General features: G+C 35.7%; 4 protein-coding genes and 1 pseudogene across 9 annotated transcripts in view; 3 read left to right on the top strand and 2 right to left on the bottom strand.

Moving 5' to 3' along the window:
• LOC108951138 (uncharacterized) overlaps positions 1 to 6,441 on the bottom strand; it is a 15,192-nt gene extending 8,751 nt beyond the window's left edge. For 2 of the 5 annotated variants that reach the window (XR_010486050.1, XM_065104277.1), the window contains exons 1-5: positions 6,027 to 6,439; positions 4,413 to 4,498; positions 3,040 to 3,287; positions 1,691 to 1,810; positions 1,402 to 1,555 (exon numbers count right to left, since the gene is read on the bottom strand). Coding sequence is in view for 4 of the 5 variants with exons in the window: in XM_065104277.1 (XP_064960349.1) it covers positions 1,402 to 1,555; positions 1,691 to 1,810; positions 3,040 to 3,287; positions 4,413 to 4,488 (598 nt within the window). In the remaining variant the exon portion in view is untranslated. Of the gene's footprint in view, positions 1 to 1,401; positions 1,556 to 1,690; positions 1,811 to 3,039; positions 3,288 to 4,412; positions 4,499 to 6,026 lie in introns of all 5 variants that reach the window. The other 3 variants (XM_065104279.1, XM_065104278.1, XM_065104281.1) reach the window with 3 other exon arrangements.
• Positions 6,442 to 10,562: 4,121 nt separating this feature from the next.
• On the top strand, positions 10,563 to 17,667 carry LOC135610144 (probable protein S-acyltransferase 7). The gene is made up of 5 exons (XM_065104282.1): positions 10,563 to 10,826; positions 13,035 to 13,217; positions 15,363 to 15,659; positions 16,158 to 16,391; positions 16,482 to 17,667. The coding sequence occupies exons 1-5, from the start codon at positions 10,722 to 10,724 to the stop codon at positions 17,364 to 17,366; spliced, it is 1,704 nt and encodes a 567-aa protein (XP_064960354.1). The 5' UTR covers positions 10,563 to 10,721; the 3' UTR covers positions 17,367 to 17,667.
• Positions 17,668 to 19,427: 1,760 nt separating this feature from the next.
• Positions 19,428 to 24,166, top strand: LOC135609053 (protein LAX PANICLE 2-like). Its single transcript, XM_065102139.1, has 4 exons — positions 19,428 to 20,232; positions 20,375 to 20,425; positions 20,511 to 20,583; positions 23,904 to 24,166. The coding sequence occupies exons 1-4, from the start codon at positions 19,649 to 19,651 to the stop codon at positions 24,033 to 24,035; spliced, it is 840 nt and encodes a 279-aa protein (XP_064958211.1). The 5' UTR covers positions 19,428 to 19,648; the 3' UTR covers positions 24,036 to 24,166.
• A 2,533-nt stretch (positions 24,167 to 26,699) lies between these two features.
• Positions 26,700 to 36,152, bottom strand: LOC103981764 (uncharacterized). Of its 2 annotated transcripts, none has more exons than XM_009398496.3 (6): positions 35,698 to 36,152; positions 32,978 to 33,236; positions 32,793 to 32,829; positions 32,487 to 32,592; positions 27,440 to 27,550; positions 26,700 to 27,251 (listed from the first exon to the last, which is right to left on the bottom strand). In XM_009398496.3, the coding sequence occupies exons 1-6, from the start codon at positions 35,818 to 35,820 to the stop codon at positions 27,093 to 27,095; spliced, it is 795 nt and encodes a 264-aa protein (XP_009396771.1). In that variant the 5' UTR covers positions 35,821 to 36,152; the 3' UTR covers positions 26,700 to 27,092. The 2 variants fall into 2 exon arrangements, with proteins under 2 accessions (XP_009396771.1, XP_064960355.1); XM_065104283.1 differs by having other exon boundaries at positions 32,978 to 33,258; positions 35,698 to 35,832.
• Positions 36,153 to 37,952: 1,800 nt separating this feature from the next.
• Positions 37,953 to 46,718, top strand: LOC103981763 (uncharacterized; annotated as a pseudogene).
• The last annotated feature ends 25,371 nt before the right edge of the window (positions 46,719 to 72,089 follow it).

Here is a 72,089-nt window from a genome sequence, read left to right on the forward strand (position 1 = left end):
AGGTGAGAACGTCTCAATCTATTGATGCGGCTTTATCGCTCCCGGTTGTCGCCCGGCGATCCGATAAGATCTGTTTTAGGAACGATTTTTGTTTTCATTTTCCGCTACGCATGTGATGCTCTCTAATGTTTCCCAATAAAAACGTCTAGCATGAAGCAAATCAGCAATACAAATACCAATGCCAAAGTGTGTCTCAATAAATCCAAAATTAACAAGTGCTCTGACCAATTTAATCCAAAGGCCACTTTGTTCCATTTGCTAAAACTAAGTTCAATATGAAAGAGGCAGTATATTTCAAAATGTATAGCATGAGTGGGCCTAGCCTAACATCATAATTTGTTTGCACTTCATGGAGGCCCATAGAAGGCAATGAACATGTAAAAAATGCTGAATCTGCCAATCTGAAAATGGGAATCTTGACATGACTTCCTTGACCTACACTTGAAATTTAACTTAATCATCAACTTTTTATATGGGTTCTATCAACCATAGTGTGAAATTTTAACCAAAATTCACTTCAACTGAAGTGCATTAGCTTCAGCCAAAGCGAAAAGGGTTTCATCCTTCTTTGGCTTAGTCCAGCGATGATCAGTACATGTCTCAAACTTTTGATGGTTTTAGCCAAAACTGATTAAAACAGGTTAAGGCAAAAAAATTGTTACAGTGAATTCACTGTCGACAATTTGTAGTCGCAAGAAGCAGGTTTTTTAGGTTTCGTATATACAACCAATTAAGTGACAACTTATCATGACCATGTTCTACATATCCATGCTATTGAGCCTTGAGTTTCCCAAATTTCGAAGTTTTGCTGTCCAAACATCTTAACAGAGTATCAAAAATTGTACCATCATCATCAAACTATTCCTCTTCGTAAATTCAGCATGAAACCAAATAAGCATTTGCAACATCACTAACTAGCTACATGCCCATGCTACACATGTATTAGAATTAAAATCTATATAATTCTATTTTTGACAGAAAAAGGATATAATAGCCAAATTATCTTAATGTCTTAAATGCAGGAATATCATCTCCCGTAAGAGTATACACTTGTATTTAGTTAGGCACTCATAACATTGCAAAATATGGTACACATGGTCCATGCAAAAAACTCAAAGAGATCACTATTATTATTGACAGCAATAGCAACAGTGTTAGTTGTAATAAAACCATAGGAAATTTGCATATTACACTATTTATGATTGATTGGCATCCTTCGAGGACTCAAAATTTCCAAGATAGACACCAAGGTCAAACCACTGCATTAAATGAAATTGATTGCAGTCTCAGGGGTGGTTTCTAGGAATAAGAAAAGATACATGATAAAATAAGAAAATCTTTTCAAATTACTAGCTTTGATTGCATCAACAGCAGGACATTGTATGAAGGTCTAACAGTTACCTCCTAACTCACTCACAAGTTCCTTATCCACTTCATCAACGAGGTTAGTAGCTGCTTGACAATTTCCATATAAAGTGTCTTCGTCATAGGGAAGATCATAAATATGAGTATAGCCTGAAATGAGCTCCTCCAACTGTTCTCCAGATGGATGTTTCTGTGAATGACAAACATGCAGATATTTGTGCATATAATATTAATCAATGGCTAAATCTTATGTATCTTATTATATTGCACAAACACGATCAGCATGTGAAGAATGATTTCAAGTATAATGTTTTAAAATTCTCACCAACTTGTATCTAATGACCTTCTCGTTTATATTTTTATTCCCATTATCGCTTCCCAAAATATTGTCCTTAAGTACTTGTCCATGAGAACCAAAGACTTTGCGTTCTTCCCATATGTCCATCTGAAGATGTTATCATTCAAAAAGGAAAGGTAATTCAATTAAAGAATTAAACATTCAGATACAATTATGAAATTGCAAATGAACAACAAAACAATAATTTTCCCTAGATCAAAAAAAGCAAGCTATGCACGAGTCCTCCAACCAATACAAGGTATGGGGAGAGTCAAGTAGCTTTACCCATGAACGTAGCAACACTTTCCATAGTCTGAAACAGAGTTCTATATACCGATTCACCAGGTTATCAACACGTAGACCATCCTAAACTGGGTGGTCCACTTCTAAAATAGGGCTTGCTGCCCGGTAAGCCCTGTGAACCAGGCTTACTGCCCGGTTTTTTATTTATAATTTTTTATTTTTAAATAATGCAAATAAAACATCTGAAGTCTTTCTCCGCAGTCTGCCATGCCTGTGTTCATCACCTCTCATGCTGCCCGTCAAAGTATTGATCCTTTAATAATTACTTATAAGCAGATACTTTGAGGAAGTATCCAACACATATCAAAGGAATTATCAAACAAATCATATCAGACATGAATGTGACACTTACAGCAAGTATTTTGTAGCATACATGTTGGATGGTAATTAAGTTATCCACTCAACCATACCATCTTAAAATTTTCTTTGACAATATTTTGGTCAATACACACATTACTAAGATTGAAAAAATGAAATAATTAGTTTATTTCATGAAAAATAACCACATTAGTGAATTTATCATTTATGAACAGTTGAACTCCACAGCCAACTGAGTTTGAATGATGAACCAATATACAGAGAAGTGTAAGAAAATGTTGATGAAACCAAACAAAATAAAGATACTTTCCTAAAAGGATCAACATCTTCAAATAACTTCGAATTAAAATCCAAGTCACCTTCTATTACACTCACTAAAGCCAAAATAAATCCAACAAATTTTCATGTTCGTAAATAATGCACATCAAAATCCATGAATATAATTGCCTAGAAAGCTGTACAAAATTAAGTATGGTCTAAAGACATGAAGGATCCATGTCTGCAACTAGCATAAGTTTTAAGAAGAAAAGTATGGTTTATGCATATTTGCAAATATTCACTCAAAATAACCATGAACAAACTTGAATTCAAAAAAATGTGAATAAAAATTGAGAACAAATTATGAACATAATGTCATAATACAACAAGGTCAGTGATAAACTTTTTAAACATGACAAAAATATATATATATCTATATATAACTCAATATTTCTTACCAATCTTACTACAGTGCTTCTTCCAATCTCACCCCCATTATTAAATACATCACTAAGGGCACCAGGGATAACTTTCCAAAACTCATCAATAAACTCCAGACCCTTCCATCTGCTATTTTGCAAAATATCATTTGCTAGATATAGGAAAGATATTCGTTGATCTCTTGGAGCACAATAAAATTGTTGCTGCCATGTTTCCACAACCTGCTTTGCTTTTTTTCTATGGAAGATGCACCAATGTGATAAAGCTACTTAAGTTAAGTATATCAATGAAATAATGAGTGACCACAAAGAGGCTTAATTGAACTTATGTCTGTACAAACGGTCAAAGATTTAGCATATCAAAAATCATAATTTATACCATATATGGAAAAAAAAATAAAAAGAAATGAAAAACTTCATAATCATGAATAGCGTAGAGGATATTCTTGTTGTTATGTGTTAATCATGATTGTTTATATAATTTTTTTACAATTATATGAAGCATCAAATTTAAAGAGAAAAGGACTTCCCATATGGAACAGATCATGGATCTTCACAAGCATTTTTTAACTGAACCTGTTTGTAGTAAGATCAAAAAGACTACAGATAATATGAATGATGCAAGTGCATTTTTATTTGTATGACAAACAATAAATGAAATTCTAGCTGCTTGAAATAGTTCCAAAAAAATGTCACACAAAAGTACAACTTATCTTGACTATACTAGCATGCCTGCCCTCTTGAACAAATTCTCTTGCCTGACTTGTGAAGCGTGAATACCTTAGTGTGAGAAACATCCAGTAGCTTTTGTTGTTTTCTTAGACTTGAAGTACTTGAGTTTAAGTTGAAAAAATTACTTTGACACGTCATGCATGTTCCAACTCATCTAGTTTCTCTGACTAGTTCTTTGAATACAAACTATGGACTATTTTGAGAAGTTTAATAAAACTTTCGGAGTTATCATCAAAGGTGATTACCACTATTTTTTATATATATAAAAGTTATAAAACATGAGTACACAATATAATGGTACCCTAATAGGCAATACTCTGATGACATGGCTTACTTTGCTTTATGAGACATGTTTCATCATCACTAACTAGACTGCATGCTACCTGATATATATATTACTATCTCTAAGACCAACAGCACAAAACCAATTATAGTTCTACAGAGAACTCCTAATATTATCTCTAGGGGCTAGCAGGACAGCAAAGTAATCCAGTATCATGTTATAAGATATAAACATCATTAAATTGGGGACACCTAAAGCCATCACAAACAAGCTTGTCCATGAAAAACAGCCATAACGATTATAAGATATAAACATCATTAAATATCAAACAATACAATTCTTGCCAGTGAGCATATCAATAGAAATGGAAGGATACTCTCTATACTCTGCTGTCCATTGTTCAACTTGGTAAGCTTGTCCGCTAATACCTGCCCATTAAATGACCCATTCATAGTTCCCGATCTATATTTGAAAATTAAATATGTCAGAGAACATATAAAGTTGGCATTGAAACAAAGATCACATTAAAATGAGTAGCCATTACGAGCACAAAGCAACAGAGATGTGATAAATTCAACAAAGAAAAGCAAATATCAACCATATTAGTAAAAGAACCTGTAACTGCTATCAATCATGCATATCTTTCTCAAATCAACTTAACAAGACAGAAGTAAACCGAAATAGACCAGTTTAGATTAGTCTATCAAAACTCAAAAGTACTGTTTTTTGACTTGGATATCTACACCATCTTGGTAAGATATTAATACCAATATATATCAAAAAATTATTTTATCTTAGCTACAAATCATTGTTGCACAAACTTCAGTGTATCTCATTTGATGGATATAACAAAGACACTGAATCATCTGCCAACAGCCACAAAAGATCATTTGTGACACAACATTTGTTATGACCAAGGCAGACACAAAAGTTGACCCAAGTACCAATGCCACCGGCATAGCATTGGCAGAGCTCTTATGAAATTTTCAAAGCTATAAACCACCACTAGAATCATTTATCCAGGAAGCCTACTCCAATAAGCCAGATGGAGCTAAGAACATAGTCAAAACTTAACCGGAACCTTTGACGTAAGTAATTAGACCTTTATTACAAACCATTTAAGCCAGAAAGAAACTACTGACTTCATGATTTCTTTCTCTAATTCAGTTCCTCTTACCACTTGGATACCAGTTAAAATTTGGAAGTCAAATGATGTGAGACTGCAGAGCATGCCAAGAACCTTTAGAAAGAAGAAATAAAATTAATGCAGAGTTGTTAAGTTGCAACTCAGGGAAACATATACACACATAACATTAATTAACAACAGCCATAATAGTAAAAAAATATTTGACTCTGACGAGTATCACGATAACTCTAACATATGGTACAATAGTAAGATACCAAGTGCCAATATTTATAGATTACCATCAAGTAAGACACCAGAAACAAGTACAATGTATGCAGCATACATGTCAGTATCTTTTATAAAACGAATGCGTTGCCCGTCTGAAAAGAAATTGGACTATTTTCAAGAACTATGGCTCTTCTTGAGACGAGATGAAAGCCTCGGTTTAGTACAGTATAAGACTCATAAACTTCCCAAGGTAAAGAACAGATGTATAATATTTGATAGATTGACGACTACTTCGATGGTGAGATCAAATTTATTGCCCAGAGACTTCTGAATTACCCTGTCTCAGTACATTTAAGGAAAAAACAATCAACTCATAATGATTGCGCACAGAAGATATTTAAAAGTATATCACATCCAAAGAATTAAGAAGACTCGTCAAATCTGGTAATAGTCATATATATATATATATATATATATATATATATATATATATATATATATATATATATATATATATATATATATATATATATTATTTTTTTTTAAATCCACCTTTACAATATAAATAGTTAGAACAAGAATAAATTTAGCAAATTGCATACAAAGGTACAAACGCATAGATAAGGAAAAAGAAACCTAGGTTGATCAAAAGGAAACAAGAACAAAACCCTCAAGCCACAGAAATCTGCAGGCAATCCAACCAGCCAAATCTAATGCGGGCGAACTAGGCAAGAAGAGCTCGTCGAAGGAGGCGACAGCTTGGTAGATGGGCGCAATCTCTTCGTAAGCGCTTCTTGACGAGATGCTTCGTAAGCGAAGGTAGGGGGGAAGAATTAAAGTGAAAATAACTAAAACCCCTTTCCTTTGCTGGTTCGTTCCCCCTTCAAAAGAAAATAATCTGCCTCCTTGTTTTTGTCAGGGAGTACAAGAATTGCCACTTTGCCGTCAGGAGTTGGCGCTGAGTAGAGGGACAGAGAGCGGAAGCGGGAGAGAGAGAGAGAGAGAGAGAAAGAGAGAGAGAGGCGCGTTCAGACTAATGTTGGATTCTTAAGAACAACTTTCTCTTTATTTATATATATATATATATATATATATATATATATACATACATACAGAGACAGAGGATGATTTTCAGAAAGGATTTTTATTTTAGGGTTTTCTTTAACTTTTTTTATTTTTTCTAAATAGTATCTTTAATTTAAAAAGTACTTCTTAAAAATTAATTATATATTTTTCACTTATTATGATATTTTAACATGTAAGATAATCTTTTGATCATCATAATAAAATATTATAAAATCTACTTGAAAACATGATAGAAGAATCAAATAAAATCAAAATATACTAATTTTAGAGTTGAATTTGTGTCGTTGAGGTGAATTCGGATCTAACCTGAATCTATTTCTAATCAATCTTTAGGAAATTCACTGATATCCTAAATCTTATAAAACTAAGTTAGAAGCAGTCTTAACAACACTAGTTTGATGCCAAAGTTAGTACCTAAAATTGAATGAGCCATATAGGTTTGACCAGACGAACAAACTAAATTTTATTATTTGTGTGTCGAGTGTGCTTATGCGATCCCCTTTTATATTGTATACCTAGGAATCAATTATAATCATTTTTATCGACTTTAGGAAATTCATCTGATGTTCCAAACCTCGCAAAACTAAGTTAAGAGCAATCTAAATGACGCTTCTCGAATGCCTAAGTTAATACTCAAAATCAGATGAGTTGTATAGGTCAAATTAGACAGATGACCTAAATTTTACTATTTATTATATATCGAGTGTACTCGTATGATCTCCTTTTATATTTGATTCATAAGACATTATATAGTTTGTTAACATGAACCAATTATAATCATTTTTATCGATTTTGAACGATTATGTTTGTTTATTAGACTGACTAGAATTGCCTTTGGTGATCGTTAGGTCATTTACTTGTTTTCTTCGCTATATATTTATCAATCATTGGTTCATACACATGATAAGAAAATCATGTCCAACATGATATTATAAATATAACCATGTAGGATGTTTGATGTGTATCTATTATAATAACATAAAAGCATTATATATAAATAAATATATATATATATATATATAATAGTGAAATTCTAACATAAAACTTAAATGGAGACCTGGAACTTGAAAGTAAATAATTTTCATTAATACTATACTAATTTTGGTGACTGTTAAATTGGGGCATCACAAAGTAGATTATTATATAAAAAAGGATTATGGAAGAAATTAAAAGTAGAGGCATAGTTCTAACAGACAGTTTGTATGGTGTGAGAAAGTTCAACAAGTAATTTATTCTAATAGATATTGTTTTTAAGATCAACAAAATTATAAAATTGAGAAGAATTTTAATATATACATATAACAAAATAATAATAATAATAATAATAATAATAATAATATTTATATAACAATATTTATAGTAAGATAAGTATTAAGAAGAGGGAAAAGGATATTCTTTGATTTACTAAAACTAAATAAAGGAAGAGGTTTAGGTAATATTATTATGTAGATCAATGGAATCGATAAATTATTTTTATATTTTTCTTAACAAACATTCAACAAATAACTTACATTAGAGATAGATAATAGTGATCATACATTTCATCCACATTAAAATTTAAGGTACAAATGATTTTTTAAAAATAGTAAGTATTGCAAAATAATAACTTCTTATTCATAAGAGAAAATAGAGAGTTACGAGAGAGATGAAATGATTTGATTGGAAAATACTGAACATACAGACGTACAATTCTAAATCTTTGAATGGAAAATCCAAAGGACTGCCTGATCGATTGGGTTAGTAAATGATTTAAGCTGTTCACGATCATAAAAAAAAACTTGTTCGTAATTAATTAATCATCGAGATTAATCAATCAAGCCGAGTCTAATTCTCTATGTCGGACCCCTAAATGGGGTTGGGTTTGATTCATTTAAGCTCGTTGATTAATGAACTCTTTCTAAGCCACCCATGCGAAATTAAGTCCTGTTTGGATAGATACGTAGACATGCGTTATGTATTAAGCATGCGAACAAAATCACAAATAGTCAATATTTGATGCATTCATAAATAAATACGCATGCAAATTAGTGACATATATAATTATTAATAACTAAATTGTTGCAGAAATTTGTTTATTTATTTATTTTGGTACAAGTCACTAACTAGTTAATGTTTGCTTTTGTTTTTTGTTTTTATCAAAGATAATGTGCATCGACTGATGTAGCTAATTAAAATATTAAATCATTATATGAGGTCTTGGATTAATCTCGTTAAACAATTTGGGTAGGGTCGATCTAGTTGAGTTATGAGCTTAATCAAATCGAGTATAGTCGAGTCCAATCAAAAGCTTGCCCCTCAAAATTTTGATTGTACTGTTTTCATCCATATTATAGCCATCCTATGAACTAATCCATAGGATGCACTCAATCCAAGTGAATAGAAAAACATTTTATAGGGATTATTTCTTTTTATTATTATTATTATTATTCATTCAACAAATGTAATATGACATAATTTGCAAGGATATATTTTCATACGAGTCATAAAAAAATTATTTATGATATTTTATAATGTTATTATAGTGTTTTCATTCACATAAAATACTATAAAGTGAATAGAAAAACACTATAAGGGGGGGGGGGGGTCATTTTTCATATTATTATCATTCATTCCACTCAATATCTTGTCAATAAATATAATAGAATATAATTTATACATGTATTTTATATAAAGTCATAAAAATTCAGTTTTGAAACTCGTTATATTGTTTTCGTTCATATAAAAAACAAATACTGTAAAGAGAACAAAAAAACACACTAAAGGAAATATATCCTAAATTCTTATCATTCATTCCACTTCATACCATATCAACAAATGCAGTATGATATAATTTACACAGATGTATTTCATAGAAGCCATAAAAAATTATTTAGGGTGTTTTGGGACATCCTAATTTTGTTTTCGTTCATATATAGAAAACACGATAAAATAAATAGAAAATACTATAAAATTAACAAAAAATAAAAATTACAATGTTTTTCTATACATTTTTATAGTGTTTTCCGTTTGTGAAAGATAATGATATTTTAAACCACCCTAAATAATTTTTTATGACTTGTATGAAATGCATCAATGCAAATTATGTCATATTGCATTTGTTGACATGGTATGGCATGAAGTGGGATGAATGATAAGAATTTGGGAAATGACCTCTTTATAGTAATTTTTTAATTTTATAATATTTTCTATATATAAACGAAAATATTATAATGATAATTTCAAAGCGTAGTAAAATGACCTTCTATAAATTGTATAAAATATATAAATGTAAATTATATCCTATTACATTTGTTAATATGGCATGGAGTGGAATGGATGACAAAAATGTGAGAAATAACTCATTTATAATATTTTTTTATTTGCTTTATAGTGCTTTATGTAAATGAACGAAAACATTATAACAATGTTCTAAAACATCATAAATATTTTTATTCTAATTATATGAAATGTATCAGTGTAAAAAAATATATATTATATTGTATTTATTGATATGATATGAAGTGAAATGAAGGATAAGAATATGGAAAATAACCCCTTTATAATGTTTTTATGTTCACTTTAAAGTATTTTCTATATATGAACGATTTTTATAATATTTTTCTCCGGACGAATGCACCTATTATTATTTTTTAAATATAGTTTCAGTATTTTTTGAATTAAGGATATTATTTGAAAAAAAACCAAAATAAGGATTTTTTGGGGGAAAAAAATCAAAATGGAAATCTTTTATAGGGAAATCGTACTGTTTTAAATAGTTTGATATATTTATAATAATTGATTTTTGAAGAGAAATATTGAATTACGCAGCCAACGGTGGGGCCCTCAGCTCTTTCTTTTTTTTTCTTTACAGCAAAATTTCAACTTTACTTCCCCTAAACCCTACCCGCCTCTCGTAATTGGCATAGTGGGCCCCATATGAAACGAAGTTCAATGAATACAGGAGTAGTTGTGGCAAGTGGGGATCGACGGGTACTAGAAAAATATTATTTTACTATAATATTTTTTTATGATTCCCACCTCCCTTGTCGGGGGTGTAAAAGCGGACCGAAGGTTTGAGTGCGCCGACGGTGGCGGCGGCGAGATCTAACGATTGGGCGGCGGCGTCTGCGGCGGGCGGCGATGGCGGGGAGGAAGCCCGAGGCCTAGGAAGGATCCCTCGTCTGCCTTCTTTTCGTTCTGTTCGTTCCGCGGCTGTTCTCAGCAGATCTGGCTTGTTCCGCAGAAAGGTGAAGGGGCCGGCGAAAGATGATGCATATTGCCCCGCCTTCTCGGGGCTCCGGTACGATCACCTCCGGAGTGTTGGATGATGCGGAGGCACCGAGGGTTTACCAGGCTTGGAAGGGCAGCAACGTAAGTCGGCCGTCTCTCACTATGTTTTTGTACCAGTCTGCGGATGTGTAGTTCGATCCCTCGTATTCTGCTAATCCCAAAATTATGGTTTTATTGTAAGATTATTCCGATATCGATAGGAAAAGGGAGGAAAATTTATTGGAAGATTATTCCGATATTGGTTTATGAGGACATTGTAAGCTAGACGCAGGAATTCCTCATCTTCGAATAGTCATGGAGCCAAGTACCATGTCAAGTTATGAACTTCCGGTTTTTTTATTCATTATTAAACAGTTCATGTGTTGGCATTTTGTATCATCATTAATATAGTCATCTGCCAACTAAATGCAGCTTAAGTTCAGTTTCAATTCTTTGATTTACCACCAATTTCCTTATCAGTGTCTCATTAATGTGCTCCGAACAAGAGAGTTTAAAAGTTTGTATTGAGACACAGGTAAATCGTGCGCCTGGACATCTTTTCTTCGTGTTTGAGTTGTCCCTGATTCTGTTTAATTTCTCAGTAAATGAGAGAGAATGTTTGTTATGGAATAATTTGATTGTCCATTGTTTGGCATCAAAAGAAAATTATTGACAAGAATATGGATGCTTAGTTAATTTAAAATATATCTAGGTGGCCTAAAATTTTGTTTTGAAGCAAATGCTATGTTGATTACAACAACTAACCAGTATCCTGATGGCTTTTCTGCATCTTTCTTCCTAATTATTCTTTTCAACCAAATTACAAAAAGAGACAAATTTTCTTTTTTTTTTTTCCCGTTCACTGTTTTTTTTTTTTCTCCTTAAAATTTTCATCTCTCTTAGCAGACAACTGGAGCCTGAGGATTGTAAATAAGAAATATTCAATTTTCATGCACATTTAGCTAATTAGTATCATTAGCACATGTAGAATAGTTTCTTTGATAAGACAAGGCCACTGACACAGCATAAAAATTCTCAGTGAGAGATTTATGGATCTATGAACTGCATGCTTAATTTTCCAACTTCTGTATGCATATAAGAAAGTAGTTGGCTGCTGAATTGAAACTCGGTAGTGATTTGTTGCTGTTTCAGCAGGATGGTTTGGGGTAAGAAGATCTTCAAGATTACTTATCCAAGATTATTTTTTACAAATAGGCAGTATGTATTATGGCTAATTGACTACAGAAATTTATACCATTTCAAACCTTGTGGAGGATAGTCGAAAATTGGAAAAGTGCTCTTGCTTTGTAGTTTGTACAAGGCTCAGTGGCAGGAGGAGATCCATGTAGACGACCCCAAATAATTGAGACAGCTTGTTTACAAGAAATTATTTCAAGAAATCCAGTAACTGTCTGATGATCCTGTGAAGTTCATGTAGAAGCAACTAAACTTTTGATCAATATTGTTCAAGTAATTTGTTTGTTACGTATTAAATCTGAGAATTCTTTTTCCAATCATATGTCTCGTAGGTACTGAGTCTTTCTGAATTTGAATTGCTTTGTTATGTATTAACTCTCAGAATTCTTTTTCTAGGCATATGTCTCATAGGTAGTGAGTCTTTCTGAATTTGATTTGTTTTTGTGAATATAGTAATAGTAGTATGTTAGTATGTTTAGTGTTCATCTTTTTCTTTGATTTCTTGATCGTCATGGAGAAGAATTTTGCTACCACTTTTTGTTGATTGTCATTTAAATATAATAAATTGGCTTAGAATTTTTGTATGTTAAATTATATAATAGAAGAGAAACATCATAGCTTTTCGTATGTTTCTCCTTTGGTCCCCTTGTCTTCTTTTTTCACCCTTGTATTCCTCTTCAGAAATAATATTCCTGCTGCCTTAGCTTGCTTTTTGGCGACCTTGCTTTTACTTAACTGCTCTTTTGCCCTCAACAAAACATCCATTTTTCTTAGATTACCTTCAAATATTTCCCTAGTTGGCACTCTTGCCTCTAACTACAACTTTCTTGAATTAATGATTTTTACCAAAATCTATTCATTGGGCGCAACAATTATTTTTATTCTTTTTTATATCTTGTGGCCTTATAAGCTCTTGTATTTCTATCATCAACTAGCTTTACATTTTAAACCTCAGCTTCAGAATCTAAGTTTTGAGTCCACTATTTAGTTATAATTATCAAGTCTTTGTGCTATTCATTTTTTTTTCTTTGTTTATCTTACTAAAGCTGTGCAGGAAATATGATGCATGATTTTCTTTTGATTTAATCTGTTTTTTTTTCATATTTTTTGCAGATATTTTTTCTTCAAGGGAGGTTTATATTTGGACCTGATGCATCATCCTTGTTTCTCACCATTTTTCTCATTGTGGCACCGGTCTCCATCTTTTGTGTATTTGTTGCTAGAAAACTAATGGATGACTTTTCTCATAATTTGGGAATATCAATAATGATAGTAGCTGTTGTTTTCACATTATATGTAAGTATCACATCCTCATTCCTCTTGTTTTTTCCTTTATGTAACTAGATGCTTGATTTGGCTTTTGAAATATGAAGAATACTATATTGATGTCGAGTCCAAGGAAGGAAATTGAAACATATGCATCTATTTGGCAAATTTATTGCTGTCATATGATTCTTAAAGTTGTTGTATATGTTTAAGACAATGGTGCTCTTAGTTTTTCCTGAAAAACTAGTTTATGCTGTCAAAATCCTGTGCAGCATGATCTGGATCAGGTTGGTGCTTGATGAGCTTGATCTCCCACTCCCTTTGGGTTGGGGTTGTATATGAATTAATGATGGTATTCATACTTCAGTTTCTGTTTAGGCATGTTATATAAACTTCTTTATTTTTTTCCCTAATTTTTCTTTACAGTTTTTTGCCCTAATAAATATCATGTTCTATTGCATTTTTTAGCATTAAACTATCTCCTTGGTTTAAAAATAATGAATCTGCAGCTGCAAAATAGTTTCTTAATGATTGTGCATCTTTTTCTAGATTAATTTTCTTTCTCTTGGGTTATTTCTGCTTTATATGACAATTGAATTGCATTTTTTTTTCTGAAAATGAGCAATTTTGTTATAGGTCATACTGTCATAGGTATTTTTACTTTTTTGATCAATGGTGGGTACGACACATAGTTTAATGATGTGATACAGAAACAATGATTTTTTATTTAATCATGAATTCCTAAATGTCATGATATGAATTGGTTCTATTTTTTAAACCAATTACTTTGGTATCGCTTGTCCTATTGACCTGTCTATAAGTACATTGGTCGTTTGGAAGTAAAGTTGGAAGTTACAAATCATCAAATGATGATATGTTGATTCTTTTGACAACTCTCCATGGTATTCAACTTGCAATGTGCTTGGTGTTGATCGCAAGTGGTGTTTTGATGTGGATTATATATATATATATATATATATATATGTATAATCCTTACATTGCAATGTCTATTTTTCTGTTGCAGTTTTATTATTTTTAAGATTCCAAAGATCTTATGCATCCTTCAACTGATTGGATTGGTGATGCAAGGACCACCAAACATTCTTTGCACATTGTAGTTCAAAACATTCATTGCAATTTGAATTATATATGTCAATGGGGAGCAATAGTTTATCACTACTGAGCAAGGGGGGGGATTAGTCATTGTTTGGTATGGAATTTGCCAAATAACCCAGAATCATATATGGACTTAATGATTCTGCACAGCCTGCATGTGCATTTAATGAGCGGTGCACATTTTGGTTAGTCTACAGATTGAGAGCGACCGATAGTGTGATGCTCATAAACTAATGTGTACCCTGCATGATTGTTACATTCTTTTTCCTGTTATCTTATGTCTGCTCTGAATGAGATAGATAACAAAAATTAACAAAGATGGAGTATTGACTAACCCCATGAGACAGCTAGCGACGGTGCGATGCACATAAACTAATGTGTACCCTGCATGATTGTTATATTCTTTTTCCTGTTATCTTATGTCCTCTCTGAATGAGATAGATAACAAAAATTAACAAAGATGGAGTATTGACTAACCCCATGAGACTCTTAATTGATTTTACACATGAGCTAAATTAGGTTTTTGATTTGGTATGCATGACTTAGAGATTTGAGACTGCAATTTTGACCTTAAAGCTGGTTGACTTCTAGTGAGATTCTTTGTGTGCTAATTTGGAGGACAGTTTACTGACATAATTAAATTTCAGGGCATCTATAAGCTTTTGATAGATAAAAGTCAGTATTGATTAAACCCGCAAAACTTTGAATCGATTCCCCAATTAGGTTTTTCATTTCACAGACATGATCTAGAGATTCTTGAATGCAACCTTGACCTTGAAGTTTGTTAACTACAATCATGAATTCTTATAAAATTCATCATGTGGTAGTTTGGAGGATGGTTTTCCTGCATAATTAAGATTTGAAAGGCTTTTACCATATGCCGTGTTTGTTTTTGCAAGATGGCTTCAAGGTAAGTATCTTCTGGTTTAGATTGTCATGCTTGGTCATAACAAAGCCTTAGCATCGTACTGAAATTTCCTGATTGCATATTCTTGATTTAATCGAATTAATTTTGTTCCTGTGTATTTTACTAAATGAAACTATGACTCTTGATTTCAGGATTTGTCTCTTCTACTAGTTACCTCTGGTAGAGATCCGGGTATCATTCCCCGAAATACACATCCACCAGAACCTGAAACTAATGGTGGAGACAGTGAAGTTGGAGGTGTCCAAACTCCACAATTGCGGTTACCCCGAACCAAGGATGTCATTGTGAATGGGATCACTGTGAAGATCAAATACTGTGACACCTGCATGCTTTATCGACCTCCTCGCTGCTCTCATTGCTCAATCTGCAATAATTGTGTGGAACGGTTTGACCATCACTGCCCATGGGTGGGGCAATGCATAGGGATTGTATGTTTCATATCTTGGATATAGCTGCTTGAAACATTATATTCTCTATTGAGTCACTTGAAATGCAACTAGAAAATGAATTATGTTTTAGGTAAAAGGAACCTTCTTAAATAGTTGATATTCCAATTTCCAAGCATGCGAGTGCTAAACCGGCGGGATAGCTTCTTCTGATCTATGCATATACACCCGGTGATGGGCATCATCTCTTCTGGAGCGATATAATACTTCGGCGGGTGCTATTGCCGCCCTTTCCCGCATTGATAGCCTCAGTTGTGTCTGAGGATCAATTTGCTGTTCGAGGACCTGTTGACTTGTGTTTGATGACCTTTCTTCAGTAGAGATGATCATTTCTATATTCTGGGTCATAATTGATGACCTTTTTCATTTCTATTTTACCTAGTCTTAGTTTTGTTAATGTTCATCTTTATCTTTTTGATGCAGCAGAACTATCAATTCTTCTAGTTTTATTAATTGTTCATCTTTGCCTTTTTGGTGCAGCGGAATTATCGATTCTTCTATATGTTTGTCTTCTCGACAACCTTACTCTGCCTCTACGTCTTTGGGTTTTGCTGGGTGTATATAATAAGTATCAGAGATGCTGAACAAACATCCATTTGGAGAGCAATGGTCAAGACTCCAGCTTCCATAGTTTTAATAATTTATACTTTCCTATCAGTATGGTTTGTTGGTGGCTTGTCCGTCTTCCATTTATATCTCATGAGCACCAACCAGGTAAATTAAGTATCTTGCTTGATGGAAAATTTAATAATCGATGATATTATTCTATGGTAATGTTTAATAATCTATTCTCTTTTCTGGTAGACAACATACGAGAACTTCAGGTACCGTTATGATCGGCGAGCTAACCCATACAACAAAGGAGTGGTGGAGAATTTCAAAGAGATTTTTTTCACAAGCATCCCTCCTTCAAAGAACAACTTTAGGGGAAGGGTGCCGCAAGAACAAGGCTTACAGCCACAGCCAGCAGGACAAGGTTTTCTGAGCCCAAACATGGGCAAAGCTTTGGGTGACATCGAAATGGGTAGGAAGCCCATATCATGGGATGAAGCTAGGGCACTAGCACATGTAGGCGACTTGGAAGAAGGTATAAATGATACCAAGATGTTGGATGCCATGAATGGTGGACTCAGTGTTCTGTCCCCAGATTTAAGCAAGGAGGCTTTGCCTCCAGAGGCTGTCGTCGGGAGAACTCCATTGCACACAATGCATTCGAGTTATACCGGGATGTTAGATGACATGAATGACAGACTGCACGTTGTATCCTCAGATTTAAGGAAGGAGGCTTTGTCTCCAGAGGCTGTGGTCGGGAGAACTCCATTGCACCCAATGCATTCGAGTTATACCAAGACGCTAGATGACATGAATGACGGACTGGATGTTGTATCCCCAGAGTTAAGGAAGGAGGCTGTGGTCAGGAGAACTCCATTTCACCCATCGTATTCGGGTTATACCAAAATGTTAGATGACATGCATGGTGTGCTTCATGATACGTCCCCAGATTTAAGCAAGGAAGCTTTGCCTCCAGAGGCTGTTTTAGAGAGAACTGCATTGCACCCAAGACATTTGAGTTGGGTGCGCAGAAGCGGAAGCTGGGAGATGACACCTGAGGTTCTGGCTTTGGCTGCTGGATTGGGGGAGTCGAAAAGGAAGGAAAATGGCAGTGGCACTTCTGCTGGAAATAAATAGACTCCAATGGTTGAAGCAAGGGATATTATGCATGTGGAGCACATTACAATGCTTCTCGTGGTGTTCATGTTTCAAGGAGGGAATGAATCATTGTATCTCTAGAAGATTGCAATTAACTGATATGGTTCTGTGATTTTCTTTGCTCTTTACCCCGGTTGGTTGTCGCAGTTGTGCTCTATATTGTCTTGTGATTTGATGTTGGGAGGACTTGACTTTAGTATCATTAATGTATGTAACTATTTCTTTTCCAACTCTGTGCAGTATATGATTCTCAATGGCAACATAACAATTCTTTGCTGAAGTCGCCGAGATGGTTCTCTTTTTTTTCTCCATCTTTATCTTTATTAACTTCAAACAGATTATAGCACATGAAGTAGTGTTTAGCAAGTGGCAGTCAATTACCACAGTCATTTGCCATAGATTAAAGCATCTGTTCTTGATCAGTATGCTTTTATTTGCAACCAGGAAGACCTTCTCCAGAAAAGCTTTGAACACTCGTATATTTAGGAATATTAGAAAGCAAGTTCAGTAGATGTACATCTTATCATTTCAATTGCCTGTAGATCGATCATTTGTTCCTTTTGTTTTTTCAATCAAAGCAGTAAGGATTTATGCAGTTCTTGAAGTCGCCTTCAAATGTACAAATCAAAGCAAGTTCTGTGAATGTACAGTTTATGATGGGCAGCGTCCGCCATTGACACTCTCTGACTGCACATTATTGGACAACATCTAATTATTGAACATAATCCAGAGTAAATATTTTTGTTAAACAAAACTTTCAAACCTTAATTTCATATTATTATTATTTTTTGCATACAGTAAACTTCCCAACAAACCTTAATAGTAAAGACCAAAAGACTCAATTAAATTCATAATTCACACATTCAATTTATTTTTCATAGAAAATTAAGAAATAGTTTTGAAGTCTGATTATTGTTCCTCAATTGTTCATCGCTGTCGCTATGAGCTCTATCGTCTACCAATTTCTTTTGTATTATGATATCTCACTCTCCTATAATAGTTCTCAATTTCGGATATAGTCATATTATGGGTCACCATCAAATTTCATGCATGCAAATAAGTTGGCAATCTTTATACTCGCAAGATATTAATTAATGCAGGATCACAAGAGTTGTGAGCATCACACTGCAACGATGAAGGCCACAGCCATCAGTCAGAGATGAGAGCGCGTCTTGGTGTAAGGCATAGGCATGCAGACAAACCATGGCCTGTTTGCTATCCGAAGTATCAAGTCCAATTGGATTAAAAACAAATGTAAAGAGAAAAAGAAAAAGAGTGTTAATGAGAAAGGATCATGAACGAACTTATACAACTACCTTAGATCAACTAGGTGAAAGGATATTGATCAAGAAGAACTATATTATATGTTATAAATGTTTTCCTTACTACATATACTCTACATGCATCATATATTGTAAGAACAGGAGGGGAATAGAAAATTAACTATCTGATTCGAATAATGTACTGCCAAATATTAACTTAAGCCCATACTTTATTGAACATGTGACAAATTAAGAATGCTGATGTGATAAGACAAAGAATTTGGTGAGGATATTTAGAGTTTTACTCTTGTCGATTTATAATGATGCATGATTCCTTTTGCAAGGAGGAGGGAGGTTCATATTGAAACTAGCTCAAATGATGAGATGTCAACCATAACTTTTGTCTTGTCTCATCACTTGGTGAGCATTTATTACTGGAAAACTAATCTAAATTACCCCAACTACAAAGGTATTCTAATTATTACTCAACAACAAGTGTCCATGTGGGTTCCATATTTTAACTCCACAGCAAGCATACTTGCTGTCTCAGGCTGCTGTGATACATCACATAATTCTATGATCCAGAATTTGCACTGTGGTTACATGTAGCAATGGCATTTGTACTGTTGATGCCCTCTAATTAAAGATGACCAATACTTATCTAAAGCCATCAGAACATCTCTCTCTCTCTCTCTCTCTCTCTCTCCCCAACTATAAAGTCATCTTCATATCAGAAAATCTCATCCTCAAGGACTTGAAAGGAAAGTTAGACCTTGAAGGCCTCAAATCTTATTCTAGGTTTCGACAAGACGAGGTGAGAGGAGGTTGCCTTTACCCTTATGGCTGCTGCTTCGCCTCCATCCAACATCCACTTCTGTTATCAGCTACACCTTCATGACCTGATGATGTTCTAGGGGTCAGTGAGCCCGTGGTGGTATCATCTTTGATATATGAAGGATCAAAAGTTGTTGATGAAGCTGCAGGGAACACTATGACAGGATGGCCCCTTCTCCGAACCTCCGACGACGACACTGCGATGGCTATGGGGGCTTCTTTGATCGAACTGGAGTTGAGGTCTTTGAAATATCGGGCCTGATGGCCGAAAAGGCCGCTCAAAGTGGTGGCAACAATGAGCAGGAGGAGGAGGAGGAGGAGGAGAAGCAAGAAGCAGAAAGGGCTACATCTGAAGAAGCCGGCCGGAGCTACCAAGGGTGGCTCCGACTTGGCACTGGTAGCGATCCGACGGCAGGCACTAGCCGTGGGCGTCGCGATCTATTAGAGATGAACTTGTTCTCCGGTGGACCGTCAGCCGAACGTCCCATAGAGTGGTCTCCGCTGCAACTTCCTGGCTTCACCGCAATGGCACCGTCGCATCCGGCAGCGGCGACGGCAGGATACGGCCGTACGTGGAGGCTTCGAAGTCCGAGTCCAAGCGCAAGTAGTTTGAGCATGGCTCCACCGCCAATTCCATCAAGTAGCTTGAGACTGTCGTCCGTGGCGACCGGTAGCGAGGTTAGGGTGGTTAGCCCACCACGGAGGCCGCAGGCGGGGATGTGGCTGGTGCTCAGAGCTGCACAGAACCAGTGAGTTGAGGGTTTCTGAGTGCATGATAGAACTTCTCCTTACCACTTCGTCTGAATCCCATCTTTCAGTCTCTCTCTTTGTCGATTCAGTTTTGAAATCTTTGTTTATAATGGTTGCATGCTTTTTGTTATCTAAATGCAGAGGAAAGCAACCCTTTCTACGTCAAATATCTAAGAGCTATCTAAGGATGAAGTATCCACACTTGCCTTTGTATTCATTTTTCACCTTCTGGTTCGTGAATTTGATGGCATGGAATTAATAGGAGTTCTTGTCGTAGGGATGGGAGGATGACGGCGAGAGCACTGATGAAATACTTAGCCAATAAGCTTGGCTTGGAGGATGGACATGAGGTACTCTCCACATGCTCTACATGTTTCAGCTTATCAATATAAAGTGATTGTTAGTTGCTTTTGGGCATTCTGTGTTCATCTTTTGGACATGCAATGCAATGCATACCTGCATTGGATATCATAGAAGAACTAACTGCAAGCTATCAGATATATCAATCCCTGTAACAGTGTCTAATCTCAGAAAACAATCCTCCTCCACACAGTGTCACTTGAGATGGACAAGTATGGTGTCTTCAAACCTCATATTGGGATGTACAGTATAGCTCTCTGGTTGCTTTTAGGCACAGTGCGAGGAGTCCAATGATTACATGTTTTCTTGGTAGTGAGTGTCTACACACTTAATTTGTTTGCCTGACAAAATATATATACATTTATACCTTGATTCTTCTCCTTGTTGTTGCTAAAATCTATTTAGGGAAATGCTTGAGTGATCCTGACTCCAGTATAAGCTTTTTGGCTTGCCAGAGTACCAACTTACATTGTTGACAAGAGGGACCAGTATATTAGCAACACTTTGGTTGGTCCCAATTGTACATTAATGATTGGAAGAATATAGCAATGATGTCCTGTACTGTTAAAGATTGTTTTCCACCTTGGTGCCAATATATTAATGTTGTAGTTCTTCATGCATTAGCCCATCAATATGAGAGAGTCAAGACACTAGTGTAGAATTTGCAACTCTCTCTCTCTCTCTCTCTATCTATCTATCTATCTATCTATCTATCTACAGAAAACATACAGCTATGAAGTCCTTTTCCTTTTCTTTTTCTCCATTCTTTTTCATTTTTGGGGTTAAATTGTCATACTCCTTTACCTACTAAATTCTTCATCTTAGGAAATATAAAATACATTCGATCACATCCATCAGTTAGAGATGTGATAATTCCCAATTCTTGTAGGAATCTGTTTCATGCAAAAGGAGATGCGAGCTTTTGATAATCATAATGTTCATTTCTTAGTTTCTGCAATTACATGAGGTTAGTTTGGAATATCATGACATGAGCACCATTCCTTTAGCCTAAGAAATATGCTTGCCAGGTGATGTGCCCCTATAATTTCGAGGTCAACTCTACATTAAAAATTGGACATGCTTCTTGACATCTCTTGTTGCAGTTTAATTTTGTATAAATCAAATAAATACCTTGTTTGCCTACACAATTGAGTAGGTGAGGTACAGAGAGCTATAGTCAACATCAATAACATTTTGCCTCACAATCATGTCATGTTATGTTTAATTCATGTCCGAGGTCAACACAAGGAATACAATGCTACTTATCTCAAGATGTCATGCCCCTTTCTTGCTGCCCATGGATTAATCAGCTGAGAACAAGTAGGTTATGAATGATTAGGGATTGTTTACCGATTGAAGCATAGTGACTTCATGTGGTTATCCGTTGACTAAACATTTTGTTGTTAGATTTTAACATAATTCCCAAATGTAAGAATCACTCTCTCTTTCTCATAACCATAGCTATGAAAGGTTTAATCAAGGTTTACAGTCTCATATATATATATATATATATATATATATATATATATATATATATATATATATATATATATATATATATATATATTGATATCGATATTGTATGATTAGTATTTGTATCGTACCGTTCCATACTAGTGTATCGAATGTTGGTACGATGGTATAGACTGAATCTTAAGAAAATTAGAAACAAATAATTACAGAACGTATACTGTCTTGTTTTAAGCAGTATCGACTCGTACAAGATGATACCAATCTTGTACTGCTCGCTGCATGTTCTGTATCGATAACTTATTAGATCATTGCTATGATTGCCATGGTCATGATCACGTAGGGGAGCATTGCCACGGTCATGCTCGCGTAGGGCTTAGCATGGCTAAGAATTAGGCACTGCAAACCCCCTGGAACGACCGGACGCAGGATCCATCAAGTGGTGCACTTTGTTGGAATGTCAATGGCCCTATCATCCCCCATCCACAATGCGAGAGCCAATGGAGAAAGGCCATCCATTCTTGCACACTGGCGGAAGATTCTTCTGTCAGATCTCAGGTAGGTGAAAGGGAAGGAGCAGCAGCAACACTGGGAAAAGATAAAAGCATGGTACTCCTTAGCCATGATCTGTGAGGCCATGAAACCCAGAGGGCCACCCCAAAAGCTTGGCCAGACTCGAAAAGGACGACTGAAAACGAGGCACCGAGTGCACCCATGCATCATCATCACCATCATGACTCTCGCTTTTGCTTGGGGTTGGGTCGTGGGACAAGTATCGAACAGATGCGGAGTACTGGTGGCGGATGGATTAATGTGGAGTTGGTTTTGCTTCTACGATAAGGAGGGGAGAGGCGATGAGAGGGGGACGTGAGAGAGACATGCATCGACTGGTCCCTTGTGCATGTGTCACGTTAGGTGGGTGGGTAGAGAGAGAGAGAGAGAGAGAGAGAGAGAGAGAGAGAGAGGGAGATGTCATAAGAAATGTTGTTCAAGTATCTTTAAGGAGTGATTTGAGGCTTCAACAAAGTAGAACATAATATTTTTAGAATCTTTTGGCTTATGAAGGTAGTAACTATTGACTACTAAATAATGATTCAGGAAGTGAGATATGTTTATTATAATATCTCAATTAAGGATCTAAATAGAGATGCATGCATTACAGTATTGATCACAAAGCTATTATGCATCTATATTTAAGCTGATGGAAAGAGATGATGATCTCGTAAGAGGCATTATTTTAACCCACGCATAATGAATGCGACATATTTTTGAAATAGGGAATGACTAATGAAATTCTGTTCTGCCATTGAGTCATGCATGTTATATTCTTTATTATGTTTTTTTTTAACCCTTAGACAAGATCGATCTCAAGACCATGATATCAACAATAAGGTCTTTTATCAATTAAACTAATTTATAATAAAAAATTAAAGATCTCGAATCCTTAACATTTGGTAAGTCGACCATTAGATCAATTCTTTCGGTTTAAAAATTTATTGGATTAGTTTCCAAGTCCTCAACCTTTAGTATGTATACCTAATAAGCGACCATGAAACCAATATTTTAGATATAAAAATTTATCAAATAAGATTTTAAACTTATAAGTCTTGATAAAATATGTCTAAATATGCTATCATCAAATCAATATTTTAGGTGTATATGGTTAACTAACTTGAATGCATTAAAAAATAAATTTTTTATTGTTTACAGGAATTATTTTTGAGGTCTATCAGTATGCGTACTCATACCACCAATTCTATCTATTACATCATGTGCTTTGAGAACCCACAAAATCATGTTGTCATTCTTGGTTTTTGATACATCTATGCTGCATCATCAGGTGCAGATTTATTGTAGAGGCCAGCAGGTTCCTCCGTCGATGTCGCTGCAGCAAATTAGGGATCAGATATGGTGTTCCACTGAAGCAATCGCTGACCATCTCCTAACCCTCGATTACAGCAGGAGTGGGTAGGAAGAACCTCTTCCTTACACTCTTGACTTGGAAGATTGTCCACCTGATCGAGTTCAGCATACAATGATGCCACCAGAAAAAATAATGCAAGTCTCAGGCATGCAATGAGATGCTAATGGGCTTGCAGTGTTTGTGTCTTCTATTTCTGACTCACTGATTCCATGTGTCAATGCCTCAAAAGTCATTCAACATATTGTTCTCATTTATAAGATCTTTACATTTTGATGTCATTCTTTCATGTCCTCTATTTCATAAAAGAATAAAAGCTGGCTTTTGGACAGATACATGACTCTGAAGACCATAAATGTCTCAGGAGATTATATTTCCTCCCCCTTTAGTGTCAGATTAGTATGAAATATAAAATAAATTTAAAATTAATATATTATACCATTACGATCGACAATGTCGATTGCAAAGATTCTTCAACACATCAGAATAATAGAAAAAAAAATATTTTTGAAAATAATAATTCTAGCTCAATTTATGGACCAATTTGATGATTCCAAGAAAATCCTATTTGATGATACGAGGATAACATCGGAATCAATTTCTCGTTAGGATGGACTAATGCTCGAAAATAAGCTCGATTAGTGAAGCAATTAGCTACATCTTATTTTCTTCTCCATGCGGACGATGATAAATATACTTTATAATTTCTTCATAAATAAAAATTTATATGATCAACAATATATTCATGGGAGGATAGTCTTTAATACATCGATATAGTTTGACTCGACGTAAATAGCTTATGTACATATGGAAATAAGGTTATGTACATTGATCATCGGCGGATATAATGTTGATGAGAATTATCTTATTTATAAGATAAATATAATTACCAAGGATCGATGTCATTGGTAGAGAACCGCTGCATGTGGAGATCGTATAAATTTTATAGCCCTATCATTCAATGAATAATCTTTTTCTGTTCTACTTTATTTTTTTTCTGCCTGTGATGGTTTACTTTTTCACAAAGTCTCACTTATCTCCTTAAGGATTGCTTGCAGCAAAACTAGAAAAAAAAAATTGAGAGAAAATTCTAAAAGCAAAATTTCTGAAGAATGTTACTGATGTAAAGAGTGTCCTTTTTGAATGATACCTTCCTCTATTTTCTAATGTTCCCCATGCTTTAGAAATCCTCTATATCTATTGTGATGGGAATTTAATTTCCAGATTTCGGCTCTCATTCATAGCTCTCTTGCAGCTCTCTGCAGGTGTCAGTGAAACAGCAAAAGGAAGAGTTGACAAACACAGACACACATATATACATATATATGAGAGAGAGAGAGAGAGAGAGAGAGAGAGAAAATCTAGTTAGTGACTGTTTTTTCTACATCACAATTGAGAAGAAGAGGCTACAAACACCTCGATGCACTCGTCAGATGAAACACACACGCACTTGACAAGCTCCTGCATGTCAGCGAACCCTTGCATCATGCCTTTCCTTATCAGTCTCCCTTGGCTTCCTTCTCCTTGGGCTTGTCGCTCTTCTTGGTCTTCACGAAGCAGAAGCAGGAGCAGCACGGGCACTGAAACAAGAACTTCATGGCTTGGGCCTCAACTCTCAGGCGCAGCACTCGCAACCACGGCTCTCCCACCTTATCATCTCTTTAAATCGACTCGCATCGACTCCATTCCCGTCACTCTCAAAAGTCACCTACTCTCCTATTCTTCCAGTTAGTGGGTCATGGCCATAAATAAAAAGTAATCTCCATACGCACCTCAAGAAAAACTAATGGAACACTTTGGAAGCAGCTCGGCTGTCAGATATGACGTTTTGAATCAAGTGGCAATTCTTTTCTCCAGCGCCAACAGCTGCACCAGCAAGCATGCTAGATCGATACTGTTCATCTCAATATCTTTGGCATATATGGCATGGCTTTCTCGGGGAGCCCACGGATAAGAGATCATGTCGACCTGAAAGCTTGTGGAATGGGATGCTTGGAGTGTTTGATTGAGCATCTTTAATTGACTTCGTTGTTTACACTACATATACTGGTAAAACACATGCAGACACACGAGCGCAGGTCACGTAGAATTCAGAAACATATCATCCTCTCAGTTGCCTTCGTTGAAAGATGCTGTCTCACTACCTAAACTTGTTTGGTTGATATCTTTCTTTATGATAAGGTTCCATGGTTGGGAGAGAGGGAGGAGGGAGAAGGCTACCACTGACCGCCGAAGAGGGAGTGGCGTGGGGTGGGTCAGGTCAGGTCATGCGTATTTCCATTTCCTCTTCCCTCAGAATACTCCTCCGAGTATCAGTCAAGGGAGGATAAATCGGCCGGCACAATAATCATGCACATGGGTGGCTTATCATCGGTACGATATGGATATGGTAGCGTCCAAGAATCCCATTCTGCTCTGCTTCGACTTATAATTGCATGTTGTTATGATAGCTAGTCTCGTGCTTGAGCAGAGGATAGCGCTATCTTCTTTGGACGAGCACTGTTTTGGTGACTTCATTTTGAGTAGCTTGCTGGAAATCCTCCATTAGCACCTGTTTCTTATTGCTTCACAGGCCCCCTTTGGATAATTAATGCACGATCTCCTTCATGTAAAAGATCACCAACATTAATTCGACTTAGATCCAAACAAAATCTTCAAAAAATTCTTACTAAAAGCTTCCAAACGATCAAAATCAACATGCAAAACAATAACAAGGGGGTGAAGTTGAGAGATAATTTGGGTTGATCATATCACAATACAATGATTTAAAAAACATTAACAATTAGTAACGGTTGCAATGCATTCGTGTTCCTGTTTATTATTGGTATATATACGATCACCACTAAACAAAATAAATTCATACGACTCCTCAAAGCGAAACAACCTAAAAGGTTCAGGTTAATCTGAATGTACTGAAGGCATTGCTTTCCCTGATTGATTCAGTAAACGGTTGATGCAACAAGGCATCACTTCTCCTGACCATTCAGCACAGCTGATGCACGACATTTTCTGAAGGTGGCAAACTGGATAGCACAACGTCTCCAGGAATACCTGATTATTATGCACGGACAAAGTGATGATTCCAACTTAGTATCTCCTCTAAGCTACTTAATTATCATCCCTAAGAGCAACATGAGTGGGATCCAATGGATCAGGGTCTTGGATGGGGACCAACGGCAGCTTTCCACCGTAGATTTCTGGGAGCTGGTTATCATCAATGTCCTCCAGCAATGTGGCTCTTAGGTTCTTATCCTCAACGAAAACAAACTGTACAAAGGCAATGTCATTTCTACGGAAGGATCAAGAAAGAAGCAAATGCAATCTAAAGCAAGAAAATATCTTGATGTATCGGTAAGAGACTAAATTTCTTGAGCAAATGTGTTGTAAGTCACGATAATTACTATTCCCATGTAGAAATGGAGTGAGAAGGGGCAGGGAAGCTCTGAAGCAATTACCTTCTTCCTGGTGTTTTTGTCAATAAATGGGTATATGATCTTCCAAGCCTTCATGAAAAGATAAGGTACATGGACTAGAAAGACTCTGCCCAGTCTCTCTGGATAATAGTTCTGCAATGTCATCATGATTGAGAGAGTGCCGTCATTGTCTACCAGAGCAATCAATATATGTGCAAACTTGTTGGTTTCCATAGACATGTACAAAAATGAAGAAACCATCACCATAGGTAGATGATGAACCGGGAATAACTTGCTTTAAGGTCGATACAGAAAGCAACCTTCATAAAACATTGTCCCTTGAAGAAAATATAGACCTTTTAGCAGTTTTGTTCATATAATAAGTTTTCTGGACGTGTTGGCATCACTGAGGAATGATGTTTGAGGGCCTCATCTGAACTATCCCAATGTACTAGTGGAAGATGATTATCAAAGTAACCACTACTTGACTAACTTTTCTTTTCTACCTTACCATGTTCAACATTTTGACCGAATCTTCAATGTTCTACATCAGTTGACTCAGCAACAGATGCAAACTCATTTTGAAATTGTCCCAAAGTTGTGTTGCATGGACAATTTTCCAATTCAGAGATGTCTATACAACAATGTCAGTGCTTGATCTATTTTTGGCATTTTGGATGTTAGTTATTATTCATTTCCAGTTAATTGTGCTATCATCAACATCAACCACATTATAGTTAATGCAAAATTAGTTGCATATCACCTTTGGGTCGAACACCATCTTGTAGTTGCTTAGTGTGTTCTCTGCATGCAACCTTGAATGACACCACTAATCATTACTGTCATGCAAAGTAGTAAATGTTCATTTTTTTAATCTCAAGATTTAATCATATTTAAGAAAAATAAATCTAAAGTTTGGATTAAAAGTTGAAAATTCATATTAACATTTCCAGGAAACAGAATAGGTATGTAAAAATAATTCAGATGTACAAAATTTCAAGTTAACAAATCAAAATAAGAATAATTTGGAATTTTGTGGTATCTATGTGAACATTTAAACTGCACAGGTATCATGGATATATAAGTACACATGTAAGAAAAAAAATAAAAGAAAAATAAACTGTTCCTCAATAGGATCCCTTTATTTTCTTAGCTTTGAATAAATATTTTATTAAGTTGATTTAGTTCAGAGTCGAATATAGATTTATTTGATACTTATTTATTTATTAAGAATCCAAATCCCGATGGACTTTGGGTGGAACTCTATAAATAGGGATATATCTATTTTTTTTAGTAATCAATGAAATATTATTCCAATCTTCTGACAATCCCTAGGAGGTCAATTCTCTCAAAATGATCATCCCCTTTTCTTCTATGATAAAATCCCAGAATCTTATCATTTGATATTAGAACAGCGATCCTCGATGTTTCCATTGTAATTTCTCATATCACTTTATCGTCTCAGTCATTATCATCCAAAAAAAAAAAAAAGTTAAAACTGATAGTCATGCCTAAGCGACCACGCCCTATCTCGCTCGAGCGAGAAAGGAGTGCCTCATCCCATCTTCCCTCGTAGTCATCCTTAGTTATGCCTTCGCCGGAGATGGTGCTGCCAGTGTCCCATCCCGTCGCAGCTGCATGATCGCTTCCCAGCCCTCAGCAGTCACTATTTCTCGTTGCTCCTAACCCTCAACGTTCCCACCCCTCAGTCACGCCTCATCTCGTCATTGCTTCTCGACCAGCGATCATCACTGTTGCTGCTTCCCAACCAACGACCATCGTTGCCCGCCTCCTAACCGCGACCCTGCTGCCTCCCCTTGGGTCACAGCCGCAACCGCTCGACCATCCCTCCTCGCGACAACCGAAATAAGGCAACCATGACCGTCGCAGCCATCGTTGTTTCCCCAACTGCTCACGACCCTTTGGCTTTGCCAACATCCTCTTTTGCAGTGCGATAGAAACAGAGCACTCTTGTTGTAGCACTCGTCGGTCCCTCTGTTGTTGCAGCAGCCGATTGCCACCACCGCTGCCTCTCGACCCTTGTCAATGCCGCCTCCCAGCCACGCCCTCAACACTGCCTCGACCGACGCCAGCCTCCCAGCCTTAATAACAGCTTCGGTAGCTACTCCTAGCTACACTAATATAGCCTCAACCCTAGTTGTTCGGCGATCGCTCCCCTTGGATTGCAATAATAGTAGCCACATACGCAACCACCCTTAGTCACTCCCCACGCCGATGCCACTGCCTCTAGCTCCGCGGCTCTCACCCCACATAGCGATAGAAACCAGACAACAACCTTTCCTCCTTGCAACAACCGTAGCAAGCCTTTCGACATCCACTTCCTCGGTAGCTTCACGTCCCAACTACATCCACAATGCTATCTCGGGCCAACGTCACCTAAAGTTACAATAAATAGAATAGTGTTGATGCCCTTGGCCAGACTTCAAAAATAAGAACTAGGGATTACATAATTGCAGTCTTATGCAATGGCTATCAACAACTCAGTGAAAGCCTAAATTGAAGCATTGGAAACTATAATTGAGAACCGGTTGTAAGAAACTCTTAACGATTTTAAAAAGAGTCTATTGGAGATCTTTAGTAAGTTTTAACAAGATAAAAGTTCAAATCTTACATTGAACCGATCTGGAGACACGGAGAAAAGGAACCAAGAACAAGATACAAGCTATTCACACATGAAGGTGGAATTTCCAAGATGGGAAGATGGAGATCCGATCAGTTGGATCTATAGGGCAGAAATTTTTTTCTATTTTTATAGAACTCCAGAAGAATTCAAGGTGGAAATATCTTTAATCCAACTAGATGGAGATACAATCTAATGGCATGATTAGTATGAAACTTACCACGAGGTCCCCTTATGGGAGCAATTCAAAAGAGGACTTCTCATTCGCTTTAGACCATATGAATATGAGAATGTTGATGGACAACTCACAAAAATTCATCATATTTCTATAGTACTAGAATATCATAGTAGATTTGAATGATTGTTAAATCAAACCAGAGATTAGTCCGAACGATAACCGATGGGAACATTTATTAAAGGACTTAATCCAGATATCTGGTATGAAGTCAAAACTTGCCAACCTTGGACTATGGCAGATGTAATTTCGTTTGTATGTTTGTATGAGAACAAAATCAGTATGGAAAATCATCGAAATAGAAGTGATAATAAACAGATGATCAGCAAGCCACCCGTCCCATCTATTCCCAACTGAAACCTTAACACCCGAAGACTAACCTGAGAAGAACTCAAGAAAAGATCAGTGAAGGGTTTATGCTGGCATTATAATGAAAAGTGGAGTAAGGAGCACTAATGTAAACAAGGGCAACTTCTAATGATTGAACCAATTAGGAAGGAACCAGAAGCTAACAACATGGACTCCGATCATGAAGGTATAGATTTTGATGAAGATGTTAGACTTATTATACATACATTACATACATTAGCCAACTATTCTGACCCGCAAACTATGAAAGTTGAAGGAACTTTGGAACATCAGTATGTTACAATTTTGATTGATACTGGTAGTACTAATAATTTTATAGATAGTAAAGTTCCTGACAGATTGGCCTACCACATTGAAGACTGTGACAAATTCGAAGCAAAAATTACTGATGGATGGATTTTAACTTGTGATGGCAAATATTCGAAAATAAACTTGATTATACAGGGCCAAGAGTTGCTTGTGGACTTTTTTTTGCTATCCTTAGAAGATTTTGAAGTGGTGCTTAGAATTGAATGGCTATCAACTCTGGGTGATGTTTTTTGGAATTTTTCTAAATTAATCATGAAGTTTTTTATTAATGGAAAGCAGATGATTCTAAGGGGAAGATGTGGAAGTAAGGTCACAACTGCCACTAGCCATCAGATGGAGAGGGTTCTTTAGAAAACTACAACGATTACTACACTAAAAGGCTGACATATTACTTGCACTATCAAAAAGTGGAGCCCGTACTTACTTGATCAACGGGTTGTGATGCATCGTAGATACATTGTGATTGAAGTATTGAAAGAGAAACTCCCCGAGTTTGATGTTGCTCAGCCTTGAGGACAAGATTGATTTGAAGGGGGAGGAATTGTTAGGATGCCTTTATTTTATGAGCTTTGAATAAATATTTTATTGAGTTGATCTAAGAGTCAGATAAAGATTTATTTGATATTTATTTATTTATTTATTAAGAGTCCAAGTCCTGGTGGACTTTAGATGGAACTCTATAAATAGGGATGTTTTTGTTTCTTTTAGACAATCAATGAAATATTATTTCAGTCTTCTGACAAACCTTAAGAGGTCGATCTCCTCGAAGTGATCATCCTATTTTCTCTCATTTCTTCTATGATAAAACCTTATGGTCTACATTTATATATTTACGTCAAAATTTTTACATACAAATGTTGATTACAATTTGGTTGTTCACGCTTTCACTAAACTCTGGATATCAAATATACCTGAATGTATTGCATACCATACTTTTGACATGTACCTCTACGTATGAACTTAACTAATCCTTTCCCATTATTGATGTCAAGATCCTCCTATCATTTAACAAAGGTTCTATTTGATCGGTGATTTCACTGATACTTCAGAATGGTCTTAGGTTACTCTTTTTTCAAGAAAGTCACTGAATTCTTTCTTATCCTTCCTCAGAAGATATTCGTTCTATTCACTCTTATTCTTCATACTAGGAGAAAGACAAAAGAATGAAATAGGAGAAAGAAGAGATGTCTATCTTTAATATCTAGGGTCCTGGTTACAACAGAGAAGTGGGAATCATACAAAGTATTCTCGGTGATAGCCTTGGGGGCCAGAAAGGAATTTGAAAGATATCGTCTATATAATCATCCATATAATGATCCTAAAGAAACCTTGATGTCCAATTTAAATCTTGATGCTCCTTCCATTAGATACTAATGTATCTAGTTGGCATGAGGAATGACAAATAGTTTGGCAACTCTTACGCTATCTTATGAAGTAAAAAAGAAATATCACTGTGTTCAAGGTTATCAAGTAAATCCTTAATCTGAATAGTTTTCCTAGTTACTTTGGTCAATAATTTGCTTCATAGGACAAACCTGCATAATGTCTAGAGCTGCGATGCATGCCCTAATGTCACAGTTTGATAATCCCCAACCTTTAAGATCACCAATGCAAGTGAACTTCTCCTGACCTGTAGGCATTCTGCAAGCACGTCAAGGTTTAGATAAAAGCACATCTATAGCATCAAAGAACGTCTATGAGTACTTAATCATGCTTCAAACAATTAAAATATTTGTCAATTCATTGTCTTTACATTATGGTTCAGAATTGAGATAGTTAAAATAGAATCACGTGAAATGAAAAATAAACTTTCTTACTAACAGCACATTGTTTATAGTTACCTGGCACATATTCTGTCAAGAACATATATGACAAAACCTGAAATTTCATCCACAATGTTAGTAACAGGGTTTTGTTATGCTTCAACTCATACTTTGTGTCTTTAATAAGTGACAATTATTTGGTGATAAGACAAACAGATAATTGTGCTATTTATTGACTGCTATTCATATCAAGTGACACTTACTACTAAACTCATTCATGTTTCGCTTAGAGTGGTAGTGTTTAGCACCAAAAGCAACTACTATAGGCTGGCCAGTCTTATCAAATCCCTGCATGAACACCTTCTTCAGAGAAAGGTCATTCCTGATCTCTGCCTCTGAAATGAATCCATTAGGAACTGCTGTTCTCCTCCACTTAAGATATTTTAGAAATAAAAAAGAAGCCTTCTCAATGTCCAGGTCACGTGCACGCAAGAACCTTCTGAGCATAAAGTTGTCTACCTCCTGCATTTGGCACTCCCAGTTGCTTTATTAATCACCAGCACCATATGAAAGTAAATAAGTGTTGGGCAAAAGAAAAAGAATGGAATCCAATAACCAAGGGAAAATGTAAAAATAATAAAGCATCATGTATAACATCTAAATAAGCAGCACAACATCCAATAGAATGGTTCTATATCGAAATGAAAAAAATTTACGATTACATAAACTAAGAGCGATGAAAAAAGGATGGTCACATCTTATACAATACTATTATTATAATTATGGCAATGGAGATAGCACAGGCAGAAGGCCTATGCTCTTTACTTATTTTGGACCAGCAAGGTGCTGGTTGTAATAGGCTTTTGAAATAATAGAAGTTATTTTTCTTTTCATAAAAAAATCATGGAAATGGAGAAAGGAGGGTTACAGGGATGATTATAACCGAAGAATAATTAGCATTTGTTCCAATTCCCAAATACATGGATTTCAGATACTTGCACGTGAGATGCCAGGAAGTTTTTGCAGGAAAGGTATACTTCTAGATGCATGATATATGTTAACATATGAAAGGTATATAATCTGTAGTTTGGCCCTTTCGTTGCTAAAATAGTAACTGATTTGGATTTTCCTAGAAGAATAAAGAATTGGATTAACAAATTCACGAGCACATCTATGTTTATTGGTGGTATGCATGCCGAGAAGTAAAGAATCTACTTTTGCGATAGCTTGTGGTAAAAGGGGGACAGCATTTAACTATTGTATGGTATGGTATGGTATACCCTTTAGTATACCCTTTAGTACCATTTAATCAAGAAACCACCTGATGAATACACAAACTGGTTGTCCAAGGGAAAAAATAGACATACAGTTAACTATTGTTTGGAACAGGTTTGTGGAAGCTTATGGTAGGACAGAGCATCGAGTTGGTACTCTCTCTCTCTCTCACTCAGTCTCACATATATTTCCAGTTCATATTTTTTTCAGTTCTAGTGAAATGAAAAGGGGATTGATTCTCCCTTTTGCTAACAATAAAGAGAAAAAAAAGAAAAGTAATTGGTAATGACAGGCGAAGATGCATCTACAATGCCAACAACAAAGGACAAACATTGCCAAGGTTCATGTGCTGAGTCTGGAATGTGAAGTACCATCTAAATGTGCAGTGTCATAATTGTAGCAAGATGTAAACTAAGAGAAGAACTAGTAAGTATAGAACTCTGCAGAGTATCTGTTTGGACCATCTAAATGTGCACTGTCATCAATGTAGAAAGATATAAACTAAGAGCAAAAATGGATGTAATAACTATAGCACTCTGAGGAATGCTCAAAACAAAAAAGAGAGGACACAAAAATACACCCATCCACCCCACTCCCAAAAGGAGTTGATTTGAATGGCGATGTGTGACATCCGTGAACATATTCTCACAGGAATCCAAGGTGAGGGAAGGAAGAGTTTAAATCCACCATGTGAATGTAACACAATGAATTGAAAGAGAAACCACTCACAAAAGCAGGCAAGTAAAAAAAGTATCCAGTAGGCTTACTTGAGTTCAATGAAACATCCAAGAAGTAAAATTAATTTAGAGTGTGGTACGTTTCATGTTATGTTCCTGCATAATTTGGGCCTGCAGAAACTTGAAAACAGTGGAGACACTCATAAATGCAACACGGACTCCTCACTCTTAGTTAAATTGGTTATGCTCTTTCACCACCATCATCCTAATTTCCTGTTATATGAGCTGCTGCTTCATCTACTGGTGATTATGGGCATATAAAAAGCACTGGTCTTTGGAAAGTTGGGAAGACAAGCAGTCACAATTTTTGCTTGATGTACCATAAAGCTACCTCAGCTTACAATTTATGGTCTAAAATGAATAACATTCAATCAATAATGCGGTGTAAACTTACACGTCTAACAAAAACATGGGTAGTCATTCTACTGCACCGTGCACATCAAAATTTGTACCTGCAGGAGACACTCGCAAGAGGGTGTGGACACAATTCAGTAAATTGGAGGCATATAGTGAAGGTGCTAACCAGTGTAGCCGGAGAAACAATTTGTCAGGTCATTTTAATTTCCTGGGATTGAGTCTCATTTGCGAAAAAAAAATTTACAGCCATAACGTGACGGTGAGAGACCCTTCGGCGCCTGACTCTCTCAAGCTATTTCATTCCTACCCTTAGGCACTATCTGAATCTTCTCATTCTGAACCAGTAACAAGATGGACATAAGTTCCATATGCAAGATCTTACAAGTATAAATTAGGTTAGACTCTCTTGGATCCTAGTTTTCGTTTGGTTGCGAGAATTTTCATCTTTCCCGGAATACCACTCCGAATTCTCTGTTACTCTGCTTACTTTTGTTCTTTCTTCCACCTTTTTAGAGTCTCTGCCGCTCAGAATTGAAAGCTCAGCAAGAAAATTAAGAGCTATAAGCGCATCCAGCTATATCCAGGCAAATTAACAGAAACAGAGGAAGATGAACCTTGGCAGCTGGATCTTTTCCCTCGACGAAGATCCTCATCAGAGCCACCTTCTTCTCTTCGGTATCACCGCTTCCGGTACCGTCACCACGGCTTGGCAGGCGACCCTCGCCCTCCGGCTCCATGTTCCTCTCCCGAGATCTCAACAGAGGAGCGATGAGAAGTAAAACCGAAGGCGGGGGTGGGTGGAAGCGTCAATGCGAGGAAAAGCCAAAGGTGGGGCGGGTTGATCGTAGCAGTAGACTACCTGCCGAAGCTCTGGTGCGCCTTGAATGCTCTGCAGACCGACTGCTGCTGCTTAAATGCCCACCTTGTTCAGACGCAGGAGCAGGGCAGCAGAAACGCGAGTACGTGCGAGGACCGCAATCGCAACGGAAAAAGTCCGACGGGAATCGTGGATTTCTTCTGATGTCCAAAAGTCACCGTATTCCAACCGTCCTCGCCGCGTGTGGCCTAACGAGCCCATGGAAACGAGTCGGGAAGACCCAATCAAAGCCCATCGTGTCTTCATTTCGTTGTAAGACTGCTGCGTGTCCTTTAGTGCGCGGTGGTTGCGTCTTCTCCCTACGTGGCATAGTTGTTGCGAGTGCAACGAAGCTTCCAGATATTTGGGGCCTAAACATCAGTCGCTAATAGTACGTCTTTTCACTGGACGGCAGACTTTCCAACGAAGATATACGCTAACGCCCAATTTTTATTTTCATTTTTTTTTAATTTAGAAGATAGGAAAGGCTTAAATTACCAATGTATAATTTGTCTAACAAAATCCAATTGATCACTTCATACATCAATACGTTTTACAATTTTAATCTTTTCGCAAAGGATTCCTCATGAAAATAAGATTTGATGCTAAGATCTATGTTACTATATTTTTTAAAAAAATTATTTATTTTTATAAAAAAAAATAAATGATGAAGATAAGACTTGATTTGAAGATGAATCGTCAAAATTTGATCGACCAAATTAGTTGGGTTCAAATATGGGCTTCGATGATCAGCTCACTATAAAACATTATCCTTGTGTGTATTATTTGATTTACCAAAGATGGAGGATTAAAAATGTTATTTAGTAATGCAAAATGATAGGAAGGTCCTTGAATTAAATAATTAAAATTTATCAAAATTTTATGTTTTTAAAAACTGGTATATAGAAAATCATGTGAACCATTCATGTTCATCAAATTCAAAGGTTGTCATGTTTTTTCGCCAAAAGAAAATTCAGACAATTATTCTAGTGCTAAAATAGTACTAAGTCAAATATATGTTTTTAAAACAGTGGAAAGAAGATCCTGCTAATCTTTCACTTTTGATAAATTTTATTACTATCATATTCTCTCATGAAATAATATTCATATAATTTTTCTAGTTCTAAAATATTATATTAAGTCAAAATTATGTTTTTGAAATAGTATGAACCTTCCATTTTAAACAAATTTTATGACAATTGTACTTCTTTTCAAATGGTGCCAAGAAAATCATACGAACATTCCACTTTCGATAATTTTTACAACCACCATATTTTAACATAAAATAAATTTTATAATTTTATGAACCTTTCACTTTTAATAAATTGTATAATCATCATAATTTTTCATGGAATAACATTCATATAATTTTTTTTAATGCTAAAAAATGTTATGCTATATTGAAATTTTATAACTTTAAAGTGGTACGAAGAACATCGCATGAATTTTTTAGTTTCGATAAATTTTGTCTTTCATGTTTTTCATAAATCAACAGTCATATGAGTTTCTAAAGCTAAAATGTTGTACCATGTCAAAATAGGGTGAAGAAGATCTTCTGAACCCTCCACATCCGATTAAAATATCGTGCTTAGTCGATAATTTATTTATTATTATTATACTTTTTATGAAATAATATTCATATTTTGTAGTGCTAAAATATTTTGGTATGTTATGAAATTTTATTTTTTTAAATGATGTGGAGCAAATCTTATGAAAACTTCACTTTCGGTGAATATTATGACGAAATTTTACAGTTTCAAAGAAAACGTGGGAGCTATGCATTTGGAAAACTTTACTTTTGTCACCTTATTTTCATGAGATAATATTCACACGACTTTTTTATTATTAAAATATTATATTTTAAAAATTATGTGAGATAAATATTTCATTTCTCAGATTAATTTTCAATATATATATATATATATTATAATATAAAAATTATGTGAGATAAATATTCCATTTCTCTGATTAAGTTTTCAAGATATTGGTTACATGAAACACCGACATGAGCAATTGAGTCCGGAGAAATGGTGGTCCGACTCGCTCGCTGCCTTCGACGGAAGAATGACCGAAACGGTAACCGCCGACGCAGCCAAAATTACTGTTACGTTGCTTCCTCTTTGGATTCCCCCAACATCCAAAACCCTAGTAGCTAATAACAGAGGTATTCTTCCCCACCGACCTCTGTGGACCACATGGAAGCTGGCGGGGGCATAGTCCAGAGGAGGAGGATGGGCGGCAGCAAGGACGTGATCCGGCTGGAGCGCGAGTCCGTCATCCCCATCCTCAAGCCTAAGCTCGTCATGAAGCTTGCCGTCCTCGTCGGTGCCCACCTACCTCTTCTTCATAATCCTTGGTCCTTTCTTTTTTCTCTTTTTCATACCCTCATCTGACATTTTAGACGGATATTGTTCCTAAAGTTTCTGCAAATATATAGTATATTCTTTTTTTTCTTCTTCTCTTTGATGGTTGATATGATTTGTCTGCATTGAGGGGAAAAAACGCGCTTAACTGCTTGGTGGGAGAGCTTCAAGCCTGCAGCTGGGTTTTGTGAACTCTTCGTTTCTTGCCTCATTCATGTGGATCCATGTGAAAAACATGGTTTACCAATTTGTTCATTCCTTAGCATGCTGTAGTCTAATTCATTTTCTTTGTTTATTTTTGAGATTTTCTCTTCTAGGAACATCTCAACTGGGGACTCTTCTGCTTTTTCATATTTACTTTTTCTATTGCAGAGCATGATTATGATAGGGCAGAATTTTTAAAGCTCTGTAAGAGAGTTGAATATACTATTAGAGCATGGTACCTTCTCCAGTTTGAAGATCTAATGGTATGCATTTGCAATTTTCTTTTTGGTTACCCACTTGTGCCCTAAGAAAATTGTTAGCACATGCATGACACTGCTTTTGGATGTCCTATAGTTGCACTACTCTTCATGCTTCATTCGATAATGTTAACTGAAGTTTCTTCATGTTAGATAAAGGTATTTCATTGTTATTAAAGTTGTTTTTATATTTTCAGCAATTATATTCTCTATTTGATCCTGTTCATGGTGCTCACAAATTGGATCAGCAAAACTTATCTCCCGAAGAGATTGATGTTCTGGAATAGAATTTCTTGTTGTACTTCTTTCAGGTGAGTTATTGTTTCTGTCCTATTATCTTTATAGCTGTTCCTCAAGTTTTAAATACTGAAATTTAATGTTAGAGTGAGAACCACTTCCATGATTGGTGATCAAGTCAAGATACATAAGTTATAAAAAAATATCACTTGAATGGATTATACAACTTGTGATATCTTTATGAATTTCAGTTCTGATCATTTCAAAGTGTTAAACTTGCCATACATAATGTCAAAAATAAGTAATTAGCATTCGTATAAAATGTTTCAGATATTTGATGTTGATTTATAAATATGTTATTGGTGCTACAAGGGGGATTATTTCCTCTCAGCTATAGTTTCCGGTGGTGGTTGGATGGTTTCTTTTAACTTGAAGATGATAACACATGAACTCAGCCCTTGAAATATTTTGGGAATGGTCCTCGTCATAAAAAATACTTGTGCCTATAAACTTTTTTCTTGAGGATCTGTTGCACTTATGCAAACAAACTTTGTATAGGATATGCAGTTTCTTAAGTTGGTGTAAAAACAAACCTATTCCTATCTTCCTTTATGCTTTCAAATAGAAATTGGGTTTTACTTCTCCTACATACAAGAAATGGAGAATTGAAGTGATTGCGGATCATCCTGGTAAACTATGAATATTGGGTTATGAGTAATGAACTCATTTACAACTTGAAGTCTTCAAAATTTTATCACAATTCTTAGACAATCATGGCTTTTGTTCTACATGCTTTAAAGGCACTCTATTACCATTCTTTTGTGCAATGCAGGTAATGGAACAGAGCAACTTTAAAATAGTGACTGATGAGGAGATTGATGTTGCACATTGTGGACAGTACTTATTGAACCTCCCTATCAAAGTTGATGAGTCCAAGGTTAGTGCAAATGCTACTTCCAAAAAGAAAAGTACAATTCTGTTCATCTATATTCAATTCGTTTTGCATCACATATTACAGTTCTGTTCACCAACCTATTTCAAAATGTTCAAATGCAGCTTGACAAAAGACTTTTATCAAGATATTTTAATGATCATCCTCATGAGAACCTTCCTGAATTTTCAGATAAGGTAATAAACTTATGATAGAGTTCCTTGAGATATTAGAATGGTTTCGGAAAAAGATGTATTTATTAGTTAATATTCCTGAGCACTTCTTCCCGTGATTTGTCTTGTTGGTCAAGAAGTATATGCTTTAAATGTCTCATTATATATTTTTGTTAATATATGAAATGCGACTGTAGGTATTCCTGGACTCATCTGTTACAATTAGTGTGAACTTGTATCCATTGAAAGACTTGTATATGTCTTTCTTATCACATCCTAACATGGTTTACCGTTTGTTACAACTTACAAGTATGTAATTTTTCGTCGGGGCATTGGAGTAGATCAAACAACTGATTACTTTATAATGGAGAAACTGGATATGATCATTTCTCGTATATGGTTGTGGTTCCTGAAGAAGACAAGGTATTTGATCATTGTTGTTTCTTTATAGTTCTCTTATTCAATTAACAAATGGTATTACTGTTGAAAATGGTTGCAGGCTACAAATTCTCTTTTTCAGAAGATTAAGCAGAACAACAAAGAGTTATTCCAAAAAAACAGACAAAACTAATCCTGACTCAGAAGAGGATTTGTATGTCGAATGTATTCGGATTGAAAACATGGAATTGAGGTCTCAATTTTTGTCTATATTCTGTTTCTTTTTCTATTCAGTTCCATGTTTGAAGACTGATGTTTTTATATATTTTTTCATTTGTTTTATATGTGCGTGCTCATAAAGCATGCAAAATTTGTTTGGCAAGATTAGGATACAAGAGCCTACTTTTGATAGGATGATTGTTGTGTATAGGTATGTGTTTAATTGTTCTTTCTTCAAATTCAGACTTGATCTTTCAACGAAAGCCCATGTATATATCCTAAAATTACATCACTGAATGTGCATGGAAGGAAAAAGAAATTCAACAATCTAGAAATTTAACATGTTTTCACAATATACAGGCGGGCTGGCACCAAGAACATGGTAGATCGAGGAATTTTTGTGAAGCACTTTAAAAATATCCCTATGGCTGATATGGAGTTAGTATTGGTATATATTTTACTTTTGAAATAAGGAAAAAGAGATCTTATTGCGATCTTTTTCCAGTAAATTTCCTTTTTGATCTGATACTTGAGATGCAATGTTCAATTTTGTAGTCTGAAAAGAAAAATCCAAGTTTAACTCCCATGGACTGGGTCAAGTTTCTCATTTCTGTCATAATTGGGCTTGTAAGTCTAAAATAAATCAGTTATATTCATTTGTGAATATAATCATAATTTCTTTTTGGCATTATAACCCTGAATTTCTTTGCAGGTGACTCTTGTTAGTTCACTTGAAATGCCTAAAGCTGATATATGGGTTGCTATAGCTATCCTTTCTGGTGTCGTTGGCTATTGCGCTAAGGTCTACTTTTCATAAGCACTTTTTGAAACTTCTACTTATGATTTTTTTTTGGGTGTGAATTTATTAGTACTTTCTCGCTTCCTTATCCTTACAGTTCTCTAATGAAACTTTTGTTTTTATGTGGTTTAATTTTTCTCATTTTGTTTGCATGTTATTATTAGTTTACTTTTCTTTTATTTCATCTTTTGTTTTTGATGTAATTATTATTGTCCACTGGATCATTGTCATCATCACAAAGTCCTATATCAGTCATGATAGGACTAGGAGGATCGGTTGACCAAGCTCATCCCATCACACCTTCATTGATGCTTATTACAGTTCCATGGGAGTTTCAATGACTTTGGCCAAATTTTAGCTAGTTAAACTGATTGAATCCTACATGGAATTGGATTGGGATTGAACCTATTAAGCTCAACTTTTTCCCTTCTGGATCAGTCCATTTTGATTATTGTCATGAAGAAAGGTCCAATCATCTTGGAAGAACACAAAGAGAGGGAAGTTTCAATAGGGCTGGCAAGCTATTACAGTTGGTCATTGCGTGAATGGGATACCATACCTCTTTAGGGTGACCTACTAGCTTAGAGGCCCCATGAGGAGGGTCAGCTAAGGTTGGGAAATAGCCCAATGATAGGTATTTTAATATCTTTCATATTTGTTAAATCCTAGTTAGTTTAGACAATTTGGAGTTAAATTATTTTTATATACATGATTGAAGACCATTAGGAGTTCCTATGTAATAAAAAACTATGCAGCTTTATTAAAATCAATGAACATTGAACATGATGGATGGATTGGAGATGACAGATGTAACCCAGTGGTGATACTAAGATCTCGGCCATATCTAGTTAGTAGAAGCCTAGCATAAGCTACTTATGTTTTGTAAGACAACCTCAATCCCTTCATCTTAGGCTTATATATAAAAGAAAACAGGTTGAGGAAGCACTAACCTTGGAGAATCTTGGCAAACAGGAAGAGAGTGCTTCATGATCTATTTAAAATGAGAAGTACCTCTGGAATGACCTATATTGGTTATGTCAGCCCATATCCAACAACTTGCTGCACCAACAGTGTAATTGATTGTGCTTAGACTAATGTTCGTCGTACCATGGCATACTGCTCGATATGGGCAGTATGTATTGGTTTAACAAGGATTGGTATGGCCGGTACATATCAGTCCGTTGGTACACCCCATCATACCATGTGTTGGTACGTTAGTATGTATTATACCGATGGTCGATTGGTACACCGGTATGGACCGGTAAGGCAAACCATGGCTTGGACAACAATCTGTTAATTAATATGCTAATGCTAACATGGTCAATGACTCCAACCTTCTTGCCCCTTCTTCATGATTGGCTTAACCCTAGGAAAGGGTCGACCGGGTGATCCAGGTAAAGGACAGTGATATGTACCTTAAAAACTATACCCAGATAAAAAATTCTACTTTGAGACCCAAACACTATCAAGACAACAAATTCTACTTTGTGATACCTCCTAAATCTCCTTACCTTCAAGATTAGCTATATCAATTCGAAAAAGCTACCTTTGGATGTTGTGATCGTTGAGTTATTCCCCTTCGTTTCTGAAGTATCCTCTGAGATTTGAGGAGAATAATTTGAGATGGAGCTTTTTGGTACACCCTTCAAAAAATTTTGATCTTATCCTTGGTATATGGTGGCTAAGTTTTGCAGGCACCTTAGATGAATTTAGAACCTTTTTTTTTCAGAAAGGGTAAGTGATGAAGACGAGATTCATGCCCAAGACCTTGATATACTATCAAAGTCTCTACCAGCTAAGCTAGCTAACATCTTCGAAAAATGTGTCAGTTGAAAATTTGAACCTTCAACATTTGGTGAGAGAGTCTGTACACTACCAACAAACCAATGTTTATGGTGTATGAATTTAGAACCTTAAAAAGGTATCAACAAATTTTATCACAAGGGAAGGCAAGTTTGACTAGGAGTTGTGGAACAAAAACCAAAATGGGTGAAGTATGATCCTGATACAAGTCACTACAAGCCTGTGATTCCAACTAAATTGTATCTATTCACCTCTAAAGCCTCATTTTCAAACCTTCAAAATTGTTGAATAATACTTCCACATGATCTAAAGGAACTCCCTCGATATTGCCATAAATTTCATAGAAAATGGAGATCAAATCAAGCCTCATAGCCTCAGAATAAGTTGCCTCATTTTATATTGGTGATTCACTAGGTGAATATAAGAGGGAGGGTTTTTTATGAAGCAATATTCTAACCAGCATGACATGTAATCCCTACATCAGCGGGAAGCTTGGGACCCACAGAATGCACCAAGTCAGATTAGAAACCTACTTGACATGGTTGAAGAGATTTGTCTCACCACATTAGCCATTTTTATCCCACATGGATACCTTTGTAAATACTTACGCAAAGGAGCTTAGCTGACTTCGGTTGAAGTTTGATTAGTCAACAAGTTTGACATTTACTTGGAATAGGATTGGGGCCTAATCAGTCCAGCTTGAATTTCCTCTTTCAGTTCAATCATAAATAGCTCTAGGTTAACAAGAAAGGCTCCCAATCTTCCTGGGGCCAAACAGACCAAAGCAGCTGTGGCCAGAGCCCAGAACATCTCACCACTTGAGGGTGACTGACCAACGTGGCAGCCTGTGAGGATTGACCGGGGCAAGGCAGCACCCAAGTGAGGTATCTCGTTCTTATTCATGTTTCCTTAATCCTTACTAGTCTAGACAAGTAATAGGTTTAGATAAATAAATACATATATACATATACATACATACGTATATGTACATACAACAACAACAATAACAAAACCATAAGTCCCAACTATTTGGGATCGGCATATATATATGTATGTATGTATGTATATACGACAAGCCATAAGTTCATACATATAATGTATATATATGTATGTGTATATGTGTGTGTATATACATATATATATATACATATGTATTTCTGTATATGTATGTATATATTTATGTATGTATATATGTATGTCTGTCAATTTGTAACTCTTTTTGGTCTAAGTGTGAAGTTTAACTACAAGAATGTAATTCCTCTCAAATCTTTCTTTACTCTCTTCTTCTATTTTATTTCTACTGTTGGCTTGCACATATGAGAATCCTATATATGAATTAAATTGAGAAAGGATGACTTGGATGTGGCTTTATAATTGCACCTGTAATATCTTAAGTTCTGGTTCTATTTCATGTTCCTAATATCAAATTTTTGTGACCTTGTTTTGACTTCTGCCAATGAAATCACATGCTTGATTGACTTAATGGAATACCTCTTAGGCATTCACATTTGATATTTTCTCTCACTAGTTACAAGTACTGCTCCATTACTTCCAGATCTCATTGCAAATCTCACTTCTTTAAGGTCCAATTAACCTAGTTTCTCCATGTGCATTTCCAGTGTGTTAATGCCTTCCCATGGGGTTTTGGGACGATAGTTTCATTGTTTATGTGAACGACATAAGTATTTTTGATTTCATGTAGTCTTGATCTTAGCTATTGCTGAAGTTGCAATTTTGCGCTGCAGGTTTCAGCAAAACATGGAACTTACCGGAATTTAATCACACAGTCAATGTATGACAGACAACTGGATAGTGGGAGAGGCACACTTTTACACTTATGTGATGATGTAATCCAACAGGAAGTAGGTTATCATACAGAGTTATCTGATCAACCATGCAATAACATCGAAAAGTGCTGTTGAGCACGACATTTTCTCCTCTGTTCCACTTATCAAGAAAATTCTTCATATGTGCAGGTCAAAGAGGTTATAGTTTCTTATTTTATTCTGATGGAGCAAGGAAAGGCCACAATGGAGGTCCTGATTAATTATGGATTTTCATAATCTGTATCTTTGTCTCACTGAAAGTCAAAATTGGATCATGTGAGGTTTCTTCACTTTTCCTTTTGAACACACATGCAGGATCTTGATATTCGGTGTGAAGAACTCATTCAGGAAGAGTTCGGAATGAAATGCAATTTCGAGGTTTTAGATGCAGTCCAGAAGTTAGAGAGACTTTGGAATTGTTGTGAGAGTATGTTCACAAAATACTTGCACTGTTATGTTTTGCTTTTCACTGTGTTAGTTCCTTGGTGAATCATTAAAGGTATACCATTACTTAAAACAATTGATATCTGCTGCTGCCATGAACGATGAATTTCCAAACTATCTTTTAGTTATCCGATTTTTCCAGTTGAAAATGTATTTCAACTCAACGACTCAAAACAACCACAGATGATAGAGAGCATTGCTGGATGTCTTCTTTTCTGGGGAACAATCTTTGTATATGTTGATAATATTACTTCTCCAAATAAAGAACAAAGTTGCAACTAGTTGAACAACTTCCCCTTCTGTAGGTTGTTCATAATATACTAGATCATTGACAAATTGTTTATATGTGCTTATGCATTACTCAGAAATGTAGGATTATATTTAGGCATTCTCAACCATAGTTGACCCTGATAGTTCTGTATATCTTTGATAACTTGCTTGTATTAAATACCTGACATGACTTGCTGATCACCAGAGATCAGAATAATCTTTGTGATAGATGAAAACCAAATCCGAGTCACAAGTGGTGGTGTTGTGATACTTTATTATCTCATCTCTATTCCTTTGTGCAATTAATATTTGGCTGAAGTGAAAAAATTATTACATTGATGTAGTTGGTGGGAACTCATTTTCTTGTCCCTCAGGACTCTATTGGAAGAATATACTGCCTTTCTTTGAAGCCGGCCAACGAGATCATAGGCCCCACCACCGAGGAGTTGGTATTAAAGGCCACACAGAGCCCTGCTTAACGTTTCCTGGGTAATCTTTTTTCCTCATCAAGAATTTCTGCTATTCGATGCTTTTCAGTACACTTGCAAGGTTAGTTTGTACATGTTTTCTCTGTAGACAAATTTGCAACTGATCCATCTTGCCCGGAAAACTGTTCGTCTTCTCTTTGTCCAGATAAGTTGGAAATTTAATACTACAAGGAATAAGGATCCACCTGATGGAGGATGCTGCAGTACAAGGCTATTCCTAGTTTTTATTATTTTGTTGAGGATGATTTAGAGTTGCTTGTGAGTCATATAAATTTGGTTAATTACTTGACATTTAGTAAGAAATTTGAGTTATTATGTAATGTATTAATCTATTGCCTCTTTTAGTCATTGGCCATTTACATTTTTTATAATGAGTTTGTTGGCATATGTTGGAGTCAGGATTTACCAGTAGGATTGTGGTCTTAATCTTGTATGATATTCTAAAGTTTTAAAATCCAAACCATGTGATATATATATATATATATATATATATATATATATATATATATATATATATATATATATATATATATATATATATATATATATATATATATCTCACATGGTTTGGATTTTAAAACTATAGAATATCTATATAACAAACTAACATAAAATGAGCGATGTAGAATTGGTCGTGAATGGAAAGATGATTTGGATTTTCGAATAACAAGTTCAAATGATCATCAATCATGATCGAAATATCATTAGATGAATGCACCGAGATGATTGTAACAGATCACACAAAATCAACTGTTAGGATATCTTTATTTTTTGAGTTTTTGAATAATGTTTTATTGAGTTTGTTTAATTTGATAAGAGTTATAGATTTATTCAATATTTATTTATTATTAATAATTTAAGTTGATGAACTCTGAGTGAAACTTTATAAATAGGAACATATCTGTTTCTTTTAAGTTATCAATAAAATATTATTCAATCTTTTGACAAATCTTAGGAGGTCGATCCCTTCGAAGTGATCAAGGAGGTTGATCCTCTCGAAGCGATCATCCATTTTCTCCCTCTTGTTCTACAATAAAATCATAGGGGTTTTATCATTTGGTATCGGAGCAGTGATCATCAGTGTTCTCGCTACAATTTCTCGCAACACCTCATCGTAGCTATCATCATCTAAAAAAAAAATCTAAAAAAAAAAGAAAAGAAAGAAATAAAGAAGCCGACAGTCACATCCTTCTTGAGCGAGAAAGAAGCCCACCTAGAGTCCACCATTGGAATAGGATATTTATCTTTCATTGTAATATTGTTGAGTGCTCTGTAGTCCGCGAACATTCGTCACGAGCCATCATTCTTTCTTATCAATAAGACTGAGGAGAAATATGGGCTAACACTAGCTTTTATAACCCCTATTTCTAGCATCTCTTTGACAATCTTTTCTATCTCTGCCTTTTGAAAATGTGGATATCTATAGCCCACTGATTGCCATTGTTCCTAGTCGCGCCACCACCGCTTCCTCTTCTCCACCGACATTCACAACAGTCGTCGATCGCTACCACTATTGCTTCTCGACCCTTGTCAATGCTGCCTCCCAACCTTATCAACGCTGCCTCCCCCATGCTCTGCATCCTCTATAGCAGCTGCCGGTTGCCACTACCATTGCCTCTCGACCGTTGTCAATGCCACTTCCCAACCTTAATAGCAGCTTTGGTAGCTACTCCCAACTGCACCACCATAGCCTCAACCCTGGCTGCTCGCCGATTGCTCCCTTGGGTCGCAGTAACTACAGCCACACCGACGTCGTCGCCTTCCGGCCCTCGGCATTGTCACCCTACGCAGCGATAGAAATAGGGCAATAACTTTTCCTCCTCGTAGCGACTGTAGCAAGCCTTTACGTTGCCCTTGGTGTCCGCTTCCTCGGTAGCTTCGCGTCGACAGTGCTGATGCCCTTGACCAGACATCAGAAACAAGAACTGGGGATTATAGATTTTTAGTCTTACGCAATGGCTACTGATTACTCAGTGAAAGCACATATTGAAGCATTGGAAACCAGAATTGAGAACCGACTACAAGAAACCCTTAACGATTTCAGAAATAGCTTATTGGAAAACTTTAACAAGTTTCAACAAGATGAAAGTTTAAGTTCTGCGTTGAACAGATTTGGAGATATAGGAAAAGGGCCCCAAGAATATGACACAAGCTACCAATGTATTAAGGTGGAATTTCCAAGATGAGAAGATGTGGAAATAGCCTTAATCTAGTTAGATGAAGATGTAATTCAGTGGTATGATTGGTACGAAACTTGCCATAGAGTCTCCTCATGGGAGCAATTCAAGATAGGGCTTCTTGTTCGCATTGGACCATCTGAATACGAGAATGTTGATGGACAAATCGCCAAAATTTGTCAGACTTCTACACTGTTGGAATATTAAAGCAAGTTTGAACGATTGTCAAATAAAGCTAGAGATTGGTCTGAATGATAGCTGGTAGGTACATTTATCAAATGACTTAATCCAAATATCCAATGTGAAGTTAAGCCTTGTCAACCCCGCACTATGATAATTGCGATTTCATTTGCACGTCTGCATGACGAAATAATAAGCATGAAAAATCGTCGAAATAGAGGTGTCAACAAACATGTGATCAGCAAGCTGCCCACCCCATCTACTCCTAGTCGAAGCTCTAACACTCGAAGACTAACCCGAGAAGAACTCAAAGAAAGATCAACGAAAAGTTTGTGCTGACATTATGATGAAAAGTGGAGTAAGGAGCACCGATGCAAACAAAGGAAACTTCTGATGATTGAGTCGATTGAGGAGGAATCAGAAGACGAAGAGTTGGACTCTAATCTTGAAGGTATGGTAACTGATGAAGATATTGAACCTATCACACATATAGTGCATGCATTGGTTGGCTACTCTAACCCACAAACTATGAAAGTTGGAGGAACTTTGAAGCATCAGCCCGTTACTGTTTTGATTGATACTGGTAGCACTAACAATTTTATGGATAGTAAAGTTGCAGCCCGATAAGCTTACTATATTGAACCACATCGAAGGTTGTGATAAATTTGAAGTAAAGGTCGTTGATGGACGGATTCTAACCCGTTATAGTAAGTGCTCAAAGATAAAACTGACTATGTAGGGCCAAGAATTGCTTGTGGATTTTTTTTACTACCCTTAGAAGACTATGAAGTAGTTCTTGGAATTGAATGACTTTCAGCCCTGGGTGATGTTTCCTAAAATTTTTCTAAACTAATTATGAAGTTTTTTTTATTAATGGAAAGCAGATGATCCTAAAGAGAAGACGAAGTAAGGTCACAACTGTCACTAGCCATCGGATGGAGAGGGTTCTTCAGAAGACACACCAGATTCTTGATACAATTGCAGAACATTGAAAAGGAAACAATAGTGCACATCCCAACTGAAAATATAGAATCATTGCTCAAAGAGTTTGCATATGTGTTTGCAGAGCCACAAGGACTTCCACCTCTTCGACATCATGATCATCGAATTCCAATATTACTTTGGAAAGCACCAACCAACATCCGACCCTATAGATATCCACATTTCCAAAAGGTAGAGATAGAGAAGATTGTCAAAGAGATGCTAAAAATAAGAGTTATAAGAGCTAGTGTTAGCCCATATTCCTCTATAGTCTTACTAGTTAGAAAGAAGGATGGCTTATGGCGGATGCGTTTGAACTACATAGCACCCAACAACATTATGGTGAAAGATAAATATCCTATTCCGGTGGTGGATGAACTGTTGGATGAATTGGGAGGAACCCAGGTTTTCACTAAATTGGACCTAAGATCGGGCTATCATTAAATCAGAGTACATGAAGGTGATATTTAAAAAACTGCCTTCAAGACATATAACGGTCATTATAAATTTCTAGTAATGCCTTTTGGGTTAACCAATGAATGATATATTTCGGGCTCATCTCTGTAAGTTTGTTCTGGTTTTCCTTGATGATATTTTGATATATAGTCCCTCCTCAAAGAGTCATTTATTACATTTACGAACTGTCTTTAATATTCTTTGTGTACATTGTCTTTTTGTTAAGAAATCCAAGTGCAGTTTTAGGCAACCAGAGGTTGAGTATCTTGGCCATATCATCTCTCAAAAGGGTGTTGTAGTTGATCCTTCAAAAATCCAAGTGATGAAAGACTGGCCAATTCTGAAGTCAATCAAAGCTTTAAAGGGGTTCTTGGGATTGACGAGCTATTATCGAAAGTTTGTGAAAAATTATGGCAAAATTAGTGCCCCCTTGATATCACTTCTGAAGAAAGATGTGTTCAAATAGTCAGAAGAGGCAACCCAGACATTTAATTCCTTGAAAATTACAATGACTACTACACCAGTGCTTGCTCTATCCAATTTTAACAAGTTGTTTGTGATTGAATTTGATGCTTCTAGAGCTGGTATAGGAGTTGTATTAATACAAGAAGGTCGATCCATTGCTTATGCTAGTAAGGCTCTTTCCCCTTCCCATATGAGTTTATCTATTTATGATAATGAGATGCTAGCAATTGTACATGAAGTCACAAAATGGAGACCCCACTTAATTGACCGACGGTTTCAAATATGCGCTGATCATAAAAGCCTTAAATATTTTCTGGACCAAAAGATCTTCTTTAGAGCAACTGAAATAGGTCACAAAGCTACTGAGATTCAATTGTGAGATCATTTATAAAAAGGGGAGCGAGAATCTAGTTGTAGATGCACTCTCACGCCTTCCAGAACAAGCTAAACTAGTAGCTATTTCTATTCCTATTTATGAGACTTTGGAAGTTATTAGGAGGGAATGGTAAGATGATCCTGAGATCCAGAATATTATTAAAAGACTAGAAGAAGCTCTAGGTTCTATCCTAAATTATAGTTGGGATTCAGTGGACTTACGCTATAAAGGTCGAATAGTTGTAGCACCACATTCTTCTTCCTAGGAGATAATTATGAAGGAGTTCCATTCATCACCAATTGCTGGTCATTTCGGATTTCTCTGCACTTATAAACAAGTCCGACAACTTTTTACTGGAAAGGTTTGATAAATTTTATCAAGAAATTTATTACTGAATGTGATGTTTGTCAGCGCCACAAAAGTAAGATAGTAGCCACCCCAGACTTGCTTTAGCCCCTCCCTATTCCTAATGTTGCTTAGACTGATATATCTATCAACTTCATTGACGGACTCCCACCATCATAAGGAAAAAGTACTATACTTGTAGTTGTGGATAGGCTTTCAAAGTATGCTCATTTATGTGCTTTATGACATCCTTATATTGCCGCAAGTGTTGCTCGTATTTTTATGGAGAACATAGCTAAATTGCATGGGAGTTTCCGTTCCATTGTTAGTGATAGAGACAAGGTTTTTACTAGCTTATCATCCACAAATAGATAGGTAAACTGAAGTGGTAAACATGTGCCTAGAAAATTACTTGAGAAGCTTTACTAGTGATAAGCCGAAGGAATGGATTAAATGGCTTCCCTGGGTAGAGTGGTGGTATAATATCTCTGATCATTTTTCTATTAAAATGACTTCATTTGAAGCAGTTTATGATCGACCTCCATCTACAATTATAAAATATGTACTCGATTCTTCTAAGTTGATCAACTGGACAAGGAATTGATTGATAGAAATAAGATTATTCATCTTTTAAAGGATAACCTCATAACCACACAAGCAAGAATGGAACAATAAGCTGATAAACACTGAAGTGAACGAGAATTTATCGTGGGTGATTGGGTTTTCCTTCATCTTCAACCCTACAAGTAAACTTCCATAAAGGTTCGATCTTCCATGAAGCAGTCTCCTCGATTTTTTAGGCCTTATAAAGTATTAGAACGCATTGGACCTGTTGCCTACCACCTAGATTTGCCTGCTAACTCTAAAATACATCCAATTTTTCATGTTTCCTACCTTAAAGAGGAAGTTGGGTGAAGATGAGATAGTGCAATGCCATTTGCTGGACATCTTTACTACTAGGGAAGTTCAAGCTCAACCACAAGTCATACTTGATTGATGAGTTGAAATATACCGTAAACATCCTATGACTGAAGTGCTGGTGCAATAAGCCAACTTATTAAAGGAAGATGCCATTTGGGAGTCTTACAAGGCGCTAAAAGAGAAGTTTCCTGAATTTGATGTTGTTTAGCCTTGAGGATAAGGTTGAATTGAAGAAAAAGGAATTGTTAGGATTATTTTATTTTCTGAGCTTTTGAATAATATTTTGTTGAGTCTGTTTAGTTTGGTAAGAGTCGGATAGGGGTTTATTTAATATTTATTTATTATTAAGAGTCCAAGTCTAGATGGACTCTGAGTGGAATTCTATAAATATGGATGTATCTATTTCTTTTAAATTATCAATAAAATACTATCCAGTCTTTTAACAAACCCTAGGAGACTGATCCCCTTGAAACGATCAAGGAGATCGATCCCCTTCAAGCAATCATTCATTTTCTCTCTTCTTCTACGATAAAACTCTAGGAATCTTATCAACCTTTTGGAGGCTGAGGTACCTATTGCAACAAGATTTGATATATGTTGCTTATCAAATTTGTCATGTTTTCGTAAAAAAAAAACTATAAATAAGGGCACTTTCCAACCACATGATGTGAACCCAAATTTGAAGTCATCAAATTAACTCTGATTCGTCTGATGTGATCATCTCCGTTCTTCTAATGGAAGGGTTACCCGATATTTATAAGTTGAAAGCTTAAGTGCCAAAAATATTATAGTTTTGCTTGAGTAGATCTTAGGTCGATATCATCGGTTAATCAAATCACACCAATGACCCTCCTTGACTTTAGTAGTCCCAAGTTTCTCCAAATACCTGACTCTCACGGACTTAGTTAGTTTTATCTAAATCGTGTGACATTCTTATATATTCGTTTGCAAAGAGTCGGCCTCCCTTAAATTTTTTATGGTTCTTAACCGATAAAAGAGAAAATAGATTAGAGGAAGCATTTAACTCGAGATTCAACAAACAGTCAATTCAGCAAGCACTTGATAGATAATGCAAACTACAAACATAGACTTTACAAGCTTTGAATGGTTATACAACAAAGGGTCCAAAGTGGTTCACTGTGATCAAAAGCCCCTATAAGTGCCCACATGACACTTCTACAGAACAAGACAACAAATCAACCTAAGCCACTACCCTAAAGGTCTATCCAACCATTTGCCACTTGGATAGCTCTTCAGTGCTTTGCTAGTTGATAGTCCATACTACTCTGCGGAGATAGAAAACCCCCAAAATAGTTGCTTGGATGGTTTGTTTCTAGACAATTTTGCCTCTATGCGATGATTACATATAACTTGCATTTACAATACTGAAATGACCATAAAAGCCAACTAAACTAGGGTTATTAATCCTACTATAAACTCTCTATATGCTATGTAAAGTATGAACAGAACTAAAAGATATGGATATACACAAGCATTACATCGAATACCTTATTTATAACTTTGTCTATGATATTCTCCCCCACTTATTCCTTTGATGTTCTCGTCAAAGCCTTTATAGATGCTACATCTTCTTACTTTTGTGGGATCCTCAATCTTTTGATCTAATTATAATGCACCTCTTGACTCCTAACTACTCTCCACCATTATTATTGAGTAGTTGAACTTTGATTCGTCATGCTACAACTCGTCAATGACTCTGACTCTAGTGTGGGGTTGGTTGAGTTATGCTAATCTTTATTGATTCCTATGAATCCTTCAGTTGAAAGAAAAGACATTCCTTGTTATATGTCAATCTCTAAAATATCTCACGTTACTTGAACTGGTTGGATGCCTATTGGAGCTTTAATGAGCATTGTCTCATTGATTTTGAAGTTTTTAAGGTCTTTCCTCCATAAAATTTGTCCGTCGATTCATCTTCTACTAAGTTGTCACTTACAAGTAGGTTCACATTACTTTCACTTTCGATTGACATTCTGTTGGAAATAAAGCAAAGAGTCTGCTTTTGGTAGAATCGGTTACTATTGGTGAGGATTTGATAACTATTGTTCTCCATTGAGTTTCTTCGAAGGACCTTTGAACATTTGTAGAGCTTATTTGTTGGATAAATAAGAGAACTTAAATACTCAGTTTTGCCCATTCTCTTCAAAGTTGAGAAGGCAAATATTACTTGACTTTGCTTGCCTCTTCGAGATTATACTTCATGCATCAAGTTGGTTATTAGCTTTCGCTTGTTCTTTGCTTACACTTCTCAAGCATCCAAAATGTTTGTACTCCTTGCATTAAGTTAGCTACTGTGATTTGCCTCCTTATTATCATTAACCTTTTAAAATATAAGAATTTTTTACCTAAAAAAAGTAAAATTTTGTCATGACTTGGAGCAAGTCTCTAATAGTTTTAGTCATCTCTGGGATTATACCGTCTTCTCTATCATTTCTGTCGCCTATGCCTCTAAGTGGAAAAGGTACCACATTGCATACTATCTCCTCCATTCCTTGTTGTGCACTCTTGCATCAACCCAAAGTCCCATATTTTCAACTATCTTAATGAAAAGCCTATCGACACTAGTTTTATAAAGTTCCCTAGCCTTTGCCCTTTAGACTTATCTTGGCACTTGGAGTTTGCCTCTATATTCTTTACCTCCTCGGCTCCTTTCATGACCAAGTGCTCTTCCTCTATAAAATTAAGGGATCGATAATTCCACGAAAGTCCCACCTCAGTGATACCATGACACCGTCATGCCTATGACTCTATTATCTATTGAACCTCGGATTTTGATGATGAAATTAATTGACGAGTGTACGATCTAATCTGTATTTTTGAGAAAAGTGATGCAAGACTAACTTTGATCATGAAACAGTGAAATAATTAAAGCAAGAAGAATCAGACATTGAGTCAGAGTCAGAAATTGGGCATTAGGCTTGAAGAATTGGATGTTATGCTAAGATCGGATGTTGCGGGAGTCAACATGTGGATGTATTGGGCGATATGCCGAAGGTTCGGACGATGCACTGAAAGTTCGCCGAGAGTTCGGATGAACTAATGATATGCTAGACAACAAAAGATTCTACATTTTATAATCATTGAAGTCATGATCGCCGTAGTTTTAGAGTCTAATTGAGTTGATTTTGGGTACAACCATGTCAACTTAATTAGGGGTCAGTTGGGCCTAAATCAGGGTTGAATTGGGTCTATTGAAAGATCAATTTAATGTTCTAAGCTGGCCCAGGCGGTGGAACCGCCTATGAGACAGTGTATGTCTCCGGGAAACCTAGGCGATGGTACCGCTAGTGTCAAGCGATGGTACCACCTAGACACAATCTCTCAGTCTATGTCAGGTGGTGGTATCCATTAGACTGGGCGGTGGTATCGCCCAGTGTCAGTCTGGTAGGTGGTAGTATTGCCTAGACTAGACGATAGTATCGTCAATTGTTAGCTTGACAAGCGGTGATATCGCCTAGTAATGGTGGTGGTACCGCTAGTACCTTGGAAATCTGGGATAATATATTTTTTAGCTCATTTTTGAAGCCATTGGAGCCTATAAATACTCGACTCTTTCTTGTTCGAAGGAGCATGACAAGAGAATAAAAATTGTAGTGATTCTGAGTTGTAGAGTCTTGAAAATTGCTAAGTGTCCTCCTCAACCTACTTAAAGTTTTAAGATCATTCTAAGAGATGTGTGAGACTTATAAATATTTTCTCCTAGACCTGTGAAAAGGAAAAAGAGTTGTAAGAGGGTAGTTGGTCTTCGCCCATTGAAAAAAGATCGTTAGTGAATGCCGATGGCCTCGACGGAAGAGGAATCGGGAGTGGACGTAGGTCGTGACGACCGAACCACTATAAACTCAGTTTGTATTTCTGTTATGCTTTTCATTCTTATTACTAACTGATTTACTTGCTCACTACTTTATAAACATTTTAAGTTCAACTTATTTCCAATCTAGTGCCGAAATAGTCCTAATAGTTGGTACCAGACCCAAGTTTTTCTCGATTGGTTTAACACCCGAGAATGACTTTTATCAACAATCTAAAGGGTCATTCTATCACTTCTCCTCCTATGTTCAATGAGACAGACTACATGTATTGGAAAACTCGCATGAGGATTTTTCTAATTTCTATGGACTTTAATTTATGGAATATTATAGAATATGATTTTCAAAATCCTTTAGACCAATGAATGATTTGAATGATCTAGAGAAAAAAATTATTTTCTTTAAATACAAAAGCTATAAATATTTTATTTTATTTTTTAGATAAAAATAAATTTAATTATATTTCTATATGCAAAACTGTATATGATATTTGACACATTCTCAAAGTTACACATAAAGACACAAGTAGAGTTAAAGAGTCTAAAATCAATCTTTTGATACATAGTTTTGAATTGTTTCGAATGAAATCAAGCGAAACCATTTGAGACATGTACACTCGTTTTACGGATGTCGTCAATTGTTTGAAAGCACTTGGTAAAAGTTTTTCGAATCTTGAACTTATTAATAAAATTTTACGATATCTTCCTAAAAATTGGGATCCAAAAGTAACTGCTATTCAAGAAGCAAAGGACTTGAACTGTTTCCACTCGAAGAACTCATAGGGTCATTAATAACCTATAAAATGACATGCAAGGCAGATGATGAACATGATGAACAAGGGAATAACCTTCTAAAGAATAGGAAGGATATGACACTTAGAACTAAAGAAGACCACTTAACAAAAGCTCAAGTGATGATGAGGACTTGACACTTCTATCAAGAAAATTTAAAAAATTCATAAGAAGAAACAAAACAAATCTTGTAAAATAAGATACTAAAAACAAAAATGAACTAAAAAAGGACACAATCATCTGCTACGAATGTAAGAAGTCGGGACACTTCAAAAGTGAATGTCCTTAATGGAAGAAGAAGAAGCTGCCAAAAAAGAAGAAAGCACTCAATGCAACTTGGGACAAATCGAGCTCATCCGAAGATGAGGAGCAAACCAATGAAGGCGAGGTGATGAACTACACATTGATGACTCTTTATGACAAGGTATGCGACTCAACTGAAACCCATTTACCTCACGATGAATTACATAATACTTTTCATGATTTATTTGATGAATATAAATTAGTTGGTAAAAAATATAAATTATTAAAAAAGATCATACTTCTCTTTCTAATGAATTTGATAATTTAAAAAATGAGTATGATAAATGTTTGTTAACCCCTTGCATTAAGTATAAAGAATTAGATTCACTTAAGAAAGAAAATATAGTATTACAATAAATTTTAGAAAAAAATAAAATTGATAACAAATCATTAAACATAATTTTTGCCAATAAGGGTCATCTTCATAAAAAGGAAGGAATTGACTTTGTAAGTAACACTCAACAAAAACTAACTACTTTCATTAAAGGACCCACATTACATGTTTCCCCTTAAAATAAATTTAATTTTTATGGTAGGTGTGGACATTATACTTATAAATATTCATTTAAAAAATATAGCTCATACAAATTAGTTTAGGTTCCTAAAGGAACCATAAATAACTTAATACCATTACTCAAAATAGGTAAATCTTTTCATGAGGGATCGAAAGCTAAGTGTGTACCTAAAGCAAAACCCCATTTCTTGTTTATATGTCTATAATCAAAAGCTAGGAGCAAGAGATAATACCTTGATAGTGGATGTTTAATCCATATGACCGGAGATCCAATACAATTCTTTAAGCTCACTAGCCAAGATGAAAGATATGTCATATTCGGAGACAACAATAAAGGAAAAATTATTAATAAAAAAAATATAGGTAATAAATTAAGCCTTTTGATTAAAAATATTTTATTAGTAGATGGTTTAAAACATAACTTGCTAAGCATTAGTCAATTGTGTGTTAAGGGTTATAACATCAAATTTGAATCTAATGCTTGCATTATACAAAAACCACACAAAAATAGATTTTTTGATTTATTAGGAATGAGTCGACACTAAGAGGGGGGGGAGTTGGGGGGGGGGGGGGGGGGTGGGTGAATTAGAGCAGCGGATAAAAACGTCAGTTTTAAAAAATTCTTCTTATGATAAAAATCGATCTCGGAAAGATATTAACTTGAAAACATATGAGAGTATAGTGTAAGTAAGGATTCAGTTTGCAATAAAAATAAATAGCAAGAAGTAAATACAAACTAGATTTTTATAGTGGTTCGGTCATCATGACCTACATCCACTCCACCGATTCTTCTTCCGTCGAGGCCACCAGCATCCACTAACGGTCTTCATTCAATAGACGAATACCAACCACATTTTTACAACTCTATTCTCCTTTTGCAGGCTCGAGAGAATCTTTACACCCCCACAACCTCCTCTCATCCCGGGTTTCCCGGGTCCTAGCGGTACCATCGCCTGCAATACTAACATTGGGCAGTACCACCGCCCAGTCTATCGGTACTACCACTTGGGAGACTATGTCTGGGTGGTACCACTGCCTAGACTGGCAATCCCACCACCTGACAGTCTCGGAGACTGAGTCTGGGCAGTACCACCGCCTGACATAGTCTCGGAGACTATGCCACGACGGTTTTACTTGTTGGGTCACTATTTGAGCCTTTACACTTGGCCCAACACAGCCCAAACTTGGGCCCAATTGACCCCTAATTGAGTTGGCCCAATTCCAACCCAATTACGTGCGAACTACGAATTTGAAGGCATACACTAAGCAAATCCAGTCCAGTTAGTCTTGGTTTCTTCTAATGAGCTTCCGACGAACTTCCGACGATCTCTCGGTAATGTTTCAGTAGACTCTCGACAAGCTCCTAGACTTCACGATGATCTACTTGGCGAGTTCCGATGAGCTTCTCTAGCAAGCTCTTGGACTTCTCGATCAATTCCGATAGAACTTCCGACGAACGTCCGAACTTCTGACGAACTCTTGAACTCCCAACGAAATCTCATTCTCGACTCCGGGACTTCATTTTGTTTTATGCCTTGATCACTATCGTAGTTAATCATACATAATTAAAACCTACTTTGATCTAGATAATTATTACTAAGCTAATCAAATGTTGTTCGACATGTCATTAGTTCATCAACGCTTCGTTTGATTCTTCGGCGCATCGTTATCTCTTGCGGCCTATTGCCCAATCGGTCAGTTGACCTCCACAACTCTGATTTCCTTGGCACAATTTTCGCTCTTCTTGGCCCGATGTCCGAACTCATGGCCCGAAGCCTTCTGCCGATACATCGACCGATCCTCTGGCTCGATATCCAATCTTCTAACATGTTTTACTCCGGCCGAACATGATTCTTCCTGCTTTAATTGCCTCTCCCTGATCAAAGCTTTCTATGTTACTCAAAACATAGATCAAATCATAAACACTATCAATTTGTTTCATCATCAAAATATGAGATTCAACAATCTCTCTCTTTTTGATGATGACAACCAATTGATGACGAAGTTAACCTTAACTCCCCTTATCAATATGCAATATTGATAGAACTCTTGGATTCAAAAATCCAAGCAACATGATATGATAAAATTATGCATAACATCATCATATTTCTCCCCCTTTGTCATCAACAAAAAGGAGAAGTGCAACTATCAAGTGTTTGAGATATAAGCTTTGCAACATTTTAGAACATGCAAGCTAGCAATAATTTTGAGTTTTTCAAGTTTGTAATTAGCATGTTTTGCTTCTTGAGATAATCAAGATAGCACTTTTTGATTCTCTTTTGATATAAGCAATCTAACAAGTTTTGGTCTCTTTACGGTGTGCAAGCTAACAAGTTTTAGCTTCTTCTTTTATATATTATCATGCAATAGCGGATTTTATCTCCCCCTTTGCCATTGTAAAAAAGAAGGGAAGAATATAATTTTGTAATTCTTTTTTCCTTTACATCAATTTTCACAACATGACAAAGATAAATAATAAATTTGCGTTATAAACATAATCTAAAGTTTTATCATTCAAGCTAGCATATTTTTTTGTTCTCTTTTGCAATGTGCAAGCTAACAATTTCCTTTTTCTTTTACAACAATGATTCAATCATATCATGCGATATACAAATTATAAATATTTCAAATCATGATGGTATTAAAATGTCAAATTACATTACATCCTACCATGCATGTTACAAATAAATCAATCATAACTATGGGTATATCATACATGATACTAAGACATTAAAATTTTTAAGCATTTATCACTTCATGCATTAAATCAATAATTTGATCATGATACCAAACATTCATCATTTATTTTTTCATTAGTAAATCACAAAAAGAAACATAGGAGAAAAATATTTCAATTTATGCATAAGAAAAACTCAAGTTATCAAGATCAAGATTAAAGAAAAATCTCAAGTTATAATTAAAAAAAATCATGAATCATAAAAAAATCTCCTCTTAAACAATATGAGAATACATAATAAGATATCTTGATTCATAAAAGATTTCATGTTCTAAATCTCGAAAAATTATGATTTCGATAAAACTCATTCAAATTTATTTTCATAGTCCAAGAGATTCATAAAAGCATAATATATATGGATTAATTAATCTTTTATCGAAAAATCAATACGATAGAGATGGAAAATGTATTCCATTTTTATGTGTTTTATTTTAAGTTGTTTGTTTCATACAAGCATGCCTTTGTCCTTTTATGCCAAATAAAAACATGCATCAACGTTTAGGATCGAAAAATAAATTTCGTCATAAAAACCATCAAGACAAAAAAAGTATCACATTAAACATAAAGCTTCTTCAAACAAGAGATTTGATTCATCATTTTAATTCCAATGATAATTCATTTTCCTTTTTATGTGTTTCATTTTATGTGATTGATTTCATATAAATATGCTCATGTTTTTCATATGAAAACTATCCATCTTATTTAAAACCGAAAAAATAACTTTCATTGCGATAAAGATTAATAAACCATAAATCACATCATGTATAACCTTAAAATCTTATGCATAGTATAAAATCATCAAGCATGGTATCAAAACTTTTAATATTTTCATTATGTATCATTAAATCATTAAAATTGATTTCATTAAGGATAAAGTATTTTCAATCAAAATCATTTTATTTGTTATAGTTATGCATTTTTCCTTTTAGGTGCATCTAACTTTTCAAGCTTAATCTTCCATAGAAAAGCCATACATCATCATTTATAATCGCAAGGCAATATGGAAATCAACATGATAGACACTATTGCTTCTTAAAAACATACATAAGATTAATCTTATTAGATGTACAAGCATTAGATTTATCATTTTATTTTATTTTCATAAAACATGCAATTGTCATTATCATTTTCAAAATTACTAGCATGATCCCAATTTTTTTTTATTTTTTTATTACATCATACAATTTAAAATAAATTATATATATAAATTTTCTAAACTAATTTAAAAACAACTCATGACATGCATTATGTAATTTCGAAATAAATCAAAGGGGTTTTGGTTACCTCATCATCGAAAGTCGTTAAGGCATAGTTTGCCATCTCGCCTTTGTTGGTTTGTTCTTCATCTTCGGATGAACTCGATTCGTCCTTTAGTAATTTTTTTTTAAGTTCATTTTTACTTTTTGATTTACGTTTTAAGAACTTTTTAAGTTTTATTGTGAAAAGTTTAAGGTCATCATCACTTGAGCTTTCGCTCGAGTGGTCATCTTGAGTTCTATGTGCCAAATTCTTCCTATTCTTTGGAAGGTTATTCTCGAGTTCTTTATGTGCATGACACATCATTTCATAGGTCATCAAGTACCCAATAAGTTCATTAAGTGAAAAATGGTCAAAATCTTTTGCCTCTTGAATAGCCATTACTTTCGAATCCTAATTTTTAGAAAGCGATCATAAAACTTTATTCACAAGCTTAAGATTCAAAAAACTTTTACCAAGAATTTTTAAACCATTGACGACATCCATAAAATGGATATATATGTCTCCAATAATTTCGCTTGTTGGTTTCATATGAAACAACTCGAAATCATGCATCAAAAGATTTACTTTAGACTCTTTAACTCTATTCGTGCCTTCGTGAGTGATTTCCAGTGTGTGCCAAATGTCAAAAGCCATTTCACAGGTAGAAACTCGATTAAACTCATTTTTGCTCAAAGCACAAAATAGAGCGTTCAAAGCTCTAACATTTAAAGAAAAAGTTTTCTTCTCCAAATCATTCGATTCTTTCATTGGAGTAGAAGACTTTTAAAAACCGTTTTCGATAATATTCCATAAATTCAAATCTATTGAAAGTAAGAAAACTCCCATTTGAGTTTTCCAATAAGTGTAGTTCGTCCCATTGAACATGGGAGGACGAACGATTGAAAAACCCTCTTGAAATCCGAAAAGAGCAATTTCTCTTGGGTGTTAAACCAAATGAGAAATAACGTGGGTCTGATACCAACTGTTAGGAACAAGTCAACACTAAGAGGGGGGGGGGGGGCTGAATTAGTGCAGCGGATAAAAATATCAGTTTTGAAAAAAATTTCTTACGATAAAAACTGATCTTGGAAAGATATTAACTTGAAAGCATATGAGAGTGTATTGTAAGTAAGGATTCAGTTTAGAATAAAGATAAATATTAACCAGATTTTTATAGTGGTTCGGTCGTTGTAACTTACATCCACTCCACCAATTCCTCTTCCGTCGAGGCCACCAGCATCCACTAATGGTCTTCCTTCAATAGGCGAAGACCAACCACCTTCTTACAACTCTATTCTCCTTTTGCAGGCTCAAGAGAGAACCTTTACACCCCCACAACCTCCTCTATTAAACTTCACTAATACTTAGAGTTTGAGAGAAGTACACACAAGATTACAATAGTGTTTTCTTTTCTTTTTACTCTCAAGTGTGTGTATGTTAACTAGGGATGAGAGGAGTTTTTATAGGCTTCAAGTGGATTTAAACTTGGAGCCTAAAAGTGTTTTATCCCGGGTTTCCCGGGTCCTAGCGGTACCACTACTTGTGTTGGGTGATATCGCTGCCTGTAGCACTGACACTCGGCGGTACCATCGCCTAGTCTGGCATTACCACTGCTTGATAGTCTTAGAGACTGAGTCTGGGCGGTACGACCGCTTGACATAGTCTCGGAGACTGTGCCACGACGGTTTTACCTGTTGGGTCACTATTTGAGCTTTTACACTTGGCCCAACATAGCCCAAACTTGGGCCCAATTGACCCCTAATTGAGTTAGACCAATTTCAACCCAATTATGTGCTAACTACGAATTTTAAGGCATATACTAAGCAAATCCGGTTCGGTTAGTCTTGGTTTCTTCCGGCGAGCTTTCGACGAACTTCCAACAATCTCTCGGCAATGTTCCAGCGAACTCCCAGTAAGCTCATAGACTTCACGACGATCATCTTGGCAAGTTCCGATGAGCTTCTTTGGCAAGCTTCTGGACTTCTCGGTCAATTCCGACAGAACTTCCGATGAACATCGGGACTTCCGACGAACTCTCGAACTCCCAACGAAATCTCGTTCTCGACTCCGGGACTTTAATTTGCTTTATGCCTTGATCTCTATCATAGTTAATCCTGTACAATTAAAGCCTACTTCAATCTAGATAATTATTACTAAGCTAATCAAATGTTATCCGGCATGTCATTGGTTCATCAACGCTTCGTCCGATTCTTCGGCTCATCGTCCTCTTTTGCAGCCTATTGCCCAATCGACCAGTTGACCTCCGCAAATCCGATTTCCTTGGCGCAATTTCTGCTCTTCTTGGCCCGATGCTCGAACTCATGGCCCGAAGCCTTCTACCGATACGTCGACCGATCCTGCGGCTCGACATCCAATCTTCTGACATGTTCTACTCTGGCCCAACATGATTCTTCCTTTTTTAATTGTCTCTCCCTGATCGAAGCTTCCAGCGTCACTCCAAACACAGATCAAATCATAAACACTATCAATTTGTTTCATCATCAAAATTCGAGATTTAATATGATTGCCTTAAGGACGAATAATATCTATACTATTGATCTTGATGAGTTTTGTGATGAAACTTGCTTTCCGGTTTTAAACGATGATGCATGGCTTTGGCATAGAAGATTAGGCCATGTAAGTATAAAACTAATTTCATAAATTACAACTAAAGAACTTGTAAGAGGTATGCATAAAATTAAATTTGTCAAAGATAAAGTTTTTAATGTATACCAACTAGGAAAATAAATAAAGAGTAGCTTTAAGTCTAAAAATCAAGTATCTCTAGACCACTACAATTATTCCATATAGATTTATTTGGACCAATTGATATCATAAGTCTAGGAGATAGTAAATACGCTTTTGTGATAGTTGATGATTATAGTAGATATACTTGGACATACTTCTTAGCACATAAAAGTGATTGCTTTAAATAATTTTTTGAAGTTTTACAAACTAGTTCAAAATAAAAAGGGTTTTATGATTTTCTCTATTCCAAGTGATCATGGTGGTGAATTTAAAAACTATGATTTTAATAATTTTTATAAGTTAAATGAGTATGATCATAATTTTTGAAACCCACAACAAAATGGAGTTATAGAGAGAAAAAATAGGAGTTTTCAAGAAATAGCAAGAACCATGCTTAATGAATATAGCTTACCTAAATATTTTTGAGCCGACACCGTTAACATGACATGCTATGTCATGAATGAGGTTCTCGTATGACCATTACTTTCTAAAATTCCTTATAAATTATGGAACAATAAAAAATCTAATATTTTATATTTTAAAATTTTTGATTGTAAATATTTTATTTTAAATGAAAATGATGTCTTAGGAAAATTTGATGTAAAATATGATGAAGGCATTTTTCTTAGATATTCCTCTATTTCTAAAACTTTTTGTGACTTTAATAAAAGAACTTTAATTATAGAGGAATCTATTCATGTTGTTTTAAATGATATTTTCGAGTTTATGAAACATAATTTTAATGATAATTTTGATTTTGACACTTTAAATTTGAATAAAAATTCTTCTCTCCCAAGTAACTTGGATGCATCTACTTCCAAAGATTCCTAAGAAGCTAATCATTGGAGATACATCAAAAGGTGTTTAAACTCGTTTTTCTTTTAAAATTTTTTATTAATGTAACTTTTTTTTATCTCAAATTGAACCCAAATACATTGAGGATGCTCTAAAAGATGATTCATGAGTTTTTGTAATGCATGAGAAATTAAATCAATTTGAGAAAAATGAGGTGTGGAAGCTTGTTTGTAGACCTAGTAACTATCTTATAATTGGCACTAAATGAGTCTTTAGAAACAAGCAAGATGAACTTGGTATCATAGTTCGAACCAAGGCTAGATTAGTAGTCAAAAGTTTCAACCAAGAAGAAGGTATTGATTATGAAGAAACCTTCGTTCTTATGATAAGATTAGAAGTCAAAAGGAAACTCCTTACCTATGCTAGTTGTAATAATTTTAAGTTATTTGAAATTGATATTAAAAATATTTTTTTAATAGTTTTATTTTCGAAGAAGTTTATGTTGAACAACCATCCGGAATTGAGAATGTTATTTTTTCGAACCATGTGTTTAAGTTATCTAAGGCTTTCTATGGATTAAAAAAGCTCCAAGAGCTAGTTGCTACCCTATACATCTAAAAAAACTTGCTAGCTTGTATATTCTAAAATAATATAAAACTTGCTAATTTACTAGCTTACATTATTTTTTTTTAAAAAATTCTAGTTGTATTTTTCTCCTTTTTGTTGATGACAAAAGGGGAGAAGTAATGATGTAATGATATTTTTAAAATGTTAAAAATATATGCCACTGACGATCATAGTCTCGGAGACTAGTGATACTATCATTTTTAACACATGCATGATATGCCTAAGTAATGATTTGATATGTTGAATTTATGCATGCAATACTTCAACTTAAAATAATGATGCAAGTAATGATGTCTTGCATATGATCAACGATGTATGCAATACTTAAACTTATTATGATAATCTATGTAATAATATGCACATGATGTTAGTAAAGATTACTTTGATATGATGTGTTGCATATGATCATTATGATTCATGATTGTTTTGACTTGAATTCAAAGATATTATAACTAGTAGATTACCATTGTTTTGAATTCAACGTTTCTTTCAATATGACATAAAGATTGGGAGAGTTTAGTTTAAACTCCATCGTCAATTGGTTGTGATCATAAAAAAGGGAGAGATTATTGAATCCCGGATTTTGATGGTGAAATCAATTGATGAGTTTATGATCTAATATGCGTTTTTAAGAAAAGTGATGTAGGACTAACTTCGATTATGAAAAGACAAAACAATTAAAACAAGAAGAATCAAATATTGGGTGGAGTCAGAAATCAGGCATCAAGTTGGAAGAATCGAACATTGCACCAAGATTAGATGTTGCAGGAGTCAACATGCCGATGGATCAAACGATACGTCAAAGGTTTGGACGATGCATCAAAAGTTCACCAAGAGTTCAAATGAACCAATGATATAGAGTCTTGATCGTCATAGTTTTAGAGTCTAATTGAGTTGGTTTTGGCTGTAACCATGTCAACTTGATTAGGGGCCAATTGGATCTAAATTAGGATTGAATTGGGCTATTAAAAGCCCAATTCAATGTTCTGAAGCTAGCCCAAGTGATGGTACCACTAGGTTAGGGGGTGGAACCACCTATGAGACAATGAACGTCTCCGAGAAACCTAGGCGATGGTATCGCCAATGTTAGGCAGTGGTATCGCCTAGATTGGACGGTGGTACCACCCAGTGTTAGTTTGGCAAGTGGTAGTACCACCTAGACTGGACGGTAGTCCTGACAATTGTTAGCCTGATAGGCGATGGTACCACTAGTACCCCAAAAACCCAAGATGAAACCTTTTATAGCTCTATTTTTTAAGCCATTATGGCCTATAAATACCCTACTCTTTCCTGCTTGAAAGAGCATGAAAAGAGAACAAAAATCATAGTGATTCTGAGTTGTTAAGTATTTAAAACTGATAAGTGTTCTCCTCCTCCTACTTAAAGTTTTGAGATCATTCTAAGAGAGGTGTGAGACTTGTAAAGGTTATCTCCTAAACCTATGAAAATGAGAAAGAGTTATAAGAGGGTAATTGGTTTTCGCCCATTAAAAGAAGATTGTTAGTGAATGTTAGCGGCCTCGACGGAATAGGAATCGGGAGTGGACGTAGGTCGCAACGATTGAACCAATATAAACTCGGTTTGCATTTCTGTTCTGCTTTTCATTCTCATTACTAACTGATTTACTTGTTCACTACTTTATGAACGTTTCAAGTTAAACTCATTTCCGATATGGCCTTTATCAAATGAAATCACTTTTCGAATGTTTGAAGTTAAATTCATTTCCGATACAACCTTTATCGAATGAAAATTTCGAATCGATGTAATTTTCATGAAAGCACTAATTCACTCCCACCCCCTCTTAGTGCTGAAATGGTCTTAACATTATCTGTTGCCTTGCAACTATGTCTCTTTCTTCACAATTGGTAGATTTGCCTTTGCGACACTATGATACTCCTTTGAGTCTACCTTAATTCTAACTAATGCTTAGTTTTGAGTAGCTATGCCCCTCTAAACTCGTCGTCACTTCCTTGCCTCTTTTGACCACTTGCCTTTAACACCTCTGTGTTCTCCGAGCAATTCCCTATAGTTGGTGGAAAGATAGACTACAACTCCCATACATGACCTCCACCATTATGTTGCAGGGCTCATGCTGATTCTATTCTCTTTTGCATCTTTGGTAATAACAATTACTCACTCGATAGTATCTTCTGATTTGTTGGACTCTCTTAAGTGAATATGAGCTCTAGAGTAGTCCAATTCTCTAGCCACTCCAATCATACATCTGTATGATCAAGTTTCCCCCATGGGACTCACTAATACTTGCACTCGGAATCCCCATCATTGATATACAACTCTCATATACTGATGACTAAGGTTTTCATCTGGTACAAAATTTGATACATGGATGGAAGACTCACCTTTGCGGTACCATGACATTCATTCCTTAAATTTATAGTCTTTCTTTCCATCGTGTTGTTCACCGAAATAGAGCTCCTAGTAGCTCTCGATCATACCTTCATATAGTGAAGTCCCTCATACGAATTCTTTTGTGTGTGCCACATTGCCTTAAATTGTTCCACCATGATCTTGCTACACTATGTCGCCTCCTAGTGACATCTCCATTACATTTTAGTCTTTGTGGGATAAATACGAACTATGATCTCTCCATGTGTGGCATCCACCAGCGCATCGCAAGGCTTCCACCATCTCTAATTGTGTTCACTCATTTCACAATTAACCTTCATCCACTTGCTATTAGGTCACACCTAAACGAAGCATAGCTCTAAGATAGTCCATCACCTAGTAGTTCTCGAAGTCCACCGATTTCATTGAAATTAATGCGTCATTGTTTAGATCCTAGGCCATTGCCCATAGCATAATCTCTATTGTGCATAGCTTTCTTTGTGATAACTTGAATGACAACACTATGACATATTCTTTAAGAGTACCTATCTCCAAATCCTCTTGTCCTGTGCTAAGACCTTCTAACCCCAACTTCACCTCTGCAAGTTGAGTTACCTTAGTCCCTCCATCAAGTGCTTTGCCAATATAAGGTACATATGCCTCGAAGTTGTTCGGATCAGGGTGGGCACTAAGAGGGGGGGTGAATTAGTGCAGTGGTAAAATCACGACGGTTTAAAAAGACTTCGTACGATAAAATCATTTTCGACGTAAAACCGTTTTCGAAAACTTAACTTAAATTGAAATCATACTAAAGTGTAGGTGATATAAAGCAATGGAGGTAGTTTACAGTTAAGATAAATAGTAGAAAGTAAATGCAAACCGAGATTTAGAGTGGTTCGGTCAATCTTGACCTACATCTACTTTTGGCTTTCTCCTCCGACGAGGTCACCGACGTCCACTAGAGGCCTTCCTTTAATAGATGAAGGCTAATCACCTTTTACACACCTCTTCTCCTTTTACCGGGTTTAGGAGATAACCCTTACAAGCACTCACTCTCCTCTCTAAACAGGATTCTAAGTTTAAAGCTAGAGGAGGGATTACACTTATGATCACAGTAGCGTTTTCTCTCTTTTAATCTCTTTGTGCTTATATGCTTTAACCAGGGATGAGAGGGGTATTTATAGGCTTCAAGTTGATTCAAACTTGGAGCCTAAAAACATCTCATCCCGGGTTCCCCGGGCACGGGCGATACCATCGCTTGCGCTGGGTGGTACCACCGCCTAGCACCCCGCTAGGGGATGTACAACCGCCCAGACTGGCGGTACCACTGCCTGACACGGTCTCGAAGATTGTGCCATAACGGTGAGTCTTCTTGGGGCACTGTTTGGGCTTCTTATTGGGCCCAACACTGTTCTTATATGGGCCTAGCTGGCTTTTAATTGGGTTGGCCCAAATCCAAGCCCAATTACGTGCTAACTACAATTTCCTAAGACATATTCTTAGCTAAACAAGTTCGTAAGTCTTGGTTCTTCCAGCGAGCTTCCGGCGAACTTCCGGCGAATATCTAACGAACCCTCGATGATGCTCCGGCGAACTCCCGACAAACTCTTGGACTTGCAACGATCCTCTTGGAGAGTTCCGACGAGCTTCTCTAGCAAGCTCCGAGACTTCTCGATTAGTTCCTCCAAAACATCCGACGAATGTCCGGACTTCCGACGAACTCTCGAACTTCCAATGATGTCGCATCCTTGGCTCCAAGACTTCATTTTGCTTCATGCCTTGCTATCGTAGTTAATCTTACACATGTAAAACACACTTCGATCTAGACAATTAATACTAAGCAATTATCATGTTGTCCGGCATGTCATTGGTCCCTCGACGCTTCGTCCGATTCTTCGGCGCATCGTCCTCTCCTGCGGCCTATTACCCAATCGGCCAATTGACTCCGCAACTCCGATATCCTTGGCGCAATGTCCGCTCTTCTTGGCCCGATGCCTGAATCCATGGCCCGAAGCCTTCTGTCGATACATCGACCAATCCACTGGCCTGACGTCTAATCTTCTAACATGTTCCTCTGGCCCAACATAATTTTTCTTGCTTTAATTGTCTTATCCTAATCGAAGCATCTTGCGTCACTCAAAACACAGATTTAAAACATCAACACAATTATCAATTGGTTTCATCATCAAAATACGAGATTCAACAATCTCCCCCTTTTTGATGATGACAACCAATTGATGATGGAGTTAAACTTAACTCACGGAGTTTAACCAAACTCCCCCTATCAATATGCCTTATTGATAGAAACTCTTGGATTTAAAAATCCAAGTAACATGTCTTGATCAAATCATGACATACAATTAACATACTTCTCCTTTGTCATCAACAAAAAGGAGAAGTACAATTCTCATGTGTTTAAACATAAATTCAAATCGTTGCATGAAAAACATGAAGTTTTATCATCATGCAATTTGTAAGCTAGAAAATTTGGCAAGTGTTACATCATACTTAAAACATTCAAGCTATCAAGTTGTAGATATGCAAGGTAGCAATATAGCATGTTCTACTTCATATAAGCTAGCAAATTAGAGATGATCAAGAAAGCAACTCTTGCTTCTTGATATATGCAAGTTGCAAGCTAGCAATTTTTTGCTTCCTTTGCAATGTTTGAGCTAGCAATTTTGCTTTCGTTGCAAAGTGCAAGTTAGCATGTTTTGCATTTTGAGATAGGCAAGATAGCACTTTTGGCATGCAAATCTATAGTATGCAAGCTATCAAATTTTACATATAAATAAAGTTAGCAAAATTTTACATCTTTTGAGGTGTGCAAGATGGACTATTTTGACTCTTTTTGAAATGTGTAACTTAGCAAACATTGCTTCTCTTGAGATTTGCAAGATAGCACTTCTTGCTTCCTTTTTGAGATTAGCAAGTTAGCAAGTTTGCATTTTTTTTTTTTCGAATTGTGCAAGCTAGCATATTCGCTTTCTAGCACATTTTGCTCCCCCTTTGTCATTGTCAAAAAGAAGGGAAGACCCTCCTTTACATCAATTTCTAAATTATGACAAAGGTAAGGTAACAAAGATGAAAAAATCAAGATGTGAGTGTCAAAATAATTTTTTATCATGAATATTTTATCATTACATGCATTATTATCATAAGTGTTTTATGCATTCATATCATCACATGAAGAATATTAAAAAGAAAATAATTGGGTGATGAGATAAACGTTTCATGAATACAAGGAATTGCATAAAAATCATATCATGAAAGATTAGAACATGTTAATATCAAAAGGCATGATTTCTTTTTGAAAAACCTCCTCATAAATAATCAAAAGAAAATCTTAGGAGATCGATTAAAGAAAAATCTTGATTCATAATAAAAATTCATGTATCGAATATCGAGAAATCAAGATGATGATTCATAAAAAATATCACAAGTTATATTCAAGAGAAAAATCATCATTCATTTTCAATTCATTCAATTTGTCAAATCAACATTTCTTGGGTATGCATGATATTAAAACATGGTTTCAAATCTTCAACATATAACATGCATAAATTCAAAAATTGAAAGGAGAAGGGAAGAATTCAAAGGTACAAAGATTTTAACCATCTTATAAACAAATGAAGGATCAAGTTATGAATCCAAAATTCCATGAATCATTTCGACAAATCTCCTTTTAAATAATTAAAATGATCATCAAAGGAAATCTCATGTTATTCCAAGAAATCAAGATCATGATTTTGATAAAACTCATTTCAAATTCAAATCATCAAAATCATTTTCATTGATAATATATTTTTCCTTTTTTAAGTGTTTCATTTTAAGTGATTGATTTCATGTTAGCATGCTTTTTCATTTATGTCAAATAAAAACATGCATCAACGTTTAGGATCGAAAAATAAATTTTGTCATAAAACC

This window comes from Musa acuminata, chromosome BXJ2-4 (assembly GCF_036884655.1).
Source record: "Musa acuminata AAA Group cultivar baxijiao chromosome BXJ2-4, Cavendish_Baxijiao_AAA, whole genome shotgun sequence".
NCBI classification, from domain to species: Eukaryota; Viridiplantae; Streptophyta; class Magnoliopsida; order Zingiberales; family Musaceae; genus Musa; species Musa acuminata.

Bases quoted from the DNA above. Each gene is read 5' to 3' on its own strand.
- LOC103981764 (XM_009398496.3), bottom strand. From the start codon at position 35,820: ATGGAGCCGGAGGGCGAGGGTCGCCTGCCAAGCCGTGGTGACGGTACC. The intron at 32,830-32,977 runs GTAAGTGTCACT...ATGAAATTTCAG, and splicing joins AAACATGAATGAGTTTAGTA to GTTTTGTCATATATGTTCTT. The intron at 32,593-32,792 runs GTAACTATAAAC...ACGTGCTTGCAG, and splicing joins CTTGACAGAATATGTGCCAG to AATGCCTACAGGTCAGGAGA.
- LOC135609053 (XM_065102139.1), top strand. From the start codon at position 19,649: ATGGCCCCTTCTCCGAACCTCCGACGACGACACTGCGATGGCTATGGG. The intron at 20,426-20,510 runs GTATCCACACTT...TTCTTGTCGTAG, and splicing joins AAGAGCTATCTAAGGATGAA to GGATGGGAGGATGACGGCGA. The intron at 20,584-23,903 runs GTACTCTCCACA...CTGCATCATCAG, and splicing joins GCTTGGAGGATGGACATGAG to GTGCAGATTTATTGTAGAGG.
- LOC135610144 (XM_065104282.1), top strand. From the start codon at position 10,722: ATGATGCATATTGCCCCGCCTTCTCGGGGCTCCGGTACGATCACCTCC. The intron at 10,827-13,034 runs GTAAGTCGGCCG...TATTTTTTGCAG, and splicing joins AGGCTTGGAAGGGCAGCAAC to ATATTTTTTCTTCAAGGGAG. The intron at 16,392-16,481 runs GTAAATTAAGTA...CTTTTCTGGTAG, and splicing joins ATCTCATGAGCACCAACCAG to ACAACATACGAGAACTTCAG.